The sequence below is a fragment of the Nelumbo nucifera genome, chromosome 1 (genome assembly GCF_055504915.1).
Source record: "Nelumbo nucifera cultivar China Antique chromosome 1, China Antique-T2T, whole genome shotgun sequence".
Classification (NCBI taxonomy): domain Eukaryota; kingdom Viridiplantae; phylum Streptophyta; class Magnoliopsida; order Proteales; family Nelumbonaceae; genus Nelumbo; species Nelumbo nucifera.
This window is the reverse complement of record NC_142649.1, coordinates 183,543,168-183,615,256: the sequence shown is the minus strand read 5'-3', so window position 1 is coordinate 183,615,256 and position 72,089 is coordinate 183,543,168. Positions and strand designations below refer to the sequence as shown.

The following is a 72,089-nucleotide window of genomic DNA, read 5'->3' as shown; positions in this document are numbered from 1 at the left end:
GTAGGATTAAAGGTCGGGTTGGGCTAAGGTTGGCCTCAACCTGATCTAACCCGACTCAACTTGCACTCCTATTAAGCATAGTTATTTATTTTCTAATATTTTCCCTCTAGGAGAGTACAAAATTAAATAACACCTTCATTAGTGCATTAATGGGCTATCTTCGTAAAATGCTCAATTTTACCTCTAAAATGAATGCCATGTTTAATGCTATTATTTATGACATTTTCCAACCTTTCTTCTTTTCAAATTCTAACTCCACCTTTGTTCATGCCCTTTTATGGTGTACATCTTTGTTTAGGACACATCTATGATACCAGAAAGATATAATACCGACAAAAATTTTGACCAATCAACCCCTCCCCGGTGAATACTACTTGATTGGTTACGACATTTATGATATAGGTTGGTTATGAGTTTTTTCGATATCATGTCTTTCCGGTATTATAGTTGAACCCTTTATTTAATACATAAAATTTTAAAAATAATAAGATACTCGAACTTTCTATTTTTTTTTATCAAAATCCTTAAACATCCAATATCAAAACATTTAGTCATAACTTTTAGGTTGTGTTTGGTTTGTACCAGATCTCCCTACCTTTCCTTTCAAACCAAACATAACCCTAGAGATTGGCAAAAAAAAACATTGAGATTTGAGAATGTCCTTGCGGTTTTAAATCTTTGAACTTAATACCAACAAATGTCTCTTGATATGAAGAGAGATTGGGATTTACTTGTTGCAACCATAAAATATAGAATATGTCCTTGTGGTCATCGTTGGAAAAAGAAATCCTTGGATCCATTGGAGAAAATGAAGGTAATTATCATGGCATGGTTAAAATACTTTCATTTTAACTCAAGAAAGCAGCATATTGTTGGGTGAAGAGAACATACATTTGATAAAACCTTATATTAAAAGTACACAATACTGGTGAGGATGGTGGAGATGCAAGTTGGGTACCCAATTCGGAGATTTTTACATTTCATGGGCCTAAGCTTTCGGGCTCACTCAAATTTTAACAACCTGAGCCCACTTAAGTTACACTCCTACATAATGGACATTTTGGCTTGTTTAACAAAATCACATGGAACTACATTGTACTTTGGGGTAGTCACCTTGTATTTTCAAATTCTAATCTCTGTTCCTATCTATTAATTTTGATCTTTTATGAGAAAACTTGCCTCTTCTATTACCCGAGTTTTGAATTTTATGATAAATGCTTTACCACCCTCAACTTTTTTTTCATCTCTCTCTTAAACAAATAAAAAAGGAAAAAAAAAAAGAAAGAAAATAGGAAAAGTTCAAAAATTGAGTTTGGAGATGCAATAAAGAACTCCAAAAAGTTCAAAACTAGTGGGATAACTCTCCATCACCAATGAAAATTTGGGTACCTAAGTGTCACTACCCCCAGCTCATGACACATTATCACAAGTGTGTAAATGAATATTTGCATTCAATTTCTTCTAGCTAAAAACCGAGGTCCTGAATAAAGTAAAATGTCATGTACAAGAAGTTGGAAAACAGCCTAGGCTGCTCTTTTTTTCTTCTTTTTTTTTTTTTTCAAACAACCATAGTCCACACCCTAACCTTGGTGGTGGCAGAATTTGATCCTAAGTATTGGATAGGACCAGCCAAAAAACTTACCAATTGAACCACCATTAGTTAGAAAGAATGGTACTTACCAGTAAAAGAAAAGATTGTTGATCTCATACAAATAAACATTTACTTATAAACACACTTATTGCTGGTGCATCTGATAGTTGTACATATTGCTAATGTGTTTAATCTTAATTAATTGGGTTAAGTAGCTAATTATGCATGCCTTTCTGGTTGCAGATCCAACATCAAAAGAAATTAGGGAAATTAGGTTCTCTCTTCTCCACCCCTTCCCTACAGTTTTCTAGTTGATATGGAATTATTAAAAGGACTCATTTGTTTACTGATCTAGGGGTCATAAACAATAGAGCTCCAAGGAAGATTTGAACACATCGCTCTGCAATCTACCAAAGTCTTGCGGACATTCCATGGAGGAATGAAACTCTCCTCCGACAGAGCCTAAACAATAGTTAAACAATCTCCCTCAAATACTACTTCAGAGAGCTGAAGCTCCAAGAAAAATTTGATGCTTTCCATCAGGAGAGCTAGGTCTTCAGCTTCTACTACAGAGCATGTAGCAAACCTCTTCGCTCTACAAAATAAAACCATATCACGGTGATTGCGGATGATGATCCCAATTCCAGCAGAAGAACCAGAGGTTGCACCATCAAAATTCACTTTCAACTGATTTGCTTGAGGCCTGGACCAACAATTAATGGTGGTGAAAGGTTGTGTTGTCTGATTTGTAGGTGTAGAACTTAGGTGGGATTGAATTTTTTGTTGATCATCCTCTCAAATACATAAATCTTTTGATGTTAGCAATACCCCACCAGAAATCCCTTTCCTAACCAGTGACAATTTTGCATACGTTAGAGGGAAAAATTCTTGTGGACACATAAGGTGATTTGGAATAGATGAGATTGTGCTTTTCAACATGATTATTCTACCTACATGGGAGAGAGATATCGGCCCTTCCACCCAGAAATACGTGTTTTGATTTTGTTTATCAACAATTCACTCTCAGCCTTGAGCCCTTTAAATTCTTGTAAATAACAACCAAGGTATCTCTCATTCGGTGACATAAAGTTCACATGCAAAGTAGTGTGTATGTTTTGCCCATCTGGTGCTGAAAAGAATGGAGCACTTTGCACAATTCACCATTTGCCCAGACGGCCAGACCACATGCTAACCTATGAGAGAGTGGACCATAAATGAGCAATTTCATCAAGATTACTTAGTCCAAATAATAGGATATATCATCTGCAAACATTAAATGATTCATTTTGAAACCACCATTACCAAAACGGATACCAAAAATATCATGCGCCTCTAGCTTACTATGAAGCAGCATGCGAGATAATACATCCAAGTAGACCTGGCAATTAGGTTGGGTGGGATGGGTTCGGGTTGATTTCGGGTCGGGTTGAATTTCGGGTCGGGTTATTAAATGCTAGATCCTAACTCTAAATGTTCGGGTTAAGGTTGACCCATGGGTCAATTTGGGTCACCCCCAAAAAATAATTAAACTTTATAAAATTAAAGAAAAACTACATGAAAAATACTAAAATTAAAGGAATTAACCTTAAAATTCCAAATATAAAATAAAAAAACTTGAACATTTAACAATTTAAAGAGTAAAGACTAAATAGAAAAAATTAAAGAGTGGAAACTTCTAACAATGCATAAATAGTCCTAATTAGACTTGACAATCAAGTCAGCGGGTTGACCCATGACCCAACCCAGTTTTTTTCCGAATTGGGTCGGGTTGGGTCATTCTCACATTCAGGTAGCTAAATATTAGACCCTGTTTTTTTAGGTTGGATTGGATCAGCTTTACGGGTTGGGTCAACTTTTTGCCATGTCTACATCCAAGGCCAAAATGAAGAGATACAGGAACAAAGGGCAGCCTTGTCTAAGTCCCATTTGCGGTGGAAAGGATGGTAGAATGATTATTAAATAAGATAAAAAAAGATATTGTAGAAACACAACAGGCAATTAAGTTGCAAAATTGCTTTGAGAACCCTCTTAATTCAAATACCTTTAATAAAAAAAAGACCATTCTAATCTGTTATAGGCCTTAGAAAGGTCTAATTTGAGCATAAAGGATCCATACCTGCCTCTTTTCTTCTTTAGAGAGTGAACAACTTCAGAGGCAATAATCTGAAGTGGGAGAGTGAACAGCATAAAGTGAGATCATAAAGTGAACAACTTTAGAGAGTAAACAGCATAAAGGATTCTAATTTGTCATATCTGCCTTGCGAGTACAAATGCATTTTGGAAAGGGGGAGATCAATTTCGGGAGAATGTGGCAATCTTTTTGCGATGATTTTGGCTATAATTTTATTTAGGACATTACAACATCCAATGGGACGAAAATCCATAGCTGATTCCACCCCTTCTTTTTTAGGAATTAAAACCAAATTCGTGGCATTGAACTGGGCTATATCTCCAAACCTGCTGGACAAAGGTAGTGAAATCAGCTCCAATGTGGTCTCAACTTTTTTGATAAAAAATTGCTAATACTCCATCAGGTGCTGGAAACTTCAAGGCTCCTATAGTAAAAACGGCTTCTCGAACCTCCTCTGTAGAAGGTAAAGCACAAAGATGGTTATTTTCATAAATGGTAACATCATGAGGGGACAAATATAGGATCTAAATCAATGAGATGTAGGAATATAGTGGAAAACAATTGATTATACAATCCTCGTTTGCATTTTGGTAAATTACTTATCTGGGTAAATACACTTACTTAGGTAAGTGTTTCCTAAGAAAGATTTACCCAAGTAAGTGCATTTATCCATGTTCTTTTATTTCCCATACAAACAAGACAATGACCATTTTAGTCATAAAAATCTATTATTACAAGAGACATTTTTGTCTCATCCAAGTATTGGCAACTTTTCTCCCAAGGTGTAAGGTTATTTACCCACCTAGAATGTAAGCAATACCCAAGAAAATAAACTTGGGATTATAATAGATAAGGGCAACTTTTGGGCCCTAATATCAATAAAAGTAATACTTTTATTTAAATTTCAAAAATAGGTTAACTTTTTAAAAACAATAGCAATTAAGGGCAAAAACATTGTTCATCTTCTTCCTCTTGCAATTGAGTCATCAGCACCGCCACCCGCCGCCGCCTTCAGCAAACTCCAGCAATGCCTCTGCCTATCTCCAGCAACGTTGTCGGAGGTGGGCAGAGGCAGAGGCGGCATTGGTGGTCATTCTTCTGCCCAACGCCGCCACCTCCGACAACATTGTCGGAGGTGGGCGGAGGCAGAGGCAGCGGTGGCATTGGGCAGAGGAATGACCATGTTAGGATTAGAAGTCCATTCAGTATTATCTTATTTGTATATATCTTCTTATCCTTTCCTTATCATGAATAGTTCAGATAGGATAGGAAAGATATATTTGAGTCCCTGTAAACTTAGGAGTTCTAGTTGCCATAAGCTTAGGAGGTTCGGTTTTACATTCATGTATATATATACTTAAATTCTCAATGAATAAAACACAGAAAAGAATAAACCAGAAAAGCTCTGGTTTTACATGGTATCAGAGCCACGAAACAGGAGCAAGAGGTCTGCGTTCCAAGACCTCTGGAGATCAGTGGCGGCAGCAACGATTGTTAGGCGACAACAAAGGACAAGCTTTGCACTCCAGAATTTTGCGGGCTAACCTCTGCCTCTCCTTCTTTCTCGGTTAATTCTTCTTCATTCGAGGCCTGCGGGGCATTTAATTACGGAATTGGTGGTGCCTTGCTTAACATACACTGGTGAATCTCATCAATCAATTTCTGACGTTCTGGAGTTCCAAATTGGGGGGCTGCTTCACGAGATTTGATGGCTAATGCACGTCTTTCTCCCTTCTTGTAATCCAATGAGCCCAGTGCACCATCTAGGTTAGTGGGCATGAATGCAATCAATGCTACCAAAGCAATTCCCACGCTCCAAGATGGCTGCCAATGCTCCGGATGATGATTGGATATGCTTAGACAAATCGTCATCTGTGTTTCAAAACGACCATTAGGAGTTAACAGCATAAATGCAGGAGGTTGGAATGGATATTCTACTGGCAATTGGATCCATCCGTAATAGATTCCTCCCTCAAACTCTGTGTCACGGGGACCTCTGATCGCGAACTTCCGCTCAAATATATTTTCCTCGAGAGGAAGGCTCATGAAATCATCAGAAGGGTTTGCTTGCATCTCCTTCACGTCCTGAAGGATCCTCTTCACCGTTGGGTTCTTCATGTTGTACTTCTCTTCCGCCATGGCATAAGATAGAACACACCCTTCGATTTGGCCGTGGAAGGGAGGACGACGGACGTCGGCGATAAAGCCTGTAACAAAGGGACTCGAGGCGCTTGAAGGTGTGATGCGTTCCTTTCCTCTGCTTTAGCCAGACGAACCCGACTTCCGTGTTGTAGCCCACCTCCTCCATGCCGTCCAATGGCAACAAACCCTTGGATCTGAGCCTGAGCCCTCGGAATAGAAGTTCAGTCCCCTTCTACAGAAGTTCCGACCTTCGACTTCGGTCTTCTCTTGGATGGTTCTTCTTGTGCGAGTAACAGAGAACTCGGGTGTCCGTTCTCGAACGCACTGATTTTTGACAAGTCTCCAGCGAGTCAACGTTCTGCGGCAGGTTTTAGGGAGATCCTGAGATTGGTTCTTTGTCTCTTGTGGCACCGATCGTGGGCTTTCAGACACAATAGTCGGCATGACTGAAAACAGAGACAAAGGAGCAGGGGCAGGAGGAAAAGGTCGTGGCGGCCAAATCAAGGCCCATACAGCCAAAGCCTCTGCGCAAGGCAATGCGTCTCAAGGAGAATCAATTGATGCAACCAAGACTGGGTTAAATGGACTGAGTAGTGAGCAGTGGAACATGTTACTCAAACTTTTGAACACACAGAAAGAGGGGAGTCAACGACTAAGTGGTAAGCAAAAATTGACAGAATGGATAATAGACACAGGGGCCTCTCATCATATGACAGGAAGCCTCAAGTCGATGAGAGACATAAAGAATGTCATTTCGTGCTCTGTCGGGCTACCAGACGGGAAAGCGACAATAGCAGAGAAAGAAGGCATAGTTGCATTGGACGATCATCTGAAACTGACTAGTGTTTTATATGTGCCTAGTTTGAATTGCAATTTACTTTCCGTATCGCAACTGATTGAGGAATCGAATTGTATTGTCCATTTCACTAATAAATTCTGTGTAATATAGGACCGCACTACGAGGATGCTGATTGGAGCGGGTGAGCAGCGAGAGGAACTCTATTATTTCCGGAGCATTGCATCAAAAAGAGCAATGAAGACTACAGAAAGCAGGACGAATGGTGATATTTGGCATCAAAGGTTAGGGCATCCTTCTTATAGAATTATTAAGTTGTTGCCTTTTATTAGTACTAAGAATAATAATGATGACAATATTAAGGGTTGTGATGCATGCTTCCGAGCTAAACAATGTTGAGAAGAGTTTATTTCTAGTAATAATAAAGCATCCGACATTTTTGAGTTAATTCATTGTGATTTGTGGGGTCCTTATAAAACTACAACTTCTTGTGGTGCTCATTATTTCTTGACCATAGTAGACGGTTTTTCTATAGGTGTTTGGATTTATCTTCTGGTTGATAAGACGGAAGTGGGACGGGTTCTTCGAAATTTTTTTGCTATGGTTCAAAGGCAATTTAACAAACCTGTAAAGGTGATCCGTACTGATAATGGGACTGAGTTTGTATGCTTGGCTAGCTATTTTGCTGAAAGTGGTATTATTCATCAAACCACTTGTGTCGGGACCTCTCAACAAAACGGGAGGGTTGAACGCAAGCACCGCCACATACTCAATGTTGCCCGAGCTTTGCGCTTTCAAGCCAACTTGCCTATTGATTTTTGGGGGAATGTGTCCTGACCGTATGTTATTTGATCAATCAGACACCGTCCATTCTGTTGAAGGGAAAGACTCCCTCTGAAATGTTATTTGGGCGACTTCCTTCTTATGATAATGAGCGAGTTTTGGTTGCTTAGCATATGCACACAACCATGGACATGAAGGGGATAAATTTGCCAGTCGAAGCAGACAGTGTGTTTTTGTTGGGTATCCTTTTGGAAAGAAATGATGGAGCCTATATGATTTAGAGTATGGCATGTTCTTTGCATCAAGAGATATTAATTTTTTAGAGCATGAGTTCCCGTATGCACACAAGGAAGATGCACATCCGAACAAAGCACAAGGTCAATTTAATTGTGGAATAGGTGGGATAGATGAGGTGTTAGTACCATCCACTTATTTACCTGGACTAGCAAATGGCAAGATGGAGGCTAACCAGCAAGGTGAACTCGCTGAAGAAGGAACCCGCATAGACCCGAATGCAAATGCTGGTGAACCCATGCATTCTTGTGACGCCACCACAGAAAATGCAAACGAAGACGGTCATGATGTCAGGGGGGTGGCGATGTTAAGCAACAACAACACTCTGAATTTCATTTGGGGTGTGGGCATCGACAGAAACAATAGTTCACAAGGTTGAGAGATTATATGCTTCACACCACACAACACTTGAGTCCCTCTCCGTGTCCCTTTGCAAGCTCACTCGGCCAATCACATTCTGCAGGTAGTCCTTATCCCATAGATAACTATGTGAACTGTAACAATTTTTCTTATCAACATCGTGCTTTCTTGGCAGCCATTACTGCAGGAGTTAAACCTACTTCTTTTGTTGAGACCGTAAAGGATGAAAAATTGAGGGATGCAATGCAGAAAGAAATACGGGCACTTGAAAATAATCAGACATGGACTGTGGAGTCTTTGCCATCCAGAAAGCGAGCCATAGGATGCAAATGGGTGTATCGAATTAAGTATAACACTGATGGGACAATGGAAAGATACAAAGCCCGTCTCGTGATTTTTGGGAACAAGTAGGTTGAGGGAATTGATTATAATGAAATTTTTGCCCCAATTGCAAAAATGGTTACTATTCGTACCTTCCTTGCAGTCGCAGCAGCTAGAAATTGGGAGCTTCATCAAATGAACATACATAACGCATTATTGCATGGTGACCTTCATGAGGAAGTCTACATGTGAATGCCTCCTAGTTTTCAGTCGGATAAACTAGGTATGGTGTGTCAGTTGCGAAAATCTCTGTATGGCTTAAAACAAGTGCTAAGATGTTGGTTTGCTAAATTAACCACAGCCTTGAAGACATATGGGTTTCAGCAATCATGTTCAGATTACTCCCTCTTCACCTTTCGTCGAAACAGGGTGCATGTGCTTGTTCTCGTGTATGTGGACGACATTATCGTGTCAGGTAATGATCATATGGCAATTCAAGTCTTCAAGAAATATTTGAGTGACTGCTTCCATATGAAAGACTTGGGACCACTGAAATATTTTTTGGGCATTAAAGTTGCCCGAAACTCAACAGGAATCTTTCTGTCTCAACGTAAGTATGCTTTGGATATTATATCTGAAGTTGAATTACTTGGTGCAAAACCTACTCCTTTTCCTCTGGAGCAGAATCACAATATCGCCTTGACAGATGGGCCTCTCTTATCTGATCCTGAGCGATACAAGCGCTTGGTGGGCAGGCTTATTTATCTTTCAGCAACTCGTCCAGAGTTGTCTTATTGTGTGCATGTTCTGTCCCAATTTATGCAGCAACCGCAAGAAAGACATTGGGAGGCTGCATTGCGAGTGGTTCACTATTTGAAAGGAAATCCTGGTCAAGGAATTCTCTTGCGTTTAGATTGTGACTTACAGTTATATGCATGGTGTGATTCAGACTGGGCGAGCTGTCCTTTGTCCCGACATTCTCTGTCTGGATGGTTTATTCTACTTGGGAAATCGCCTATTTCCTGGAAAACTAAGAAGCAACACACTGTAGATCGTTCTTCAGCGGAAGCAGAGTATCGCTCTATGGCCACAACCACGTGTGAATTAAAATGGTTGAAGGGATTGTTATTGGCTCTTGGAATTACGCATTCAAACCCAATGCGATTATATTGTGATAGTCAGGCAGCCTTGCATATTGCAGCAAACCCAATGTTTCATGAGCGTACGAAACATATTGAAGTTGATTGCCATTTTGTATGTGATGAGATTCAAAATGGTTGCATTTGTCCTGCTTATGCGTCGACTACCGTTCAGTTGGCAGACATTTTTACAAAAGGCACTGGGTTGCAGAGAATTTTAGTACTTTCTCCGCAAGTTGGGCATTCACAATCTACATGCTCCAACTTGAGGGGGGTGTTAGGATTAGGAGTCCGTTCAGTATTATCTTATTTGTATATATCTTATTATCCTTTCCTTATCATGAATAGTTCAGATAAGATAGGAAAGATATATTTGAGTCCTTGTAAATTTAGGAGTTCTAGTTGCCATAAGCTTAAGAGGTTCAGTTTTACATTCATGTATATATACTTAAATTCTCAATGAATAAAACACAGAAAAGAATAAACCAGAAAAGCTCTGGTTTTATAGACCACCAGTGCTGTCGCCGCCACCTCTGCCTCCGCCCACCTCCAACAACGTTGCCAGAGATAAGCGGTGGTATTGCCAGAGTTTGCCGGAGGTGCAACCAATTACACCTCTCTCGGTGCTTCCAATATATTTCTTAAAGAAAGAGGCAATTGTTTAGTTGATGTTTGAGAGTACTTTCCTCCTGGAGATTTGCTTCGGTTCTAGGTCCACATTGAAGTAAAGTAATGCCATCCAAAGAGTGTCTTTACACGCTCTCGGAAATTTCCCTGGTGTTGTTTCCCCCAGTTAGCTATATGTCTCACTATATCATGAACTTTTTCTTGAAATGGACCATTGTGACCATCCCGCATGAGCGCTGCATTTCAATTTTCAACCTTGAAATCTTTCTATTCAGTCCACGTGGCCTCAAAACGGAAAGGTCGCTTGTATCTTGTTCGACTTTTGGTAGCGTGGACTAAAAGAGGATTGTGACCACTGCAAACCACGGGAAGATGTTGAACCCAAGCCATAGAAAAGAAGTTGAACCGATCATTTGTACAAAGAGCTTAGAGCTTATTTAGTTGTCGAATGGTGCATATGGTCTCCCCTCCGGTTGGCTGGGTGCATGCGGAGGAGGTTATTTAGTTGTCGAATTGCCAAGGAACCTCCCCCACCTTCACTATTCCAAGAAAGAAGCTTCATGGTGCCTTTAATTTCTTTAACTTTTTTAATTACCTCTTAATTTATGTTGTATAATGCATATGGTCTCCCCTCCGGTTGGCTGATGAGTCAATGTATGGGCAAAGGGCCCATTTGAGAGAGATTTGATGGAGCTGCTTTAATTGAGTCGCTTTGAATAGATGGAAAAGCACCGACAAGCCCACTACAGAAACCAGAACCCCAACCCCAGGCCAGCCCACTCAAATTCAACTTTTGAAATTATAAGATAGATTCCCACGCCAAATAAGCATCATACTGTTGTTACCTATGTTTTTACTGTGAGCTGGCAATCCAGCTTGGATTCTATGTCACAATAACATTTATTTAAATTTTTATTTTGAAATTTAACCTTAAATTATAAAGACTATAATGACATTTGTAGGGCCCACGATCATTGTTCTCTCCCGCCCTCCCTCTTCTCTCTCTTTCGTTGTCTCTCACACTCTCAACTCTCTTCCCTTACTGTTTCTTCCTGCAACTTTTCTCTTGACCTTCGACTGAACTTCGCTGCTCTCCCTCCTCTCTCACTTTTATTTCTCATCTTTATTATCACCAAGCTTTACTTACAACTGCACCCAGTACTGTACAGATCCACGACTCTCTCCCTATGTCCCTCCCTCTCTCTCTCCAAGAACATCTTCACATAAAAGAATAAAGCCATAAAAAAAAAGAAGCTATACTTCTCGCTTTGTATCTATTATTGCATTTTCTGCCACCCCCCATCTCTCTCTGTTGTCCATGGTCTCTCTTTCAGATTCATCAGTATGAATCGCATCTCGAGGGATTCTTTGGCCGGAGGGAGGATTGTTCCGACGGGATTGCAACTCCGGAGAGGTCGGAGCAATGTTGCCATCTCGAGAGATACGGATGAAAACTTGGATATCTTCTCCAAGAACCGTCAGAGCCTCCCCATCACTTCATCTGACGAACCAGACGGTACGGATCTCACCGCCTAAGTCTCGGTTTGAATCTCCCGGATCTTTTCTGTTTTCTAACTTGAATTGATTAGAATACCCCCTATAAACTTATCTTATTCTTTTGATAGTAGTGGGATTGAGGTCACACATAGGAGCATTGTGGTCATTTTCTATTAATATCCTGAAATTTCTTTTTTTTTTCAGTTTCAAAATTTGTCGGCTTCCGACAGGCTGTTCTTGCCTGTGCAAATTTAGAGGGCATCCGTATTTCTTCGTTAGAACTGTATATATACAATGGTATTATTTTCTGGCCTAAGAATGATGTTAAACATTTTTCTCATTTTTCGTTTTTATTTGATTCTACAATTTATCATTATTATTTTATGCTTGTCATTTTGCCCTTTCTGATTCTAGTTGCTTAGTAAAATACTTCATGAGAAACGCCAATGTTTGATTTCTTCCTGATAATAAATTTTTGAGAAGAAATTAGTCAAAGTCAAATTTGTTATCTTGATATTTTCTTAAGAAAAAAATATCATATTTGTTAATAGTTCTAGTTATGAATGCCTCCAGTATGATGAAATTGGAGAGAATATCGATTGGACCAATAAAACTATCGGTTAGACCAAAACCCAAAGAACATTTTTTTCTTTGTGTATCTTAATTACTTGTACCAATCTCCTTAAGGGATTTAGCACCGTTAGCCATATAAAGATTTGGATGTTTTTAGTTGTAGTATCTTTATTTAATGACATAGATGTAGGTTGTTTTATTTTTTTAAGAATAAAATAAAATTCATTAGAAAAACAATACATTAGGAAGGTGATAAGGCATCACCCAAAGAGGAAATAAACCCAAGAGCCCAACAATGATCCCACAGGTCCCATATTAATACCCTAGAACCAAATGGCAAAATCTTATAATATTTAGTCAAAACAACTTCTATCGCAATCCAATAAAACAAACCAAAATATTGTTTTATTATCAAATGATATTTCTTGTTTGCAATGGCTTTTGCAGGTCTTTATAAAAGCTAGTGTCATTTTAATCCTATGTTGGTAAATTTTTACTAAATTAAATGATGCTTACCAGGTTGGCACATTTGGCTCCATATCTGCCAAGGGCCCATTAAGATTTTTTTTTTAAAGAATAAGATAAAATTCATTAAGAGAAATAATACATTAGGAAGGTGATAAGGCATCACCCAAATAGGAAAGAAACCCAAGAGCCAACTTTGGTATCACAGATCCCATACTAATATCCGTAAAAAACTAAATGACAAAATCTTATAATCTTTTCTCCAAACAACCCGTATCACAATCTAATAAAACAAACCAAGATATTCTTTTGTTATTAAAAGATATTACTTGTTTGCAATGGCTTTTGCATGCCTTTATATTAAAAATTGTCATTTTAATTCCATCTTGGTAAATTTTTACCAAGTTAGATTATGTTTATCAGGTTGGCATATTTGACCCAATATCTGTCAAAGGGCCATTAAGAATTTTTTTTTTTGAAGAATAAGATAAAATTCATTAAGAAAAAAAATGTATTAGGATGGTGAAAGGCATTACCCAAAGAGGAAACAAACCCTTGATCCCGACTTTGATCTTACAGATCCCATACTAATACACGTAGTTGTAGAAGTAAAAGATGCACTTGTACTAGTTGTAAATTTCTTATACCCTGTTATTTCATATTCATATAAACTATACATTTCAAATAATAAACTATTAATTTCTTATTTTTTATTTTCAATTTCAATATTCATATTTTCACATTATGTTTCAAGTGAAATATCTAAACCATCTTTCCTAATCCCAATTGAGTGTCAGGCTCGAAATTGGTGGTTCCCAAAAAGTTTGGTAGTTCTCTAGTTTTAGGAACTTCCAATTTCGAGCCTGAAACTCAATTCAGTCGTGACTGGTGAAATAATGGAGGTTTCATTGATACTTTGAAAAATTAAGGTTGGGTTGGGTGAGTGGTTTGTGAGGTTTTTTTGGTCAACTTTATCCTACATAGGAACTATGATGAGGGATTCTTCTTAAAAGTAAGTTCCCGAAAGTCAATTGGGAACCACCGTTCATTAGTTTGCCAAGCTACAAGTAAGGTTGCAGATAGAACAACTAAACTTATTCTCGCACGCATGAGAGAATAGTGGGCAGGAAATATACTATCACTGTCACTACAGGTAAGGTTGCAAAATCGCCGACCGCTGCTGTAAGTCAGTCGTCGAACCTATTACTATCGCAACCCACAACTGTTACTGCTAGATCTGCTACAAAATCAACGCTGGTTGTCGTAGATGAAGCTCACCGCCGTTGCCGGTCATTGTGAATCGCCGTCAGAGTCCGTAGGTCATGGCCATTGTAGGTGGTCAGTTGGGTGTGATGGTTGAGAGGAGGGAAGGGTTAGAACGAAAATGGGGTCATTCTAACCCTAAACGTAAGAGATGGAATTGGGGATATGGGGGTCATTTTGTTTTTTTGTTATTTTATTTAAATCAGTGAAAATAAAAATGATAACATGCAAACCGCTGCCCAGGTCAAATGGTTTAGCAGTTCGATCACCTGGGTCAACGATTTTCAGACTTTTTCGACGAATTTTAAAGATTTACCGGTTTATAGTATAACCATACCCAAGGGCTGAACGGTTATCGATTTTTCTAGTCCGACTGTCTGGTCCGATCCGGTTTTGAAAATCATGCTTGGTAGTGAAAAAAAAATAATAAATAAAAACTTTGCACAAATCTGCATTAAGACATGGACAATTACTCTCTAGTGTCTGCCTTAGATTCACTGAAATATCATTTATTATTTCATCATCATCATCTTTATTTACTGTTTTACATTTTATACAAAGGGTACAAAACATAAAACCCTTATGGTACAAATAAAGTCGTACTACCAGAAGGGACAACTTAAGAGAGAGAGAGAGAGACGGTTTGGTGGTTTCCATCTTGGAAAAATAATAACTAAAAACAAAAATAAAAGAAAGGAAGGAAAAAGGGCATTATAGCCATTTTAGAGATTATAAAACACCAAATGGCTCGCGAAGTGGCTCAAACCGGTGATCGATGGTGATCCCCTGATCAGACTTATCATCAACGTTGTGCAACCAGCTAGTGTTCTTCAGGTCCTCTTTGAGCAAAATTGCATCATAACGGGAGCTCTCGTAAATGTCCATTTCACTCAGTTTTGCTGAAAGCCGACCATCACCTTCCTCAGCCTCATTATCCAGGGACTTATCAATACAAATTCCATTCTCTGAGATGCCTCCACTACTGCTGGAGGGTGGGGCACCATTATTGCTGAGGGAAGACAAAGCATCCAAGACACGGATAGGCTGCCTTTTTAGGTTACTACGGATGCTCTGAGGGAAAAGAGTAGTTCCAGACAGAGAATGGACGTTCCCTGTGCCATTTTGGATGTCCTGCGTTATAGAATAAAGAGCTTTTAGTTAAGAGGTAATAATGTAGATTTAACCTCAATTTAATAAATAGATGGGGTAAAAAGTAGTCAACCCTTTTAAAGTCCTGCTTGGTCAAAATTTGGATCTGTGGAAGATTTCTAACCATTTTATATATAAGGGATATCAGATATGTTGGCATATATCATATGCATACAAAGATATTTCTTGAGAATTTAAAAATATTACTCAGGAATCTCAGCATGGCAGACTGAATGACTTGGGCTTCAGTCCGACTTTGCATGGAACTTCCATGAGTCCATGACAGAAAAGTCAGAATGGAGTCTCCTGACATCCACACTTAAAAGTACTTTCAGTTTTCCTTCTATAACAAGAGATATACCATATGCCTGAGAGCCATGTCAAGTGACTTTTTTGAGATTATTCTTCCAAATCCAGTACTCTCACTAGTAGTTGTGGGTTTTGTTGGTCTCCGAACTGTAGGCTCCAACACTGGTGGTGTCTTCTGCAATTCAGGTGCCCCAACATCATGTCCATTGGTGTGCAAGCGGCCCCTCCCTGGAAATTCTGTAAGTCTTCCCCTTGAAACAATAGGTGATGACTGCCTTCTTGGTGGATTCACAGGCCCAGATGTCTCTGAGTTTCCCCTGACCATGACAGCAAAACCTGGCCGGGACCTACCAGCAGAAATGGGCCTATCTGGCAATGTGGTCCTCAGGTTTGGTGCTGTATCATGTGGGAAATCAGGAAGATCAATAGGTTGTGATTATGGCCGGGCCCTTGGGCCTGGGGAGCTTCCTCGGGAAGCAGGTGCTGTGCTTCAGCCATTTGGAAGGACCCACCGAAAAGATGCTGAGCGAGCTACCACTGGAGCTGGTCCTGGAGCTGTTGTTTGGGTTCGACGGGTAGGAGTTGATGGCCATGAGTTTGGTCGAGATGCAGAACTTAAGCTTGCAGAGACTTGAGGCCTAGAACTTGTGGTAGAAGGCCTTGAGTTTTGGGACACTCTTGGCTTATCAACTGAAGAGATGTTGGGGCCAGGATGGGATCTGGTTGGTGTCGATGGTCACGATGACAATGGCCGAGCAGATGGGGTGGAAGGTCTCGTACTAGAGCGGGTAGTAGGGGTGGATGGCCTGGATGAAGATGTGACTGATGCTGAGCTTGTGTTGAGAATTGAGGAAGATCTGTTGGAGCTAGATGAGTAGGTAGTGTAGTGCATGGTAGAAATGGAAGGACGGGTAACAGAACTACTTCTTGTTGGTCTTGATGAATAGTTGTTCTCCGAGTGTGTCATAGAAAGCTGAAAGAAAGAGAAAATAAGAAATTAGCCATGCATATTCTATTTACTATTTTTGAGAGAGAAAAAGAAATAAAGCATAGAAACACAAAGAGGTTTCTCTCTCTCTCTCTCACAAGCACACATTAAATAAAGGAGAAGTTGTACCCTACTTCTTTGTATCTTTTACTTACTATCTTAAATTTTATCATAGAAAATAATAACATTTTTTAGTTGCTAATTTGACATGAAATTGCTCCATGAGGAAATTAATTTTGTTACTAAAGAAAATTGCTATTTTTAAAGTAATATGTATGCTAGATGGTATATAAAGTTAGGGAACTAGGCAAAACTTGTTTTTTTTCTTTCTTTTATGAAATTCTTAACACCTAGGCACCCCACTGTCTCCTAGAATCGCCTAGACACCTTGACAATTATGCCATTGTAAATAACAGTCTTTGCTGGGAAGGTGGCACCACAAATGATAAGAGCCACTTTATGGGGAGAACTGGACTAGGTTGGATTTAAACCAAAGCCAAAGCAAGTCGAACAGCACAACTTAAACTGGATCTGATCCACTGGAAGGCCTATCATCGAGTTGAGTTGCTTAATTGAAGACCTCTGCTTAAAACCTTGCTGATCAACAAGGGAATCAAAAAACGGTTAAGTTTAAGTGGAAACTTTTAAGAGGGGAATACTCCAGTTAGAACCAATCAGACGTGTCACACTCCCCTCCATATATAGAAGACCTCTAAGGGGTCCCATCACTTAGTAAATCATATAAGAAGCTTCACTAGTTTATCAAATTGGAAGAGCATAACCATCAGATATAAAAATTATTTTATATGCCAATGGTTAAACTAAGTTCTTTTTTATGCATTCAAATTTCAAAAGACTACAGTAGATTAGATAGGTAGTAGCAATTATGACCAGATTGCATTCATGTTCTTCCCTAGAAAACAAAAAAATCAAGAGGGAAGAAAAACAGTTATATGAAGGTGATGTACACCATTGCGGTTTTAGAATAAATAAATTTATAACTTAGATCAAAGTGAATAGTGATGAACAAGAAGAAATTGAAACATATACCCTTGAAGTCTTAGTTGTAAAAACTGATCTGACCAAGGAACTGCTTCTTGGAGCCAGTAAGGTTGGAGGGGGCTCACTTGTATATGATGAAGAGAAAAGAGGTGTCTTAGGAGGGGTGAGAAGCCTGTTCATGGAAATTAAAGGAAACAAACATTAGCTTCTGAATGCTAGTTTGAGTTCAATTTTCTAATTATAAATCATCTATCTAAGAATATACTCACACCTATTTATTAAGGGAAAGAAAAACATATACACGACTGACGGGTTGTCGAAGCCCTCAAAATTAATTCTATTCCCACCTTACAACAAAATTGTAGTAACAGTGGTATCAGGTCGAATCCCACAGGGAGCCAGTAATTAATTTCTCAGCCGAATGTGCAATTTAAAGAGTGGGAAATTTGAATAATTAAAATAAAGCAAAATAGCAAATAACAATCAAGGAAAATTTAGTCTTATTGAATTCTTATCCAAGGGTTCAGATTGAGTCAATTGGTCATCGATCCTAGGTAAATTTCAACAATCTTGCAATTCAAATATTTAACCTTAAGATTTATTAGGATAGCCATAATAAACCTCGTGTTTTCCTGAATTAGTTGACCAAACCCAGCATTTGATCAACACTTATCATTAACCAACTGGGTACAATAGCGTTGCATATCAATTAATGATAGCAATAATCTTTGTGAAAACAGTTAAACCAAAATAACAATAATTGAGATAACTGCAATTATCGAATCTTGTTCCGTTGATTCCCCTTAGGTTAAAACATACCCATACATTGGTCAAAGGCTGTCACGAACAATTGACCCATGTAGGATAATAACCTAATTGCTACTTGTACCACTATTCGTGACAATTACAGATCATCGAACCATGGATAGCAGTAGGAAGATCAACGTTAATTAATTTGTCAAACTAATTAACATTAACATCCATAAGAACATGCACAAGAATCAACGAATACTTGAATTGAAAGCAAGAATTTAAATTAAACACAGAACCTCATGATGACACAATTGAACCAGAAAAGAAAAGCTTAGCCGCTCATGGTTGTCGACTCCCTCTTGCTCTGCTTCCCAGATGGATGGACTGATCTTCTGAATTGATTGAGTGCTTCAGTGATTGAGTGATGCCTAAAGCTGGTCCCCCCCCCCTCCCCCCTTTATATAGCTTTAGGAGGAGGGGCTCTCTCCAACTCCTCTTAAGAGATTAATCCTCAAAAATAGAAAGTCCTAATCAGTTTTGATCTAATCCTATCCTATCTCTTATCTAATAATCTCTCTTATCTAGTAATCTAATCTCAATCATCTTATCCTTCTAGGATTACATTTGAAATTTGAATATGATGGGACTCTTTATTCTTGAATTCGAGTTGGGCTCTTTAATTTGGGCCGCTACAAGGCTTTCCTACGAATTGGGCTTTAGTTGTGAAATGGGTTTTACTGTGAATTGACCTTGATGCAGACCGAATCTGTCAAAACCCAAAACATGAGAGTTGTGGAATTCTTCCTTATCTTTCCAGTGCATCTTGAATCATCCCAATCGGAGTCCGGAGTTGAGAGTTATGCCCCGATTACTAAACAGTGCCGAAATTGTGCAAAATCATCCGATTAGCCTTGTTTTCCTCCAGTTGCCTTCTTGCTTGCCCTGAATCGAAATACAAGAGTAATGAGTCCAATTAAGTGCTAATTTAATGTAAAATAATGAATAATTGGGGATAAAAATATGTTACTTTTTATTCCTATCAAATCCCCCCACACTTAAAACCTTGCCCGTCCTCGGGCAAGACAAAACTCGAGCAAAAACAATTTAACTACCTACTGATTTTTAAAACTCTCTCTCTCAACATGATGCTTGGCCTCTCGCATGCTTCAATCCAGACTTAATAATCTTTTCATTTTCCACTTCCTTCTCCTCTTTAACTTGTCAAAGAGTAATCTCAACTCACCATTCCTCATGAACCCAAGTTAAATCAACAGTTAAGGAAAACAAGCATTCCATCGTCTGAACATTCTTGGACTAAAATAGGCACTCATTGTTTTAACAATCAAATGCAGCCATATTCAAATATCTCTCTTTGTTTTTGAAGTATCATTAGTTTCTAGGGTCAAAACAAGGTATGTTATCACCATAAGCTTGCTTATGTATCACATCTCCACCACTAAGCATGAGTTCAATGCATCAAAAATTGAAATGGAGTGCTAGGGGTGAGTGCATTTTATGCTCCATCTCACCCTTTTCTTTTGTTTCTAAATGTGAGTGCATCTTATGCTCCATCTCACATTTGTCTTTCGCTTCTAAATGTGAGTGCATTTTATGCTCCATCTCACATTTGTCACGATTTTTTTTTTTTTGTACAATAGTAGACCACCATTTCCATTCCGATCCATGAACTCATTGACGTGGTATCAACATGACTACAGAGCAAGTTCTAGAATAATAAAACTGTGTTTGACAGGCTTTTGACAGGCCTTTAGGCATAAGGGTTACATTTGTAATCTTGCTTATTCCAAAATAATGAGGTGCCTTATGTAGTCAAAAAAATTCAGTTAGTCATGCTTGCATCCTGTCTTGTCTATTCAACCTAAACACATAATTCATGATAGCTTGAAATTATTCAAAGATAAGTTTCTAGGGAGCAAAAACTTCAAAAAGCAAGGTTAAAAAGTGATGATCGAAGCATGCTAGAGTTACCCCAGAAATTATCAAATTCCCCTAATCCCCCCACACTTAAGGTATACATTGTCCCCAATGTATATGACTGTGCGTACGATAGAAAGATTTAAGGGAACTTCCCTGAACGCCTTGTTGAGATCCTTCCGATGTCAAATCAGCTGCTAAATACGACCATGTTCCTAAAATTGAAAACAATAAAAATAACTGAACAAAAATAACTAAACACAATGGATTGCCTCCCATAAGCTCAATTGTTTAACATCGTTATGCTCGACGTCCTTCCTTGCTTCCTTAATTCGATGAATAATGAGGAAGATCCAACGAGATGTCTTCTAAGGAGGAGACGATTGCATCCTCATGGAACAACTTTAATCTATGCCCATTCACTTTGAAAACCTTATTTGTATCAAGACTTTTGATCTCCACTGCACCATAAGGAAACACATTAGTAACAACAAATGGACCCATCCACCTACAACACAACTTACCTGGCATGAGTTGGAGTCGAGAATTATATAATAACACCTTTTGACCAACCATAAACTATTTCCTTAAAAACAAATTATCATGGAACAACTTGGTCTTCTCTTTGTAGATTCTCGAATTCTCATATGCTTTTAACCGCAACTCCTCCAATTCTTGTAATTGGAGATTTCTTGCCTTGCCAGCTTCTTCTATGTCTATATTGCAACGTTTGATCGTCCAATATGCCTTATGTTTGTTTTCAATTGGTAAATGACAAGATTTTCCAAAAACTAACCTATAGGGAGACATCCCTATTGGTGTTTTATATGCGGTCTGGTATGCCCAAAGTGCGTCATCTAGACGTAGGCTCCAATCCTTTCTGCACGGGCTCACCGTCTTTTCTAAAATGGATTTGACTTCTTGATTGGAAACCTCAGATTGTCCATTTGTCTAGGGGTGATAGGCAATGGCGACTTGGTGATGCACCCCATACTTTTTCAGCAAGGCTTCAATGGCTTTATTGCAGAAGTGGGTCCCTTGATCACTTATGATGGCTCGAGGAATACCAAACCTACTAAAAATGTTAGGTTTGATAAAACCTATAACACACTTAGAATCATCAGTTTTGGCAGTTTTTGCTTCCACCCATTTTGAGACATAATCAACTGCCAGAAGTATGTAAACAAAACCACAAGAGGAAGGAAAGGGTCCCATAAAATCAATACCCCAAACATCAAAAATTTCACAAATAAGAATGGGGGTTTGGGGCATCTCATTTCTGCGAGACAATGCACCTGTTCGTTGGCATTTTTCACAATTTTTACAGAACAAGTATGCATCTTTAAATAAAGTTGCCCAATACAACCCACTATCTAAGACCTTCCTAGCAGTTCTTTTTGGCCCAGAATGACTGCCACAAGCATAATTATGACAAAAATTCAAAATCAACATATGTTCACTTTCAGGGACACATCTCCTAATCACTTGATCAGAGCAAAATTTCCACAAATAAGGTTCGTCCCAAACATAATATTTTGCCTCATACCTGATTTTATCCTTCATCGACTTGCTAAGATAACTAGGCAAAATTCCAATAACTAAGTAATTCACGATATCAGCATACCAAGGGACCATACCTTTTATTTGGAATAGTTGCTCATCAGGAAAAAGCTCAGAGATGGGTGAGGAGTCTTCATCTTTTACCAACCTGTTTAGATGGTCCGCCACCGAATTTTCAGCTCCCCTTCGATCCTTGATTTCTAAATCGAACTCTTGGAGCAAAAGTATCCACCATATTAGCCTCGGCTTTGACTCCTTTTTCACCAATAAGTATTTCAAAGTTGCACGATCAGAAAACACAATCACTTTAGAGCCAAGCAAATATGATCGAAATTTATCTAAAGCAAAAACAATTGCTAATAGCTCATTTTCGGTGGTTGTGTAATTGCATTGTGCAGCATTCAGCGTCCTTGAAGCATAGTAAATGACATGGCTCTTCCCATAAATCCGTTGACCTAGAACATCTCCTATCGCATAGTTGCTTGCATCGCTCATAATTTCAAAGCGCAAGTTCCAGTCCGGTGGTTGAATAATGGGTGCAATTGTCAACAAATTCTTGAGCTTATCAAATGCATCATTACATTCATCCCCAAAGTCGAAAGGCACATCTTTTTGAAGCAATTTGGACAATGGCAGGGCAATTTTTGAAAAGTCCTTGATAAACCTACGATAAAAACCTGCATGTCCAAGAAAATCACGCACTTCCCTAACATTTGTAGGGTAAGGTAAGCTCACAATTAAATCAACCTTTACCTTATTGACCTTTATGCCTCTTGCAGAGATAACATGTCCCAACACAATGCCTTCCTTTACCATAAAGTGGCATTTTTCATAATTCAAAACCAAATTAGTTTCGACACATCTATCCAGAATTTTACTCAAATTATCTAAACAATCATCAAACGAATCACCATAGACAGTAAAATCATCTATGAACACTTCAATGCACTTCTCAATAAAGTCAGAAAATATACTAATCATGCACCTTTGAAAAGTACCTGGAGCGTTGCACAGACCAAAAGCCATCCGTTTGTAGGCGAAAGTGTTGAATGGGCAAGTAAAAGTCATTTTCTCTTGGTCTTCTTGAGCAATAACGATTTGATAATAACCTGAAAATCCATCGAGAAAACAAAATAATGCCTTGCCGGCTAACCTTTCTAACATTTGATCTATGAAGGGCAAGGGGAAATGGTCTTTTCTAGTGGCTAAATTAAGTTTCCGAAAGTCAATCACCATACGCCAGCCATTTTGTACCCTTATTGGGACCAGTTCATTATTTTGATTTCTTACCACATTGATCCCAGTTTTCTTGGGTATAACATGTATTGGACTCACCCACTTACTATCCGAAATCGGATAGATTATCCCTTCATCTAGTAACTTAAGCACTTCCTTTTTTACCACTTCTTTCATTGTCGGGTTGAGCTTCCTTTGCGATTCTCTGACTGGCTTGGCACCATCTTCCAAGAGAATTTTGTGCATGCAGATTGAGGGGCTGACCCCTTTTATATCGGCTAAGGTCCAACCAAATTGCCGCCTTGTGCTCTTTCAGAACCTCGATGAGTCGTGCCTCTTGATCATCCATCAACCCTTTTGCAATGATCACTAGCAATATTTCTTTGTCACCCAAATAGGCATACTTAAGGTGATCTGGCAAGGTCTTCAGCTCTAACTTCGGAGCCTGCAAAACAGAAGGCAACAATTTCTTATGAGAAAACGATGATGGAATATTAGAATTTGTTACCTTTTGTTCTACTATCAGTTTCGAAACTTCACAGGATGTATCTAATTCTTCCTCCATATCCAATTGTGCACTTAATTCGAGTTCCGCATTCATATCCTCTTCCCCAAAAATTTCCTGCACAATTGAATCAACAATATCAACAGAACAAATCGAATGACATTCATTGGGGTACTTCATTGCTTCAAAAATATTAAATTTAACAATCTCGCCGTCAAACTCGACGGAGAGGGTACCATCATCCACATCTATTTTGGTTTTGGCCATTTTCATAAATGGCCTGCCTAATAGAAGTGGGGCTGAACTTGTGATAGTGTCTTCCTCCATCTTCAAGATGTAAAAGTCGGCTGGAAATATAAGGTCATTAACCTGCACCAAAACATCCTCAACAAACCCTTCAGGGTAAGCGTTAGAACGGTCAGCTAACTGAATAACAACCCCAGTTTCTTTTAATGGACCTAAATTCAAAGCACAATAAATTGAGTATGACATGACATTGATGGATGCACCTAAATCTAGCATGGCACGCTCAATTCTTTTATTGCCAATCATGCAAGGTAAAATAAACATACCTGGATCAACACGCTTTTCCGGCAGGGTCCTCTTGATGACAGCTGACACGTTCTCCCCAACCTTTACCTTCTCATCTCCTCTCAGCTTCCTTTTGTTAGTGCACAACTCCTTCAGAAATTTTGCGTATTTGGGGATTTGTTTGATGGCATCTAATAAGGGAATATTTATTTCCACCTTCCTAAAGGTCTCCAAGATTTCTTGCTCATAATCTTCTTTCTTAGATTTTTCCAACCTACTAGGAAATGGTGGTACAATGGCATTAGACATCTTAGGTAGAGGGGGGTCGGGTTTTACCTCATGTGATACTTGTTCCTCCTCTTCTTTCTGCTCTTTATCCTCTTTCCTTGGTGAAGTAGGTTGTGACTGTAATTCCTTCCCACTTCTTAGCACCACTGCACTCGCATTCTCCTTGGGATTGACTACCGTCTGTGATGGTAGCTTTCCAGAGTTCTGCGCCTCCAACTTGCTAATAGAAGTAGCAAGTTGACTGATTTGGTTCCCTAAGTTCTGGATGTTGGCCTTTGTTTCCTGTTGGAATTGCTGAGTGTTAGTCACAAGAGCCTTAACGATCTCATCTAAAGACATACCTAAACTTGAGGGTTGAATTTGAGCTTGGGTAGGTGCTGGAATTGGGTGTTGTCTGTTGAAAGCTTAGGGCTGGAATCTCTGTGGCCCTCCTTGATTTTCGTAGCTTAGATTGGGATGATCCCTCCACCCAGGATTGTAATAGTTAGAACAGGGATCATACTTGCGTTGAGGTTGGCCCGGAAATCCTCCTACGGCACTGACTTGCTGCACCAAACCTTCTTGTAATGATGGGCACATATCCGTAGGATGCCTAGGAATTGAGCATATGCCACAAACCCATGCCATTTGTAATTGCCCTACAACCATTTGACGAACCAAAGCAGTTAGATCAGATATTTGACTTTCCAAATTAGAATGGCTTACCTCATTAACATGTCTGATAGCACCATCTGTTCTTGTTCCAAATTGTTGGGAATTTTCAGCCATGTTGGAAATCAATTCCCTAGCCGCTTCGGGTGTTTTATTTACCAAGGCTCCTCCACTAGCTGCATCGAGTCCTTCATAGAAGTATTGGATTAATAGTTGTTCATGTATTTGGTGGTGTGGGCAGCTAGCATAGAGTTGTTTAAACCTTTCCCAATACTCGTATAGTGTCTCACCACTAAACTGACGAACCCCACAAATCTCTTTCCTAATATTTGCAGCTCGTGATGCAGGAAAATATTTATCTAAAAACATCCTATTCATCTCATCCCATGTACGTATTGAACCAGGAGGAAGAATGTATAACCAGTCATTTGCTTTATCTCGTAAAGTAAAAAGAAAAGCTATAAGTTTTACCTGATCCTCGGTCATACCCTGTGGTTTCATGCTTGAACAGACGATATAGAACTCTTTAATATGGTTATGAGGGTCCTCATCTGGAAAGCCATGCAAAACAGGAAGCAATTGAATCAAACCCGATTTAAGTTCAAAGGCTACCTTGAGAGTGGGATAGATTATGCATAAAGGTTGTTGATTCATGATTGGCACAGCTAACTCTCTTAGTGTTCTTTCTCTATCAACCATCCTTTCTTCCTCTTCGAAAATGGGTTGATCACAAGTTGTCAAATCAATATCAGAATTCACCCATGGAGGTGAAAGGTCCTTCCTTTGTTTCACCTCCTTTCTCAATCGACGGGTGGTCTTCTCAATTTCAGGGTTATATTCTACTTCACCTTGGTGAGAAGCACGAGTCATAAAACAAAGGAGGTTAACACAAACAAAAGGTACAAAGCTAAGAAATTAAAGTAACTCCCCGACAACGGCGCCAAAATTTTGACGGGTTGTCAAAGCCTCAAAATTAATTCTATTCCCACCTTACAACAAAATTGTAGTAACAGTGGTACCAGGTCGAATCCCACAGGGAGCCAATAATTAATTTCTCAGTCGAATGTGCAATTTAAAGAGTGGGAAATTTGAATAATTAAAATAAAGCAAAATAGCAAATAACAATCAAGGAAAATTCAGTCTTACCGAATACTTATCCAAGGGTTCAAATTGAGTCAGTTGGTCATCGATCCTAAGTAAACTTCAGCAATCTTGCAATTCAAATATTTAACCTTAGGATTTATTAGGATAGCCATAACAAACCTCGTGTTTTCCTGAATTAGTTGACCAAACCCAGCATTCGATCAACACTTATCATTAACCGACTGGGTACAATAGCGTTGCATATCAATTAATGATAGCAATAATCTTTGTGAAAACAGTTAAACCAAAATAACAATAATTGAGATAACTGCAATTATCGAATCTTGTTCCGTTGATTCCCCTTAGGTTAAAACATACCCATACATTGGTCAAAGGCTGTCACGAACAATTGACCCATGTAGGATAATAACCTAATTGCTACTTGTACCACTATTCGTGACAATTACAGATCATCGAACCATGGATAGCAGTAGGAAGATCAACGTTAATTAATTTGTCAAACTAATTAACATTAACATCCATAAGAACATGCACAAGAATCAACGAATACTTGAATTGAAAGCAAGAATTTAAATTAAACACAAAACCTCATGATGACACAATTGAACCAGAAAAGAAAAGCTTAGCCGCTCATGGTTGTCGACTCCCTCTTGCTCTGCTTCCCAGATGGATGGACTGATCTTCTGAATTGATTGAGTGCTTCAGTGATTGAGTGATGCCTAAAGCTGGTCCACCCCCCCCCCCTCCCCCCTCCCCCCTCCCCCCTCCCCCCTTTATATAGCTTTAGGAGGAGGGGCTCTCTCCAACTCCTCTTAGGAGATTAATCCTCAAAAGTAGAAAGTCCTAATCAGTTTTGATCTAATCCTATCCTATCTCTTATCTAGTAATCTAATCTCAATCATCTTATCCTTATAGGATTACATTTGAAATTTGAATCTAATGGGACTTTTTATTCTTGAATTCGAGTTGGGCTCTTTAATAACTTGGGCCGCTACAAGGCTTTCCTGCGAATTGGGCTTCAATTGTGAACTCGGCTTTAATACGAATTTGTTCCGAATTCGGGCCCGATTTTGACCTCGATGCAGACCGAATCTGTCAAAACCCAAAACATGAGAGTTGTGGAGTTCTCCCTTGTTTTTCCAGTTCATCTTGAATAATCCCAATCGGAGTCCGGAGTTGAAAGTTATGCCCCGATTACTGAACGGTGCCGAAACTGTGCAAAATCATCCGATTAGCCTTGTTTTCCTCCAGTTGACTTTTTGCTTGCCCTAAATCGAAATACAAGAGTAATGAGTCCAATTAAGTGCTAATTTAATGTAAAAGAATGAATAATTGGGGATAAAAATATGTTACTTTTTATTCTTATCAACGATCATATTTGTTAGTGGTATGATTATATCATCAACCTCAAAGAATTAGAAACAAAGCAAGTTTGTTTCATTTCCATACTATGCCATTGTAAAAAAAAAAGAAGATTCTTTCACAGAAATGTGATTCCACAACTAGATGAGTACAAAAAGAACTTGTAGAACAGACTCGTTTTGGTTGAGAATTGACTCAGGTTTGTTGGGCTATGAGCAATAACTTAATCATAAGATTCAAAAGTTGGTGAATATAAGCTTTTAACAAAGCAAATTTAACCACTGTAGTAGTTTAATTTTATGTGGGTTTGCACTTGGCACCTACAAATCAGTACTATATTTTGAATCTTTGGAGGGATAATCTGTGATCCATGATTTGGATTCTCATTTAGAAATAACTTCTCCTTAGGTTTGCATCAGATAATTATTTATTTGTAAATCTTGGTAGGTAGAGTGGCATTTTGAGGTCTACTCTAGAAATGCTAATAGTCAGCTTAAACCCGGGAAAATTGTACATGCACTATGTGGAACCGTTTTGCTCACTTGACTAGAAATAAAGGGCTTCAGACAGTTGAAAAGGAAAAGATGCAGGGCATTTCAAAAAAGGAATAATGAGAAAATTACAAGCATGCCATTAGAGAAAAAGTAACAATCTTATGATTCGGGTAGTTGCTAAGAACTAGATAGACTACTATATATATGATAGTCTATATAGTAGTCTAATGGCATATAAATCACATTTTCAAGAACATAAAAGCTTAATTCTTCCATCTAAGGATTTTTTTTTAAATTAATACAGCTGTTAAAATCATGTCTATCAACTTCTTGCCAATTGTGAACTGAAAAGTAAATGAAAAATAAAAGCTACCTAAGCCACGCTATTTCCTATCTTCATTCCACATTGCGCTTACTTAACAAACCATGTAAACTTTACTACGATCAAACATTCTATAACTTCATTAAGATCATGGCAATAATGTCAAAGTAACCTATAGCTCTCTTTCATGATTGCTTGAATTTTTTTGGAGATGCTACCTGTTATTGATTTATGAACTTCAAGAGGCTTTTCTTATGGTTCAAAGTATGTTTCATATTCTGACCACAATATACCTACTTTAGTAAACTATATCCTAATTGGTTCACTTTTCCTATCTTAATTTCATTAGATGCAGAAATGGCCAGCAAATCTTCCTATACGAATTAATTTCCTTATTACTGAAGAATCATTTACTGAATGAAAAAACCATTAGAATGATAAAAGCAAATGAATTCCCAGGTAACAACAATAAGACAACCTCAGAGTGCTATCAACAATTGTTGGGTAGCCTCTCTAGACCCAATAATACGATGAAAAACACCCAACAACATTCTCAGGCAAGAAGATCCTAGCACTGTCGAACCTCACACTAACAAATTTTACCATGTTAAGGATCTAGACTTCAAGAGGAATTGAATTCCCATTGTCTCTTACTGGTTAGCACTTATCTAAATAGAAAATGCAATTAGCGAGTGGAAGACCACCATGGCCAACCAGAGAGATGGAGAGAATTTCATTCAATATAGGAATGAGACTATTAAAGCTAGCAAGCAAGTAAATGACAAAAAGTGATCTGAAAGTTAACAAGCATACAAATTACATCAAGGAGAAAATTATGGACAGAACACATACCAGTCATAATCATGCTTTCCCCCATCCACTGAAGAGAGTAGATCGTCGATTCCATTCCTCGCTAGTTTTACTGGTCCAACCGATATTCTCCCCAATTTCATCGATACTGAAGGCATTCATAACCAGAACTATTAACAAATATGATATTTTTTTTCTTAAGAAAATATCAAAATAACAAATTTGACTTTGACTAATTTCTTCTCAAAATTTTATTATCAGGAGGAAATCAAACATTGGTGTTCCTCCTGAAGTATCTAACTAAGCAACTAAAGTTAGAAAGGGCGAAATGACAAGCAGAAAATAATAATAAATAACTTATATAATCAAATAAAAATGAAAACATGAGAAATACAGATGCCCTCTAAATTTGCACAGGTGCACATAGAAACATCAACCTAATCAAAATCAACATCAAATTGATCAGTTCCTCTGACAATTTCTATTGTCTCGCTGAAATAGCAAGAACAACCTACCGGAAGCCAACAAATTTTGAAATTGAAAAAAAAAAGTGAAATTTCTATTGTCTCGCTGAAATAGCAAGAACAGCCTGGAGAAGAGATCCAAGTTTTCATCCATATCTCTCGAGATGGCAGCGTTGCTCCAACCTCTCCAAAGTTGCAATCCTCTGGCCAAAGAATCCCTCAAGATGCGATTCATATCAACGAATTTGAAAGAGAGACCATGGATAACAGAGAGAGATGGGGGGTAGAAAATGCAACAGTAGATACAAAGCGAGAAGTATAACTTCTTTTTTTTATGGCTTTGTTCTTTTATGTGAAGATGTTCTTGGAGAGAGAGAGAGAGAGAGGGACATAGGGAGAGAGTCGTGGATTTGTCCAGTGGTTGTAAGTAAAGCTTGGTGATAATAAAGACAAAAGGTAAAAGTGACAGAAGAGGGAGAGCAGTCGAAGTTCAATCAAAGGTTAAGGGAAAAGTTGTAGGAAGAAACAGTAAGAGAAGAGAGTCGAGAGTGGTGAGAGACAACGAAAGAGAGAAAAGAGGAGAGAACAATGACCGTGGGCCCTAGCAGGGTCATTTTAGTCTTTGCAATTTAAGTTTAAATTTCAAAATAAAAATTTAAATAAATATTATTGTGACATGGAATCTGAGCTGGATTGTCACCTCACAAGAAAAGCATAGGTAAAAGTGTGATACTTACTTGGCGTGGGAATCTGTTTTATAATTTCAAAAGTTGAATTTGAATGTCATTATAAATTTTGTATGAAATGGCCTAGGGTTCAGGTTTCTATAATGGGCCTATCCATACTTTTCCCTTGAATAAACTATAAAAACACACTTAACTTAAAAGCCTTTTTTTTGGCTAAATGACAATGTATTTATAAGTTGTCAATGTGGAGCCAACCTCATAAAGCCCGAAGCTAATGCATCAAAGCTCTTTTAGACAGGCCCAAAGTTCAATAAGGTCAAATCAAAGTTACCCCTAATCTACACAAAATCCAATCGATTTTCTCTCCTTAATTTTATCATCTATTGACTTAAAATATTAAACAAATAAAAAATTGAAAAATATTGAAATAGTAGAATGATAAAATCTCTAGAGAAAAAAAAAATGCTTGGACAAGCACATGCTTATAAAGGCTCTGTTTGGATAACATTAAGATGTTAAGTTGCAATTAGTTAACATTTATCCTCATTGCAAAGTCTACCAATGTGGTGTATACTTTGTAATGCTTCCCCTTGTAGGTCTCTCTTTCACCAATTCCTAAAATTCGGCATCATATTTAATGAGTGAAGTTCAAATGAAGCTGGCCATCATTTGGCAAAATTTGCAATTGGGTGTGTTGATGTAGTAAACTGGATTTATGCAATCCTTCTATTTTTTAAGTGTACCTTTTTTTCCTAGAAGAATTTCCTATAAAAAATTCACAATGAAAATTTATAGGCTTTTTTAAATGACAAGGAAACAACATATACACATATAAGTTGGGATTTGTTGACTGCATAGGTGTGTATAATGGATTACGTAATCAATCATGAGTGAATGTGCTAGTGTTTCATACACATGGGGTTTCTTGTAATAGCTAGTGTTTAAAATAAGGGCAAATTTCTTAAACTATCCTTATGGTTTAGCTAATTGACTAACTCTACCCTTACTGTTTACATATTGTCTTAGACTATTCCTAAGTTTTTTGACAATTAACATTGCCATTAAACACTAATGAAAAAAGAAATGTCAAATTTGCCCTTTACTTTTTTTCAAAAAGAAATGTCAAATTTTCAAAAATAAAACCCAACTAAAGAAATTTTTCATTTTTCAATAACGCTAAAATAGTCTACAAAAAACTACTGAAATGAGTTACAATTGAAACACTAAAGCTTCATTCGTCGTCTGCAAAGAACCTAGATCAGAAAATGGGTTATTAGAGCTAGAAGCAAGGAACCCAGAACTGACCTTCATTCGTCGTCTATAGCCTTTAGTTTTTGTAATACCTAAAGATTAAAGACCAAAAGCTACTGGAAATAAAAAATTTTGCTTTTTTTTTAGGATCGTTCAGCCAAACCCCTCTCAACTCAATACCATTGTTTTCAGTTGGTCATCGTGTCAAACCCCTTTACAACTCAATACCCTCCATCTCCCTCACCGGCATCATTCTGGTCACACCCACATTGTCCTTCTTCGGATGCTCCTCCTTTCCTTCGAGTCCAAGGGCTTCCAAATCGATGGAGAAAACATAAGAGAAACCTAAAGGATTTCCACCAAAGGAACCAGACTCTATCTATAACGATTCGATCAAATAACAAAGATATACAATAAAACAAAATGGAGCAAATAATTTTAATGAGGAGATGATTGATCCTTACTTGTAAATGGAGTAGATAATTCGATCAGGAGGACCAAGCCATGAATGAGATAGCAACGACAACTTGGGATCGAAATTACTAATTGAATGGAAAATGATGTCGATGGCACTGTGTTATGCTCCTCTCTGATTTTTTTTTGGCAACCAATGTATTAGATTTAAAAGATCATATTGGAATTGAGCTAACATGGGAACAAACGATTATAAATAAATTAGATTATCCAATTCTTCCAACGTCAAGAAATTAGTAGACTTTTGGTTTGGGTATTAGAAATTAGGGAAAATTCCTTATCAGTAACCTGTATTTTGGTTTGCGTGATAATTTGGTTCCCAAACTTTAAAATGCAATAATTCAGTACTCAAATTTTTGAAATGTGACAATCTAGTATCCGAACTTTTAAAATGTGACAATTCAGTACCTGTCGTTAATCAGCCGTTAAGTGACATTTGAAAAGTCAAAAATGCCCTAAGAATGCCATCTAATTCTCTTTATCAACTATCCAAACATTGACAATAAAATGAACAGTCCCAAATTTTAGATTCTCCTAAACAATCACCAACTTTTTTTATTAGAAGAGGCTACGTTTTGGGACTGTTCAGTTTTTTGTCAACATTTGGATGGTTAAAGAGAATTAAATGACATTTGAATGGCATTTTTGACTTTTCAAATGACAATAATAAATTAATGGACTGGTTAATAACAGGTACTGGATTGTCACATTTTAAAAATTTGGGTACTAATTGTCACATTTTGAAAGTTCGAGTACTGGATTGTCGCATTTTAAAATTTGGAGACCAAATTGTCACTCGAGCCAAAGTACAAGGTACTGACCAAGAATTTTCCCTAAAATTAATATCCAAATATTGTGACATAAACTTTTGATGGTTAAAATAAGGAAATGGACCTCCTAGTTAACTTCTTTGGTATAGAAGCACAACATTGACACCATCCATTACTAGATGGAACCGAGGTAATTTGAAAATCTATCGTTGTGGATTTACTAGCTTTGCTCGGAAGCTTCGAAATGAGCCATGTTGCAATCATGTTGTGAACAGGGAGAAGATAACTCAAGAGCAACATTCTCGTCGCAATCTCAAAAGGAGAGCAAGCAGAGATTTGAGAATGTTGGATTTCGAGCTACAACAGCTGACGATTCTCTTGAGTTCATTGTTCTCCAAAGTGTTCACAAAAGAGACGAATTTTGAGCAACAACGACAACCATTTTCAATCTTTCGCTATGGATTCAATAACATATTTACTGAATTCTAAAACCTCTGCAACTCCATGCTCCTCTTTGTTTGAATCGGATATTTAATGATAAAAAGTAACAACTCCATTCACATTTTGGTCAAGTCCGAATGAAAATGCAAATAGGAGGAATTTTTCCAGATTGGATTGTGTTTAGCGGCGATTTGTTGCAACAGTGGGCATAAGGCAGTGGTTCAGTGGTGACACAAGATAAATAGGGGTTGCGGAGAGACGAAACCGCAAATAAGAACCCCCTCTGCAACTCAATACCAGGAGCACCGACCCTTGAGTACCAGAGTTTTGTTGGCTCTAAGATGAGGAGATCCAGGGATATGTTGGCTCGAAGATGAGGAGCCCATTATTCCACCAATCTTTGTGCAACTAGGTTCAGATCTTAGGGTTCTAGCATTTTAGCTTGTGGTCTCTCTATCTATTCTCTTTAACTCTATTCTAAGCGAGAGTGAAGCAGAGCACAACCACCTCCACTCTCTCTACAAGTAGCATCTATCAGTTGATCATCGACAAAGTTACTAATATCTAGCAAGATCCCTAAAGGACATGGAGCTTTGCAACATGTTGTCGTGTGGTCTCCATTCATTTCCGTCATTGATGCTTCTTCTACTACTGTTATCAATGGCCACCAGGGGACGCAGATACAGTTCAATGGGCCCAGTCTCCGCTACTTTCGGTGACGATAGGTTCTATGCTATTGATACTAGTGACAAACGGGAGATCATTTGCTGGGTGAAGAATTGTTCTTTGTCATCGTCCACCTCGTCGCCTTTTAGTGGTCTTCCTCCGATGGTTGTTATCATAGGGAGAGAGGGAGAAGGTTTCATGTGTAGCCTTGTAGCGAATACTAGAGGCGTCAATTGGACTAGATTTGGTCTAACCCGATCCAGTCTTACAAATTGACTGGACTCTAGTCTAAATCCAATACAAACCAAATTCAATAAAAACCATTAAAATGTAAATAGACTATATTGGATCCAATCCAAATCAAATGAAATATCAAAAGTTATATATAAAACAGAGCATATAAAAAATTACAAAAAGATATTAAAATAAAGAAAATCTAAAATTTACAAAAATATACCCTTTTGGCATTAAAAAAACACTTTTGTAAATTACTTTTATAAAAGTACATTCATAGAAGTGTCTTTACAAAAGTGGTTTCATAAAAGTACTTTATAAATATACTTTCATAAAAGTGCTTTTATAAAAGTGCTTTCACAAAAGTGCTTTTCTAAAAGTGCTTCCATAAAAGTGCTTTCATAAAAGTGCTTTTATAAAAGTATTTCCATAAAATTACTTTTATAAAAGTACTTCCATAAAAGTGTTTTCATAAAAGTACTTCCATAAAAGTTCTTTTGTAAAACTGATTTCATAAAGTGCTTTTGTATAAAAATGCTTTTATTACAATGCTTTCGTAAAAGTGCTTTTATAAATCTACTTTTGTAAAAGTATTTTTGTGAAAGTACTTTTACAAAAGTGATTTTATGCCAGCTTCAATTTTAATCAGTTTCAAATTGGACAAGGGTTTGGCCTCATGATCGATTATTGAAAATTTGGTTTAGGTCCAATTCAGACCAATAAGGTTATGGACCAATTTATTTTGGATTGACCTAATCCAATAATTATAATGGACTATCCAAATCGAACTTGATAAGGTTTGGATCGGATTAGATCCAATCTGAAACCGGTTGATTGGCACCCCTAGCAAATATCTCTTATCCCTATTGTTGGAACAATGTTAGATTAGGTTTGGATCTCATCCCTCTTGGTAAGGGTAATATTGGGTTTTAAAAAAATTATATGTCATGTGGTTGTCACATGTAAATGGATTGTGATGAAATGCTAATGGCAAGGGAAGATTTAGTCAAATTTTATAAAACTTAGGGATACTTTAAGTCAATTTCCAAACAATAGGAAGTCAATTTCCTAAACCTTATGGATAGTTTAAGAAAATTGCCCTTAAAACAATAATGATCTGTATGATTTATCATATTTATTGCTTTTATATCAAAAGGTTGGCTATAATGCATATTTTTGCCTTGTTCGAATTTCATGTAATTATACCAAGCCCGTGTTCGGTTTATTAGAAAACAAGAGAGAGAAACGTTTTTTCCCTCTCAATTGATAAACAAAAAACTTGAGGGAAAATTTTTAAAAGTCTTTATTTCTTATCTCCTATCAAACCAAAATATAACATTAATATGCCATATCTTGGGCATCATAGGCCATCAATGTTTTGCTTTCTTATTTTCTATTTAGATTTCATTTCAAATTGCATGTACCAGCCTTTTCTCACATGAGAGCCTCTAACCGTAGAACTTGGATTTAGTCCTCACAACCTTTTTTTTTGAGCCTAGATTTCTTACTAACTTTTCCTACCCACTCTCTACCCGCAATGAATCGGAGTCACACATCTCTCAGTTCCTAATAGAGATGTGTGGCTCCAATTCATGGCGGGTAGAAAAAGTGAGTAAAAAATCCGGAGTGCTTTTTTTTAGTCATGCATTGGAAACATCTCTGTTATTGTATGTTTTTATACATGGGTAGATATTGTCAATGCACAACTGCTAAAATATTATGAAAACAATCTTGTAGGGACCAAATATTATGAAAACAATCAGACCTAACCCTTGTAGCTACAGGATTTGATCTCAAGTGATGAGTTTCCTAGGGAAATCCAAATCCCCAAAATTTTTTAATTAATACTATTTTTTGAATATATATATGGTAGGATGGGGAGGAGGATCCCTATTAATCCTTATTCTCATCCCCACCCCATCCCATCCTTGGTACCCTTCGAGAAAACTGCCATTCCTAATTAAGAATGTATCTTTTATACTTTTTCTTCATATTTTTCATTTTTCCTTTTATTTTTCTTTCCCCTACAATGCATGACCAGTTCTCATCACTTGCTTCCAATTTTCATTATTCTTCTTATTTTTTTCTCTTCCACTCAAAATGTTACCTCTCCTTGTGCTTCTCTCTAGGGATGGTAATTTTTTTCATCTCGGCAGTACTCGACTTTCCCAACCCGATGGGGTCGGGGATGGAGATAATTTTGGTAAGGCAGAGATGGGGATCCCATAACGATTAATAGAAATCTCCCATCAGGGTCAAAGTTGGGGATGGGGATTGAGGTCTCTGCCTCGTGACGGGATCTGCTCCTCACAAATGGTTGCCTTATAGGCACATCCACCGTGCATTGGGAACATCTCCCGTGAATAATAACAAATAAGTGCGAGAGATGTTCCCAATGTATGATAAGATGTGTGTGTGAGGCGGCGCCAGGTGTGAAAAGCAAATCCGGTCTCCCCTACCTCACCCCAACACCGATTATATATATATATTAAAAGTTATTTATATTAAATATATTATTTATATCAAAATATATTTAAAACATTATTTATAATTTATAATTTTATTTTTCTTATCTAAAAACGTTCGGGATCCGAGACGAGAACGGATTCTTATCTAAAATTTTATTTATAATTTAAAAACGTTCGTGGCCTTATCTTGATGCAACTGATTTTAATTCTGTTACGCCACGTGCCTTCATATCACGTACGGAGGTTTGTAACTTGTAAGGGACTCCACTACAAAGTAACTCGTCATCATAGCGGGTGTTGACTTGCAGAGATGACTGGAGCCGATTCGAGAATGAGATCGCTAGTCGCTACTCGCTAGGGGGAGGTAAGGGGTGTTTTTGGGTATATCAAGAGAAATATGAGGATAGTTTAGTCACGAGGAAAACCATAAATATGTGGTAAAGGATGGAAGCGCTCAAACATACACAGATACAGCCGGGGAAGAAAAGATATTCAAGATTGGAGGAAAGGGGGAAAGGGGGAAAGGATTTGGCGTATTGAAAAAGGAATGTGTGGAAGGAAACCTCAGCGAACAATCCATCCATGAATGATCGAATCTAAGTCCAGTGACAAGAAAAGAAGAAGAAGAAGACAGCGTTGTTTCTTATATCAGTAGCCGCGCCGCTTTCAGGATTTGAAGATTCTCGACTAGTTTCTTTTGGGATTTTCTTTTCCCTTTTTTCTCTACTTCTCTCGGCAGAAGAAGTAAATTGCAGGTTTCATCTCCATAGGTTTCGTTCGCCTCCGCGTTTTTCATACGATCCAGAAGATCGATTTCAGGTATTCAAACCCTAGCTCTTGATTTACATGTTTTTTTGGTTGTATTTCGTCGATTGAGAAAAAAGGAGGGGATCTGTTCCCTGTTGATTGCCGATTGCACCTTGGATTACTAGTTCTGCTTGCATGAAGAGCGAAGGCTTCGATCGTTCACAGGATCTTACAGGTTTTTCCAAGTTCAGAAGAGTATATTATCAGCTCCAAGCAGTTGAAACATGTTGAAGCCAAAACAGAGCGGACAAGGGAGTAATAATAGGGTTTCGAAGAACCGACTAATAGATGCGGTGCTTTTGTTGATAGAAGCTTTCACGGTTAGGGTTTTGCCCTAGATCGGTTCGGCCTGTAGGAAATTTAGATTTCGGCGAAGGAAGCTGCAACTTGAAATGGAGCAACATAGTTTTTGTTGTTGGCACTCGCCATTCTCTATGTTGGCCTGGATTATGTCTCTTTTGCTTCGCCTGCAATCTCTGGGATCTTCCTCATGGATCTGGGATCTTCCTCATGTGCGAAGAAACGCCTTCATCCTGGATCTTCCTCATGGATCTGGGTTCCATGTGGCAGTGGCGTTTATTTTGCTTTTGCTTCGAGCATACCTTTCTAGAGTAGGCGAGCCTTCTCTATTATACAATGAACGCATAAGGATTCCTTATCTGCTTGGCGAAGGAGGTGTTAGTCGTGCTTCTTCTTGGCCTGCTTATGTGAATACCACGTAGTAAACACTCAAGGGCGCTGATTACCATATCCTAAAATAGTATTAGGCCAACAGGATCTATCATCTGCTGTTCGTCCAACTGGATCTGTGCTGACTCCATCCCCTAGTTTGTGCTAAACATAGGTTTCCTAATTATTATACTCTGTTTATCTGCAGAAGGGGGACGCTTACCGTTGCTTCATCTATGTCTTCAGAGATCTTGAGGACTTTTGGGGCTTTGACCATAGGTGCAGGTTATTGAGGTCTGGGCAAAAAAAAAAAAACTACTCATGTTTTTATCATGCATTGCTAGTAACCGAAAACAGAGTATAATCGACTTTCTTGAAGTTGCTACTTTGTTGATCTTTAACCATTGAAGAGGTTCATAAAATGATTTGGGTGCAAGCTTTTTGTTTAGATGAAGAGAAAGGTTCTTCTGTACAAGGATTGGCCTATTTATTGTCTTGGATGTTGCTGCTTGGGAGAGATTATTTGACTTGTTTTGAACTACCCATAAAATAAACTTTGCTGCCTCCTTTTGTTAGTAGTCATATGGTGGAAATGATGTTTGATGGGTGATCCTTTGTCAAGTTTCAATTTTGGGTGTTAATCTCAGCTGTTGAAGTGATATATTATGATATTTGTTGTCCTCTTTAGTTGGCTTTGAAGAAGCCCTAAATCTAACTTTTAGCTTTTGGCAATGTAACCAAATCACGGTGTGAATCAAGGGAGTTGCATGCAGGCCTTCAAGGCTGATAAACACGATTTGCCTCCAGGTAATGACCTCTGGAGGCATGTAGTGGCAGCCTTTTTATTAGTTTCGGGGCTAGTTAATGAAGCTGTTTACTGGATTAAATAATTGTACTTCTATGTTGTATTTCTTGTGTTTTGTCTGGTGCTTCTAATGATCTAAACCTCATACTTTATGCAGGAAACATGGTCTTTGGCTGCTTTGAATCCTGCTATGGGTATTAGGAAGTGGTCTGGTTCTTTGTTTTTTCCCAAACAGCAAGGACAATGGGAAGTCTGAATTAATGGTTGGTTTCGAGGGGTACTTGGCCTTCTTTTACTGGCTACATGTGCATATATGCATCATCCTCGTCTAAATGGATTACATGCTTGTTAACTCGCAGATTTGCTTTTGTTCTTGCACTGGGGGTCAAACCTCTTCTCTTGAGCTAAATAGGAGAACTGGAGCGGCATCCTGCAATTTCTGTGGTGGCAAACAATTAGTTGATGGGAGGAAGTCAGAATCTGGTAGCGTGCTAAGCACAGCAAGGCTGGAGCTTAAAAGTGTGGTCGATCCTGACTTGACTTGGAAGACTGTTTCAAAAGGTAACAGGAGTGCATCTAGGCGGGCTAGGAAACCTATTCTTAGAAGCTCGAAGGGAAGCACAGAATCAATTGATAAGGACATAAGGGTTGAGGACATGCCAATTTCTGAATCTGAGAAGGTTATTTTACATTCTACAAATTTTATGCTTTAATGCTTTAGCAGCGTTAGCACTGCATGCATTTTCATGGTCTTTTCACATTCTCTTTTCTATTTGGCAGCTTGGAGTAACCATTCTTGGGCGCCGCTTCAGTGACAAAGTGGAGCATGTACCGATTAAGAAAAGGAGATTTTTGTTCCGATCTCCATCACCACCCCCTCGGCCACCTTCTCCATGCCCTGATGAACCTGAGCAACTTGTAAAGAGTGAAAATGCTCCGGGACGGGAGTCTTCTTGTAGTTCAGAAGTTGGAAAGCAGGTTATGGAAGTTGGCACCGCTGATTTGGGTCAAGTTGTTGATGGTGAAGTTATTATTAATGGGAAGACCCCAGAAGAAATAAATGAAAAGCTTGGTGACAGTGAAGATTTCTCAGGTATTTCAATACTGGCAGCTGCTGCCTGTAATAACAATATAGGAGGAAGCTCTACTAATGCTGAAGAGGATTCTTCGATGCTTGAAGAAACTTCTGCATGGGAAAGGCCTTCTCAAATTGTGCTGAATTCTGCATTATGCCTGCCAAAGGAATTGCACAAGGACCATTCCACCAACTATTGTGAAACTTCAAATAAAGGAACTGCCTCACAAGAAATTACGGCCTCATTACAGACAGCCAATTCCTATAATAAGGAGAGCATATGTGGACTGAAAATGGGGGACTCTTCTACATCTGATTCTTCACCTATTTCTCAGGGCCTTCCAAGCAACAATATTGATGGAGCACAGAGAAAGGTTGGGTCTTCTTCACGTGATGATAGGTCACATTGGGACTTGAATACTGTGATGGATGCATGGGAGAAACCTTCTGATGACCACATTGTGGGTTCTGAGGAAAATGTTGTTGATAGTGTCTTCAAGGATGTTAGAGACTGTGAAAAGCTGGAAAACTTGGAAAGTTGTGATGTGCAGAGGGAGCCTGGAAGTACCAAAAATGACATTGAAAAGATGGTTCAACCTATGAATGGCAGGGTGGTTGCTGGTGTTGCAGGTGACAACATCTATAGGTTGGCGGACTCTAAAAACTTGCCCACTGGGTCTGTTGAAACAACTACTGAGGATCTTAAGCAGGATGGATGTTTTAAAACGACATGCTCTGAGGAAATGGTCATGCTATCTGAGATGCATAATACTCAACAAGAGAGCTTAGTGGACCTGGGTGAAGAAACAAAACCCTCGCATTTTCAGGAAAGTATTGGCTTCATTTCTGAATCTGTTGCTGCTCCATCTGCTAAAGTTCTGGAATTTTCTTCCCCAAATGCCTGTAGGATGGATGGTTGCATCAATATTTCTGTCTGTCCTGAAGCTGATCATAATACACCTGCACTAATGCCTGAGAAAGAAAAAGATACAACATCCAAGGCATCTTCTGGTGAGCAGACAGGAGATGAATTGGCTGCTGATGTGCAAAAACGTGAATCCCTTTACTTGAGGACCTCTCAGCTTGAGAAGCATGATGTTTTTCTCTCTGATGCAGTGACCACAGAGAAGGTTAACTGTGAGATTGATGATAGTCCAACTGAAGATTGTGTGGGTGCTGTCAAAAGTCTTGATCTGCATGATAATGGAAATGCCTCAAAGAAGATGAAAACAGATGTTAAGCAACTTGATGACAATACAAGTAAAGCGGACACCTCCTTATCTTCATATAATGGTGAGGAGTTCTCTAGTTGTAGTCCACCTGATGGAAGAAGTATACCGGAAGTTTCTGCTGATACAAAGGTTCAGGATGGGGAGGATTTTGTTTCTGATACTAAAAAAGGTAGTTCTCCTGACAATGTTGAGTCTGAAAAGCTTATACCCAAGTCATCAGGACAGTCTATTGTGTTGGAGGACACATCAGATGTTTTAACTTCTCATGAGGCCTGCAAAAGCTATGCTGATGATCTTGTAAATAATTCTGGCAAGATTTCTTTAGAAGAAGACCATTTTGATGACATCGATTATTACTCAGATGTATCTCATGATGATCCTGATCACATAGTTGGGATGGGAAATGAGATCGAACTTCAGGCAGGTTATGATTCTCAGTATGAGGATGGGGAAGTCAGGGAGTCTGTTTTACATGCATGGGATGAAGATGCTGGTGAAGAAGGTGAAACGGAGCATGTCGACTATGGATCAGATAACAGAGATGCATATGGCTTTGACTCATGGGCTGATTATCCTGTCTCGATCTCTGTAGAAGCTGAACATGGAGCAGAATGCCAAAATAACGAATCCACTGCTGATGATTCTGTTGATTGTAGTGGAGAACAAGTAAAGGAGAAGACTATGCAAGAACCCAGTAGTCTTCCTGGCATGAGAGGTTCATCAAAGACAGATATTCTGGAAGCAGGAACTGGTAAGAAAGGTGCAGTGATTGCGAAAAAACACTTAAGAGGACAATCTGAACAAGATGATAATTGTAAATTTGAGATGAATGCTGAGGTTGATAAAGACTTGGGTGCCAGTGCTGACAAGGTTATGACGGATAATGATCGTTGTTCCAGAAAAGGTGCTATGAAGGAACCAATGCAATCATTGAGTTCAAGGATGAAATTGTCTGGATGGGATCAGTTACCTGAAGATCATGAAGGTTCTGCAAATATGATAATGGAAAACATAGATGGCTGCTCCAAAAAGATTCCTACCAGTTCTCGTGTTAATGGACTTGATGCTGGAGAATCCAGGAGAGAGTGTCCATCACGTATTGAGGGGCTTACATCTTCTGATCGGTTACCTAGAAAGGATAGAATATGTATACAAGAAAACAGGTATATTATCTGTTTCTTTCCATATGCTTCTTTGTGGTTTTGTCTTTGATCAGTTAGTTAATAGGTTGCTCTCAACTACTTCTGTTTTCAGATCCAACAATCTTGATCATTCAAATCCCAGAGTTGAAAGGGACCCAAGTCCTGCTAAATTGACTGGAAGGGGTGGTGGTTTGTTTCATGTGCATGGAAGAGGGCGAGGAGGTGATCGCTGGGTTGATTCTTCCGCTCATTGGGCACACGGTCGGCATCGTTCTCCCAGTTTTGCACACTCTGGGCCAAAGAACGCTGCAGCAGCAGCAGCTGCAAAGGTGGAGAGCAGTGGCTTTGTTGTTGCTCCAGATGGTACAGTTGTGAAAGCAGGTGGTTTGGGACCCAATGTTCGGGTGCGCAGACATTCTGTTATTGCTTCTTCACAAGGTGTGCACCGATCTTTTATAAGACGAGGATCACCATCTGACAGGGAAGATGCTTTTTGTATGCATATGCGACTTGGTCCAGTAGGAGACATGAGCCCTGATAGGAACCTTACTGTTGGAAGGGGCAGGTCTGGAAGATATGGTCCAAGAGTGGTGGGTACAGGTCTGAGGGAGAAATATCATGGGTCTGGGCCTGATGATTCTTCTATGTGTATGCAACACTCGATAGTCCGAAGGGAACGAAGCTACTCTCCTGTTCAAAGAAGAGAAAGCAATCATCTCTCCCGGTCCCACACAAAATCTCCATCAAGATCTAGGACTCGCTCTCCTCATGTTTGGTCATCATCTCCCAGGGGAAGAAATGGTGGTGGGGTTGGCAGTGGACCAGGTTTAAGAGAACGTAGTAGATCTCCAAATTTCAGGTCTGATGCTAGAATGGTTAGAGGGAGGTCCCCTCATCGGCGGCCTGGATTCTCAACACAACATGAAATAGGTTTTATGACGACATGTAGAAGTCGTGGGTCTCCACAACACTCTTCCAGATGGATTGATGATAGGAAAGACACAGTGGATCATTTTAGGGACCATGGCTACAAGCAGCGGGCCCCAATATCGGAAAGGAGATCACCTGGAAGGATTTTTCCACGGAGTCATAGGTTTGATTCAGTGGGATCTACAGGAAGATTGAAACCAGATGAGTACTATAGACCAATGCATTCAGGAAGGTTTCCTGAAATGGTTGGAGCTGGAAGAGGACCTAGGTATGAGGAAAATGAAGATGATAGAAGGAAAAATGTGGATAGATTTGGGATGTTACATCCTGTAAGACGTTATGATACGGATGGCTCTGTGAAGCGGTTCCATTATGATGCAGAAGATGGTTTTGCTGGGCATAATCTGCACAGTAAGGTTGCAACTGAGTTCAATGGTAGAGGGAGTCCTAAGCACTATGGCAGGAGTATTGATGCCAGGCTTGGGGATGCCCCTAGGAGATCTCGAGAAGAAAAAAGTCATTTCAGATATGATCGAGACTGGAAGTATGGTGCAAATGCCAAGTCATTTCGTATACGGGAGTTTGATGAGGATGTAGCACCTAGAAGACGAATACCTTCTTGATTTTTTGTATACAGTGCCTTTTTCCTTTGGGTGCTTTTGCAGGTCAATATGGAGATGTTGAACCTGGTGAACCTTTTTTTGTCCTGTCAGCAGGAAGGCATCTCAATCCTGCAGTTTTTGATGTTGCAGTGCTTATGGAACCACATTGACTATTATGATTTCTTTTGAAGAATTTTGTCAAAGGCTCTTGATAACCCATACTTTATTTCTTACTCTTTATATATTTTTTTCCTTGTGGCCTAATTTGAGTGATGTAACCTCTCTTTATCAGGCCTTGGAAATATTATCAATCAGTCAAAAATTCAATTTATGCTTTGTCAATCTTGTATCCGAATTATGTTCTTAGTTTCTTTTCTTTTCTTTTCTTTTTTGTTTGTGTGGCAAAGGTGATTATGGGTCCATGAAACTGCACCTTTCTTAACTGATAAAAAAAAGAACCTGGCTTAGCTATCAATTTTATGTCTACAGTTTCTGTTGACTGAATACAATCTTTCTCAATTAGTTTGGAGTCTTTGTATCATATCATATGCATGGTCCATTGGTAATTCCGGCATGCAGTGGTTTTCATAAAATTCATGTCTCTATGGTTCTCAATTAGTTTGAAGCTTTCAGTCAATTTCATGTCTCTATGGTTTTTATCCTTTTATTATATTTGAGGATCATGAGAAATCATCAAACTAGTTGAATGGATACAAGTGGTTTTTAGCTAGACCCTGAGGCTGCCAACTTCTTGGTTGATGGGCTGGCGAAACTGGTTGGAACCAGAAGTCTTTATTGGATCTGGTTGCTGAAGAAGAGGAATTGTAATGAGGTATGGCTACGACTAGCAAAGGCTAGCAGTTGAAACGGGTGCTGGCACACTCGTTGTATTTCATACTTTCTAAAATCTTTGTCAAATCTATCTATAGATAACTTGTGAAATCATTTAGTCAATTATGTTCCTTGACTTTTTTGCAGGTACACCACATTCCTTTGTTGTATTTCAAGTGGAATCTGCTTGTTCCTTGACTTATTTTGTAGTTGCACCACATTTCCTTGTATTTCAAGTAGAATCTGCTTGGAGTTGCCATAAAGATGACAATGTTTGTAAGGGAAAAGCTGATCCATTTGCCCTTTTGTTTCTTTCCCATTGAGATGGTATGCTGTCTAACTGCTTTGATATTGATAAGAAGGTATTTATGCTTGCTATTGTTTTTAGATAATCTTTCCATTGAAATTAGAGCATAATGTGGTACATGGAGTTATGAATAACTTAGTGGAAAGTTTGGAATCCAGTTCTTTCAGCCTACCAAGTTTTTCTTTTTATATTTGATATTTGTTTTGATGAATAACTGAAAATGAATACATTGATGATGGAAAAGTAGAAACCTCATTTCAAATGAAGTGGAAATGAGAATCAATACAAAGAGAAACTACACAGGCCGGGGCTGCCCCATCAAACTACCAATACAAATATACTTCGTTAAAAATCAACCCAATGTCACCCAAATAATAACATCTTCTGTGGTCCCAACTCTTGTCAATCCAAAGGTTATTGATATAGGGCTCCACTTCAACTAGCAGTTTGTGTTGGTTCCCCCAAAACTTTGCTTCTTTAATGTCTAATCAAATATCATGGAGCCGAAGGTCCTAAGATAGTTGGAGAATGCCATGAAACCACCATTTAGCAGTCACCTTCTCCTATCAAATTTGAAAGGTTGAACTGTTGAAAGAGGAATCCAATCTTAAGACCTTGAAGGAGATTTAAGTTGCTAACATCTCAGCTTTCAAGGAATTGTGTGCTCCAACCAGTGTTTTAAAAGCGCAAGGGCCAATTTGCACCTGAGGTGCAAGGCGCAAGGCGAGGTGTGCGCCTTTTTAAGAAGGTGCAAAATTACAAAAAAAAGCTAACAAATAAAAAAAGTCAGAAAATTCCAAAAAAATGTAAAAAAAAATTAAAAAATGCAAAAAATTCAAAAAATATTAAACAGTCTATACTACCTATAAAGAGCGAATGCCTTTTTTTTCTGGAATTTTCATTGGACATTTTCTATCCCTCTTATCTAAGCATATAGTGGACACAAAGAGGGCATATATGTCCTTTACTCTCATTTCAGAAACTGCCCACTTATAACCGTTCAGAAACTGCTCACTTATAATTGTTTAGAAACTAACACGTGCAAATGCACTGTACATGTTTGCTAGTGTTAATAAAAAGTATAAACTTAACTTTTAAAATAAATGTTTTAAAAAAACTATTATCTAAAATTAAAATACATAAACATAACATGTAAAGCGTACTCAAATGAAAATTCAAAAATAAAAGCAAACATATAAAGCATTTTCAAGCATGTAAAACCCACAATCTCTTTTTTTCCTTAATTGCATTGCTTCAAGTAGCTAATATGATATAAAACATATTGCATTCTTGATTCTATGAGTCGCCTTTGTACCCCCTATTTGCTAATGTTGTTTATTCATTCATTGCAATAAAATATCTTCTTAAAAGGCAATGAAAGTTATAAAATCATTATTTTTTATGTGAGAAATAAGAATTTCAGACCCTAACAGACTTGTTCGGGCTTGCCTCGAGGGGCATGGCCAGGGGTTTGGGGGCGGAGCCCCCGGCCCAACCGTTAGACACAAAAAACAGCAAAAAGCGCAAAATTTTGAAAAGGCGCACACCTGGGCTGTGGCGCAAGGCGCATCATGCGTATGCCTAGGTGCACTAGGCGTGCGCCTTTTGAAAGGGGTGCACCTAGGACCTAGGCGAGGTGCATACCCCAAAATGCGCCTTGCTTGTGCGCCTAAGAGCGCCTCAGGCACGCCTTTTAAATCACTGGCTCCAACCAGGTTTGAGAAACTGTGAATTAGTGTTTTAAAAGGCATGGGAGGCGTATGAGGTGCGCCTCCAGGTGAGGCGCCCCCAAGACGCCCTGAGGTGTATGCCAGAGGCATTGACACTGTACGCCTCATATGTTTTATTCATGTGGCATGCTAGAGGCGTATGCCTCGCCTCATGCACACCTCATGTAAAAAGACAGAAAAAAAAGAAAAAGGAAAGAAAGAAGGAAAAAAAAAAGGTAAAAGGAAGGGAAAGGAAAAGAAGGGGAAAGGGGAAGAAAAAGAAAGAAAGAGAAGAGGGGAGGCTTATGCCCCCTTTCAACTAGTGCTATGCATCTTCGTTTTTCTTTTATATAAAAGTTTTTTATTAAAAATAAAGAAAAATGAGATTTTTCTTCCTCTTCTTCCTCTTCATCCCCCCTCCTCTCAAGGAGGCTTTATGCCTCCTTGTGATTGGGAGGCTTACGCCTCTTACGTTCTGAACTACGAAGCCTCATGCCTCTAGGTAGTGGAGCGCCTCGCGTCACACCTCCGCATTTTAAAACATTGCTGTGAATAGTCCATTGTCATCTATTTTCGCCCCTCTTGAGTTTCCGAGACTGTGAGTGTTGATGTTTAATTAATACCTTCTTCTGGGGCTATCCAGAATTGGATTGTTTGTAGCCTTTGTGAAGGCAGCAATAGTGGACTATCTTTGAATTTCTGAATAAAGAGCTCATGGTGTATCCTTTAGATTCTCTTTGGTTAAATCCAATGACCCACCTTTATCTTATTCAAATGCATCAGATCCCCCAAATCTATTTCTTGCTTCAAGGAGTCTAGCATTTTATTCATTTCAAATAATAAAAAAAACAAAAAAAACTGCAGCTGTTGTGCAATACTAAGAATCTTCTCTTGTTTAGTCTGAACTTGAATAACATAGGATTAAAATAGTTCTACCACCGAGTTTTTAATATTGCCAAATTTGTCTTTAAGGTTTAAGAAGTGATTCCATACTTTTAACAAAGGTGCAAGAGAGGAATGGGTGATTAGCAACTTCCTTGCTCCTGGAAGGCTGGAACAGTGCAACATGAGTAATATGTATGAGATCTTGGCTAAGGTGCTCTTAATGAGAATACGAAGGTTCTACCTATCATGACCACCCAATTCCAAGCAGCCCTTTATTCAGGGAACGCAGATCATTGACCATATTCTAATTTCAAATGAATGTGTGGAAAAGAGAAGAAAAATGTGGGATTGGTTTATAAGCTGGGTTTAGAGAAGGCCATAGTTGTCAAGGTGATGCCTAGGCGACTAAGCACTTTTTATTTCTCGCCTCACCTAAACGCCAATCAATTCTATATCTATCTTTACACTCTTACAATAGTTTTATATTTTTATGTTTGGATCACATAATATTAACATAGGCAATGATACACCATAACATTCTTTTTATTACTTCATAAATCAACATGCATTTCTTAGTTTCTTTTTATATTAGGGTTTGAATGATACAAGACCTCTTTACCAAAAAGCGATAATAACTGAAGTTCGTTAAAGTCAAAAGACTTCGAAGACTTAGAAGAGTGAAGACTTAAAGCAACATGCATTTGTGAGTTTCTTCTTCTTCTTCCAGGAGAGAAATACAGGATCAGATCAGCACCTTCTTTTTTTGGGATAAGAAATAACCCTCTCCTTAAATTTCTGATTCTTTTCCTTTCTTTTTTTGGAACAAAAACAGGGGCTCCACTCCTCCTCCTGTTCTTCTTTTGATTTTTCCCTTTTGTTTTTTGAAACTGTCATCATTTTCAACTTTTTTTCTTGCATTTTTTAGGCTGCATTTGGCATTCCTTATACTAAGGACTATCTTTTTTTTTTTTTTTGAAAAAATTTAACCAGAATTCATTAAGAAAAAAAAGAGAGGGAACATGGGGAGATATACAAAGCGGGGGAAGAACCCCTACAAGTTAAGGAGGAAGCTTGTCGCTATACAAATGCTCCAAGTACACACCAAATTTAGCTAGACCATCTGCAGTATGATTGTGTTCCCTAGGAATCCAAACTAAGTTAACATTCAAACAGTCCAAAGAATCCCAAGCTTCAGTTAGATAATGATTCAATCTCCAAGGACCCCCTCTGTGTCTCTTAACCATTTTATTGTATTTGCTGAATCACCTGCAATGATCAAGTTCTGAATTCCCAAATTTTTTATTATCCTGAATCACCTGCAAAGGTAAGTAATACCTGAGATTAATTCCTCCAAGGTTCTGCTTTTATTGTTGAAGAGGCGAATTGTTTCTTTCATCCCAAACACCCCACAACACTGCATGTAGCACTGCTTGTCAAAAGATTTTACCCCTTTTACTTAACCTTGTTCCTTGCCATTGATTCAATGTGTCCATAATGTGTTTTGGAAAATCCCAACTATAACCTGCCATTTTCAAGAAGTGGGACCATATCCTTTGGGTGAAACTGCAATGAAGAAGGATGTGATCTGTAGATTCCCCCTCGCTGAGGCATAGAATACAAACATGAGGAGATATGGAGCGTCTTCCCAAAAGTTTTTTCTGTAGGAGGTTGCAAGTATTAATTTTTTGGAGACAAGCTTCCCAAACAAAGAAGCCAATTCTTGAAGGGATGTGGCTACACCAGATTTTCTTACAAGGAAAAGAGGAATGCTGTTCATCAGCGATCAAAGCCCTGAACATAGACTTAGAAGAGAATTCGCCATTTGGGTGTAGTCGGGTGTCAGAATAAGAGGGGGATATGTAGGCTTTTTTGAGGGTCTGAATTAGGGCTATTAATAAAAAAATCTCTGAGTCCCTTGGGGGTCTTCTGAAGTGAAGGTTTAAGGAATTCTCGGCAGTTTGGTTTGGAAGGCAGGAAGAAATAGTGGCTTCTCAGTCGAGGGTAAGGTTAAAAAGCCTAGGGAAAGAGGCTTCCAAGGTGGATTCTCCCCACCAAAGATCTTTTCAGAATTTAATTTTAGAACCATTTCCCACTTTATACCTTATAAACGGAAAGAAGTAGGAATGGAATAGATACCTTTCCAAGGATTTGTGGACTTTATCCTGTTCAAATGGAGATTGCAATCCCACCCGTTTGCATTTCGTTTGTATTTGCTTGAGATGACAGCTGTCCAAAGAGCATTGGGTTCTTTCGGAAATCTCTAGAGCCATTTGCCTGAGAGAAGAATTTTTCTCTTTAAGCTGACCAATACCCAAACCGCCTTCCTCTTTAGGTCTGTATACTTGTTTCCAGTTGACTAAATGGCTTCTCTTATCCCCACCACCTTCCCAAAGAAAGTTCCTTTGAAGCTTCTCAATCTGATTTCTGACTTTGGTCAGAATCTGGAAGACTGAAAGAAAGTAGACTGGCAAATTTGATAAGGAGGCCTTTGAGAGAGTAAGTCTACCCCCTTTTGAGAGATAACACTTTTTCCAAGTCGATAGTTTCTTCTCACATTTCTCTACCACTGGTCTCCAGAAGTTGAGGGGTTTTGGATTCCCTCCAAGAGGCATCCCAAGGTAGGTAATGGGGAGGTTCTCCTCTTTGCACCCCAACAAAGATTTGAAAATTTCTAAAAGTTCCACTTCCACTGAATTAAGAGCTACAATACTACTTTTGCAAAAATTAACCCTCAAACCAGTGATAAGCTCAAAACATTCGATTACCATTTTAGTGTTTGTGATGTTTGGTTATCGAGGCATCCAAGAACAAGATTACGCCATCGGATGTGAATCTTATCCCTACCCACTTCAAATCCATCACCAAAGTGAAGAATAAGGGGGAAAGAGGGCAACCTTGTCTTAGACCCCTACTAGCCTTGAAATAACCTTTTGCTTCACCATTTATCAATACTGAAAACCAAGGAGAACCAATACAGCCTTTAATCCACCTGATCCATTTTCTACCAAATCCTCTTAGCCTTGAGCAATCAAGAATACAGTCCCTATCCACTTTGTCATACGCCTTCTCTAGATCAAGTTTCACAAGGACCCCTGGGATCCCAGAAGATTTTCTGTCTTCCACACATTCATTTGCAATAAGAATGTTGTCCACAATTTGTCTTCTTTTTACAAAAGCCAACTGATTTGAGGAAATTAGATCTTCAAGGACTTCTTTAAGTCTGTTGGCTAGTACCTTTGCCAAAATTTTATAGATGCTCCCAATGAGACTTATAGGCCTAAAATCTTTAACTTCCAAAACTCCCCCTTTCTTTGGGATGAGGCAAAGAAAGGTAGAGTTTAGACCTTTGTTAACAATGGCTGAGTGGAAATCCCTGAAAAAAATCATGAGATCTGACTTTACAATTTCCTAACACTTTTGGAAGAAAAGAATAGGGAAGCCGTCCGGCCCTGGAGCCCTATCTCCGTCCATGCTGAAAATAGTCTTTTTAACTTCTTCCTCTTCAAAGCTTCTTTCCAACCATTCCCTCTTTTCAGCTGATAGGGTAGTGCCTTCCCAATTGTTTAATGTAAACTGTTTTCACTATCCTTTGAGTAGAGGATTTTAAAGAAGGAAAGGAAAGCTTCCGAAATTTCCTCAGGATTCTCTACTTCTCTCTGATTCAAATTGAGCTTAGAGATAAAGTTCTTCCTACTCCTTCCCAAGGCACAAGTGTGAAAAAATCTGGAGTTGTTGTCTCCCTCTTTCAACCATCTCACTCTTGATCTTTGTCTCCAGTAAATTTCTTCCCTTCTAACTAGCTGTTCCCATTCCTTTCTTAATTCTGCTCTTTTATTTCTGTTTAAGGCATTAAGGGTCCCATTTTGCTCTCTACTATCCAAATCCTCTAATTCCGAAATGATTCTTTTCTTCTCTTCTTCAACAGCTTTAAATTCTTTTCTCCCCCAAGCTTCAAGTTTTTTCTTCAAAACTTTTAATTTCTGTAGAAGCCTGAAACCAGCCCACCCCTCTACTTTGCAGTCTTCCCACCATATTGCAACCTTTTTACTGAAATCTTTGTGGTGTAGCCAGAATTTTTCCAATCTGAATGGGTCTTTCTTTTGATGATTCTTTCAGTGTTCAGCAATATGGGCCAGTGGTCTGAAGTACATCTTGGGCGAAGTTCTTGACATAGGTTGGGGAGATTCCCCAACCAATCCTGAGACAGCAGAAATCTATCAAGTCTGCAGCTTATGGCATTTTCTTGCATGTTTGACCAAGTGAATAGTCCATTGGTAAGGGGGAGATCACACAGATTGCGTCTGTCAATAAAGTTGGAGAAATTTCTCATACTTCTGGTTGGGATTCTTCCGTTGGAATGTTCTGAACTGAACATAGTGACATTGAAGTCACCAACTAAACACCACGGTATGTCCTCCTCATACAGGGACTCCAGCTCGGCCCAAAACCTCACTCTATTAGAGGGAGAATTGGGATCATACACTCCAGTGAGAATCCAACTGAATCCATCTTTGATATTTGTGAACAGAACCGAGATTGAGAATTCACCTGTCAATCTCCAAACCTGAAATTTCATCTTCCTTCCATGCTAGGATGATACCTCCAGCAGATCCCCCTGCTAGAACAGCAGTCCATTTTCTACCCTGTATTCCCCATATGGCTTTCATAAGTTTTCTGTCTATGACTTCTTTTTTTGATTCCTGAAGAACAATTATGTCCGGGTTTTCTCTCTTCAATGTTTCTTTCACTAAGCTTCTTTTGAGCTGACCTCCCAAACCCCTGACATTCCAGCTTAACACCTTCATTGAGTCACTTTAACAGAATTCCCCTTGTTCATCCTACTTCCCTTTGAGATGCAATCCATTAGTCCCCACTAAAACCTTTTTAGTTCTTTTTTAGGACTTTTTTTTTCCTGATCTTCTCCTGAACCTTTCTAGATTTGGTCTCCTCTTTTTCAAAATCTCTCCTTTTCATCTTCTCTGTCTTTTCTTTCTATTCCCAAAGTTTTGGCTATGATGTCAATTCCCAAATTCTCCGTCGCCTTCTTGCCAATGCTTAATGGAGCAACTGTCTGAGGTGGAGTTATCTGCACTAGGAGGGATGACAACTCATTTGAACTTGAAAGAATGGAAGGGGAGAAAAGACGGTGAGAAGCAGAAACTGAGCAAGAAAAAGGAGATTCAAGAGTAGACAAATCCGGACGGGGAGCAGGGGATTTCCCTAAATGTAGTTTATAGTTTTGATCAGGAATTGAGGTTGACGAATCTCTCCCTTTTCTACGAACAGGGGCGTCTGATTCTGAAGACATTTCGTAGCTTGGATCGATCAACTGGGTTTGCTCGAGAATCTCCACACAAACCCAACTCCCTTTATTTGCGAATAGGTCTTTTGCTCTTTCAAGAGCTAACTCACGAGGGTCTGGTTCTACTTCTATAGCATACGAGTTGAGATCATCCTTTGCGTCTTCTTCTTCACTGGCGGATGGCTGGCCAGAGCTCACGGACGGAGTTGGAGCCTTGAAGACTTTTCCAAGATGTCGGCCCGAGCTGGGGGGAGTTTCGGGAACCACCTGACTGAAGGAGGGGGTTGCTCGTGGGCTTGAGGTGCTTGGTGGGCCGGGAGTCTTAAGTGGGCCTTGGGTTTGAGAGGAGCGACCCAAGATTTCAAACCGGCTGGGTGTTGGTTCAAAGTTAGAAAACTAGAATTGGGGGGGGGGGCTTTTGAAATTTGAGTAACTTTATGAAGGGGTTGCGACTGTCCGTCTACCTTGCGGCTTTTGAACTCCTCGAGGTCTTTAGACTTGAGGAGGGGAGGATGCTCTTGCGCAGTTGCTCGAGAAACCACCATCGACTTTTCACCTTCCCTGTAAAAGCCTCTATTATGACCAGATCTCAAAGCATCAAAGGTAGATGTGCCACGTAGAGGTGAGTCGTATGAGTGAGTTGGCTTAGAGGGACCAGAAGGTGACTTGTTCGTCTTCTCCACCTTCACTGAGATGTAGAACCACACATTTCTATCCAGAACTGGGATTGATCGAGGGATGGCATGAATACCACGATTTTTCACTTTGATTCTAGCAAAGCTTATCTCATAAAGGTTCAAGGATTTGGGATCTATTTCTTCAAGGCCTCCGCAGAGGTCTCCTATTAGAGAAGAGTTTTCCTTCGTCCAGAGGTGAAATGGTAGCCCTCTTACCTCTAGCCAACCATTGAATCTCAACTGATCAGGGGTTGGGTTTATCTTTGGCCACCAACGTTCGATTTGAACCCAGTCACCAAAGATGAAAATTGATTTAAGCTTGGTCGAGGAAATGACTAGGTCTTCCGAAGGGGCAAAGCCCACTGTTTTATTTTGTTCAAAAGGTTGCGGTTTCAACAGAGATTTTGAATGCAAATTTGCAGACAATCCTGCTTCAACTTCTTCCCAATTTAACGAAAGTGTTTTCATACAAACGAAAGCCAATTCCTAGTTTCCGATGGCTTTTCATGATGTGCAATGGATAGAAACGTAGATCCACTGGATTTTATGATTCTACTTTTAACTTCAAGCGAGGGAAAGGTTTCTTGCGTGAGATTGACATGGCGGGGTTTCACTCTAGGCGGACAAGCCCAGTTCAAAAACTGGATGAAAGAGTTCCAACCATCGGAAGCTTGTTCTTCTGGGATGCAAATGTGTCTTACCTTGTTTGATTTTTCCCATCTGCTCAGACGGATGAATCTGCCCCAGGTATTTGCTTTAAGTTGTATAGATAGGATTCTTCCCTTATGCTCTCTTATGGTCTGCTATGTGTCTTCATTCATTTTCCAAAGCTTCCTTGATGTAGGTTCTAGTCTAGAGAAGGTCCTCTCGAGACAGGATTATCTTGTCCAAGCTCCCTTGCCCCTTTTCGTTAGTGCGAAATCATCTTTTTGAGAGAGGCTTCGTTTGATTTCAAAGGATTTTGATCCAACTACCACAAATCTCCTTTCCATGCTGCTACACCGTTAACTATTAGTTCTTCCTTACGACACCAAGTGAAACTAATCTGACTCCATGATGTTTCTACAAATAATCACTTGTCATAATGCTTAATTTTGATGGTTTGATGCAGTTATTTAAAAGGCGTGCCTAGGCGCACAGGCGAGGCGCATCGCCCAGGTCCTAGGCGCAGCCCATTCAAAAGGCGCACGCTTGAGCGACTCATAGAATTAGGAATGTAATATGTCACATTAGCTACTTGATGCAATTGAGAAAAAAGAGATTGTGGGTTTTTTATGCTTGAAAATGTTTTATATGTTTGATTTCATTTTTAAATTCTCATTTGAATATGCTTTACATATTATGTTTATGTATTTTAATTTTAGATGATAGGTTTTTTAAGACGTTTATTTAAAACTTAAGTTTATATTTTTATTAATATTATGTTTTATAATTTTTTTTTTGAATTTTTGGCATTTTTTTTTTAAATTGTGCGCCTTGCCTCAAAAAGGCACTTGCCTCGCCTTGCGCCTCAGGTGCAAAATGGCCCTTGCGCCTTGCGCTTTTAAAACACTGGTTCGATGGTAGCAGCATGTGAAACCTGTAACCTTCAGGAGCGGGAGTCATACCCCAAGAGTTTTGCTTCCAAGTTCTTGAAATGAAATTGCAACAGATGAAGTAGTGATTAATTGTCCCATTACTGGCTTTGCACGGGATACTTGTGTTTGGAATAACATCCAAGTTCTGAACCAGGTTTGACTAGCCACTTGAACTGAGAAAACTGGGAAGTCCTTGCATATTGGTTCAAGTTTCATCCTGAGCTAATCTTTCCCAGACATCTTTTGGCAAGATCTTTCCCAGACATCTTTTGGCAAGACATATCCAGGAGGGAACACTCCTATGGCTGCATTTTCAGAAGTGTGGTAAGTTTTTCTTCCATCCAAGATATGACTTCAGAAGCATTATGGATTTCCACATGTTTCATGCTAAGGACTATCTCCTTTTTAAACAATGAGTTTTTAACTGCAAAAAGGAGATACTATGGACTATCTCCTTTTTGCAGTTAAAAACTCATTGTTTATAGGGGCATTTTAACTGCAAAAAGGAGACAAGTCCTTAAAATAAGGAATGCCAAATGCAGCCTTAAAACAAAAAACAGGGGCTTCCATATTTTTAAGCATTTTTTCTCTCTTTTCTGAGACAAAAAAGGGGGCTCTTATCCTTATTTGTTATTTTTTTCTTCTTTTTCTATGGCAAAAACAGAATAGACCCTTCTTTTACTAGGTGATGGTTATTTCTAAGACACTATCCTTGAAACAGTCTGAGACACAAGCCTTGAAACACTAGGAAAAGCAAGTTTACCTTTGAGACACTAGGCGACACCTAGGCGACTAGGTGACCAAGTGCTCCTTTGTCACCTTGGTTCGCCTTGGCACCTTGAAAACTATGGAGAAAGCATATGATATGGTGGATTTGTCCTTTTTGGTGGAGGTAATGAGAGTGGATTTGGATAAAGATGGTGCAAGTGGCTTATGGGTTGTTTATCCTTTTGCCACTATATTTTGGTGAATGGTGTTGTTGGAGACTTCTTTCCAGTAAAAAGAGGTTTAAGGCAAGGTGAATGGTGTTGTTGATAGTGTTGGCAGATAGGGGGAACTTTATCAATGTGGAGAATAGGATGGTAAGAAGTGGTGGTAACACATTTGCAATTTGCAAATGATATAATTCTCTTTTGTGAGGGTGGAAGAGAGGAGGAGATAGAAATCTTTAGGGTGTGATTCAACAGTTTGAGAGGATGTCAAAGTTAAAGGTCAATTGGAGCAAGAGCGGTATGGAGGGAGTTGATATGATGGAATAGGAAGTTAGCAGGTTATCCACCATGTTAGGATGTGAGGTGAGTATTTGGCCTATGAACTATCTAAGGTTACCACTAGACGGAATCCCAGTGAAGGTTCTGGCAACCTATTTTAAAGAGATTTACCAAGAAAGTTGCCCTGTGGAAAAGGAATTATATCTCACTAGGAGGAAGAATTACATTGACTAAATCCATAGTGGTCAACTTACCAATGTATTTTTGTTCACCTTTCATATCCCTAGGAAATTTGCATAGGAAATGGAGAAAATTATGTGGGAGGTTTTGTGGGACCATGAGACACTTGGAAAAACCACCAAGTGAAATGAGGGATGGGTGACTAGAGTAAGGAAAAGGAAGACCTTGAGATTGGGAATATAGAAAAGTGGAACATTCCACTGTTGCAGAAGTGGTTATGAAGGTCTTTGGAGCAAGACATGTTGTAACAAAGCTACTATTAAAAGCATTCATGGGTCAATGGCTAATGGCTTGGATGCTAACTTGGCTTCTATGACTATCTTCACATAACCTTAAAAAGCAATTCCTGGCATACTTCCTCTCTCTCTCTCTCTCTTTTTAAGAAAAGGTAAAGTATAATTGTATTAATCTACGGTCCTTTGTACAAAGAGGAACTGTACAAAACATAAGCAAAAGGACCTAAAAAAAAGGCTACCTTCAAAAAATTACAGTCAGATGTATCTTCTTTAAAACCTGTATGTATAGACAACCAGCTCCTAAGCAGCTCCATATTTCCTCTCTTCCTCAGTCATATTAGGTGTGGTGCTTGTAATGGCAATGAAGTGTTGTTCTGGGAAGACATTTGGATGGGGGATACTTGTCTTAAAGATTGTTAACTTCTATTCCCTTTCCCAATTATAAATGGAGATCTCATTATATGCTGTCTTCCAATGGGGAGAACTGGGATTTGAGTTTTAGAAGAGACCTAAGGGAAGGGGAGCTTACCCCCATGGTTGACCTTTTGTCTTTGTTTAGTAGTGTCTTCCTAGATGTCTCTTATTTGGACCATAGATTGTGGTCTCCTCCCTCGAGGATGTTCTCTTGTACTTCCTTCTGCAACATTCTTATTCAGTCTCAAAGCCTTAGCCTGTCCTTTGCAGCAAAAGAAGTTTGGGGCAAACCACCTAATATTAGGGCTTTAATGCTGGGAAGTAGCTGTAAATAATAAAATAGCATCAATACTCATGATATGCTCCAAAGGAGAAGGCCTAATTGGTGCTTTTCCCTACATATTTGTATCTAGTATTTGGAAAGGTTCTCCTCTCTTTGCTTGCAGGTGGTCACCTCCACAAGACCTAGCAAGCCTCTTTGAACCTGATTTTCTAAGACAACCAAAGAAAAGTGGAAGATTTATGGGGAAATCCAGTAGAACAACTTTGATTTGGGTAACTTGGGAAGAAGGGAATAATAGAATATTCCAGGAGAAGATGCAGACTAGGGAGGCAATCATTGAAAAATATATCTGTGAATGGAGTTCATTGGGTGAAGACATTGGAGGTTTTAAGGAAATATTTAGTGATGACATCATAAGGGGATGGATAGTGGTTGCAGCCTCTACCACAAGGAGGCCCATAATACACGAGGATTGAACCTCACTAGACTATACTCTAGTTGCAACTCCAGACCTCCTTGAATAGGAGCAGCATTCGGGCATCAAGAAGACAGAATTGTGGCTTTATATTCTGGTCCATTTGGTAATGGAGGCAAAAATACTAGCATTATTGCAAGGGTTGAGGCTTGCAAAACAGGCAGGGCTTGGGGAATTTGAGGTGGAAGGTGATTATAAGCTAGTGGTGAATTGGATGATAGCTGATAGTTTGGGCGTTTGGAATCATCAAATAGCAATACGAGGCATCCAGCAAAATAAATGGGAGTCAGATTTAGATGGACTAAAGGAACAGCTAATACTTTGGCTAATATACTTGCCAAATAAATCTATCAAAAAGAAAGATATACTTGCCAAGGGATGGACTTCCCCTGGTGTGTAGAGAGAGAGAGAGAGAGAGAGAGAGCTTACCAACCAGGTGCAGGCGGGATTCGGCATGAAAACCAAAAAAACGGGCATATTGTTTGATAGAGGTTCTTCTAAGAAACTTCTTTTTTGTGATCAATAACTTAACCTTCTATTAATATAAAGGAGGGTACAATACATTAAATACAGTCAGACTGTGAGAGATGAAACCTCTTATCTCTCCCCCTAGAATCAGATCCCTTACAGTTGTGCCCAGAAAAGTGAATCTCTCGCCACCCCTTGTTTTAGCCAAGGCATCTGCTACAGAATTAGCAGATATTTTAACCCACCCAACCACTATTTCCATATCTCTGGTTAGCCACCTGTTATTCTTGCTTTCATTGTTGAAAAGCCACAGTTCTGATCCCCCATCTTGCAACCAGCTAATCACCAGTTTGGAGTCTCCTTCCACAATTAGCTTTTGAATGTTCATTTGTTTTGCCTTTTGAATGCCTTCCACTACTGCTAACACTTCTGCTCTCAGGGAGTCGTCTCCTTCTCTAACTGTCCCTGAGAACATAACAATGAAATTGCCCTCCTCATCTCTGAAAATACCTCCAGAACCTGAAGGTCCAGGGTTCCCCAAACTGCTACCATCAAAATTAAACTTCATAAAACCTCTGTTTGGAGGTGACTAAGTGTGATTTATAATTGTTTTGTGCGCTTTCTACTTCTAGAAAAACAAGTCAAATATCAACACACTTACACTCGAAAATAGAAAACCAATACCAGAAGTTTCTATTTTCGAGTATAAATGTGTTGATATTTGACTTGTTTTTTTAGAAGTAGAAATCAACTGGTTTCTGACTTTCTTCTTGTTTATTTCAAATAGAGGGAGAGAGAGAGAGAGTATCTGATCTTGAAGGGCGTCTTGAGGAGGTGAAGATGGTGTCAGGCCATGATTGGTTCACGGCTTGGAATTTTATCAAGCAGGTGTTTCCTAGGAAGGAAAGTCTTGGCGTCACCTTTATCACTTCAGTCCCCAGAAATCAACTGGTTTCTGACTTCCTTCTTGTTTATTTCAAATAGAGAGAGAGAGAGCGAGAGAGAGAGAGAGAGAGAGCATCTGATCTTGAAGGGCGTCTTGAGGAGGTGAAGATGGTGTCAGGCCATGATTGGTTCACGGCTTGGAATTTTATCAAGCAGGTGTTTCCTAGGAAGGAAAGTCTTGGCGTCACCTTTATCACTTCAGCCCCCAAGAAGCATGATGCATCAGAGGTTAAGCATTATAGGCGAATTAACCTCGTTGGAAGCATGCTAAAATTTTTGCCAAGTCCTTGCCATAAGGATGTTGGAAGTTTTAAACATAATCTATCCTTCACAATTGGTGTCTGTAGAGTCCATACGCTGTGCATGAGACCCTATATCCGCACATCAGGAACATCTCTTTTACCAAATGTTGTAAATCATGGTAGATGTTGCTAATGTGTGGCTGCAGTGACTTGTATATATGATGTTACCAGCGTTTTGTGGGCAGCAGATCTGAACTCGTGCTTGTATCCAAATGTCAAAATTCTTTTTATAGGTATCCAATTGTCAAATTTTTAAATGGTCCTTATTACAAATTAGTTGATTGATGACTCTAGAGTCAAGATTTAGTCGTTAAGTACTTGGAGTAAAGACCATAAAGGCCATTACCCATTGTTGGTCTATCCTTCACAATTGGTGTCTGTAGAGTCCATACGCTGTGCATGAGACCCTATATCCGCACATCAGGAACATCTCTTTTACCAAATGTTGTAAATCATGGTAGATGTTGCTAATGTGTGGCTGCAGTGACTTGTATATATGATGTTACCAGCGTTTTGTGGGCAGCAGATCTGAACTCGTGCTTGTATCCAAATGTCAAAATTCTTTTTTATAGGTATCCAATTGTCAAATTTTTAAATGGTCCTTATTACAAATTAGTTGATTGATGACTCTAGAGTCAAGATTTAGTCGTTAAGTACTTGGAGTAAAGACCATAAAGGCCATTACCCATTGTTGGTCTCAACTATCTGGGTCCTTGGTAGGGGTACTCACGAGTATTTTTTTCATACCGAACAGATGCAACTGGTAATCGGTTCACCGGTAAACCACGGTTCAGTTTTTTGGTTATTTTATGCGCTTAAAATAAAAAAAAAAAATCTAAAACTGTCGGTGGTTGCTGCCGGTGCTGGATTGGTTGGTGCCGGTGGTGGTTGTCGGTTGTCGCCTAAAGTGAGAGATTGAGAGGTGGCACCTGGCAGAGCCGCAGAGAAGATAGATGAGAGTGAGAAGAGAGATACAAAGATCAGAGATGGAGTTGGTGCTTGTTTTCCGGTGAGGCAGCGATTGGCGTCACCGCTTGGTGCTGGTGGTTTAAGAGACAAGAGAGACTAAGAGACTGAGAAACAGAGAATTGAGAGGCTAAGAGAGTAAGAAATAGAGAACCGAGAGAAGGTATTATGTTTAAGAGACAAACAGAGAAAGTTGAAAGGTTTCGGTTTTCAAAGAGACTGTCAGACTGAGAGACTGGGAGACTGGCAGTGATGCAGTGTTTGGTTTTCATTTGAAATAAAATATAATATGTTTCAATTTTCAATTGAAACTTTGAATGGTTCGAAGAGAAAGAAAGGCTGAAAGTCTCAAACTGTCGAACTTTTTTATTCAATTTTCATTATATATATATATCGGTCGGTTTGGTTAAGCGAAACTGTCAGTTTTTTTGAAAACACCGAACCGATCGGTTCGGTTAATCGATTTTTCAGTTCGATTTCAGTCGGTTCGGTTTTTTGGTTTTTTTGCTCACCCCTAGTCCTTGGGAGGGGTACCCGAGTTCTCTTACCATTACACTCACCAAACGACGGCTCCTAATCAAGAGTTTGGATGGAGTACTATGCAAAATTGATATGATATTGAGAAGGCGCATGTTCATGTAAGTTGCAACCATCTTAATTATATTCTTGGAAGGATGAACTTAGATAAAATGACATTGTTGGTAAATGTATGGACAATATGACATTGTTGATGGATAAAATGGATCGATACTTGTCATATCTCCAATTTTTTAAGGTTATACATGTTTAGCGCACTCAATATGACATTGTTGGTAACTGTATGGACACTTCTAGGGTAGGGACCTTATCACCTTATAGCATCAATACTTTTAAAATATGTAATGGTATCAATACTGTAAAAATCTCAAGGGTTTCGATCCTTTTTAAGATATCTTACGATTTTTATTTGAATCCTATGGTTTGATTCATGAATCTTACATTTATATGACTTGCAATTCAAATAAATTCAATTAAGAATTAATTATCTACTTTTTTTTTGTTCCTATATGGTTTTCTCAAGGAAGATTTGTTCAGAGTCCTCACAGAAAATTATTTATTTAGTCAATGAAAACCAGATATTGAATTTACTTTCCATTGTTTGTAGGCTACAGAGACATTTTATGTGGATTATTTAACTTTTTTAAGTCAAACATGATTATATTATTTTGAGCTTCTAATGTAGTGGTAAATTCTATTGTTTGAGGTTCATATATGGTAGATATGAACTAAAAATAAGATGAAACCATTATATATAATTTGTTAACAAGTTTGTGAAAAAGAGAAGAATCTTATTAATTGAAAGAATGATTTACGATTTGACTTGACTCAACTTTTTCTATGATTTGTGATACAAGAATATTGATTGAAATCAGAAACCAATGATGTGTACGTGTTTTTTGGGATAATTGGTGAATAAGTTTATTAGTAAAGGTGAAATTTATTAATAATGTTTTACTTTTACCAATAAAGAATTATTAATAATATATTAGTGGTATTACTTCTAATGTATTGAAGTAGGGGTTAATTACTTAAGCTGTACCCAATGGTTTCCGAAACTATACTTTGGATGGCCTCACTTGACACAAACATGCCCTCCATTACTGGACCATTTTGTAACATATACATGTGAATTCATATGAATCTTATATTAAAATTCTAACTTTACCCATGTATGTCTCGTGGCTTCGGTGGACAGACGATGGCAACCTTTGCTAGCCATTCAAATCTCAACGCTCCTCGGGACACCGGCATTTGATTGTCAACAAAGGTTCCTTCCAACCTTGAAAAAATATGTATGGTAGGATGTAGATTCTCCTATTTCAATGCCATGATTTTCAAGGCGGGCCACACTGCATTTCTCGGCCATGATTTTGAAGACGGGCCACAATGCCATGATTTACTCTAATCTCGAAGCTTTTCTTGTCCATCTTACTTTTCTCTTTGTCTTTAGGTTTATTAGAACTAATAACGCTACTATCGGTTCCACATTCCACAACTCATAAGTAGGATTGAGTTGGTCACTGCTACCGAATGCTACAAGATGGTTTGGTTGTGCACAGAAAAGACCATTTGCAGCACCCGATCGAAAGTCATTTGTTACAAGGTGAAGGGGATACAAGAATCTGGGGCATAGGTAGGGCTCATAATTTCATAATGGATATGCCACTGAACAGAATTTGACAATGGCAAGACAGGATTCATGTAGCAGGCCCTATATGATGATGATGACTAACAGTTACGTCAGAGGCCAGGGGGCCAATACCCCTAGCCATCAGACTGGATAATTTATTTAGATGGTGCCAAGATTGACGAAACGACGACTACGCTTTCAGACAGCCTGGTTTGACAAAGAGGGGGTGGATCCGCATATCGGTGGAATGGGGTATGTGAAGCTGACCAAAATAGGGGAATAAGGCTTTGTTGTATATGAACCAATTATCGAAGTTTGGTCTTAGCTTTATTAAATGGAATACTTGTATCTAGGGGTGTCAACTGGATTGGATTTGGTCCAATCTGACCCAGTCGAATGTGAGTCCATTACAAATGGACCAGGTCCAATCCAATCCAATGAATATTTTGGACTGGCCTAATTTAATGTTTGGACCGTCCAATCTATTCAAATTTGTTTTAATTTATATTGGTTTTAACCCAAATCTAGTCCATTTATACCTATATTCTTCTTGTGAAGACACTTGATACATTGTATTACTAGAGTCCCTGCTTGTTGTACATAGCTTTGTTTGTTTCTTATTCTTTGTATTTCTATTTCAGCCCCTTTAAGGGTTCTTTGGTATTTTCTCATTTTTATCTTTTAGTCCTTCAATGGCTCTTCTGTAATTATTCATATTATTAGATATATGTGACTCTTTGGAGTGGGGGTCGAGTATTCAGATTAGACACCCCTGAAACTTTTGCTATTCTCTCTTATTGAACTGTTAGGTTGACATGGTATTAGAGCAGGTCATGTCCAACTCAGGTTAGTGTTTCTTTCGGCTGTTCTGATCAGCCGAAGGTGATAAGTTTTCTCTAGAAAAGATGCCTAATAGGTTAGTGTTTGCTTGATTTCTTCAAATCAGCTGATTCAGTCAGCCCAAGACTCCATAGTTGGTGTTGCCCTGGCTTCTCATAACTATTGGTTTTATCTGATTTGAAGATTGAGTCATTTTTGCTAGGGTTTTGATTCCACCTTATGTTTAGCGGTCCTGAAACATTCCTTTCTTGGACTGTTACCAATTTAAACCTCCTGTAGTAAGATTTCTACAATATAATCACCTTTTGTTTTGTGAAATATTACTTCAACATTTGATTTGAACTATATCTGATTTTTATTGGGTGTTTAATCACGGACACTTCTACTCTTTAGCATCGATTTCAGTATTGTGAACTTTTTTGAAGTGTGGTTGTAATTTGGAATGGCTGATATTATTCCTGTAAAGTTTGATGGAACTAATTACAGTATGTGGAAGTTCCATTTTAATTTCTTTGTTGAGGGAAAATGTGTGGAGGGATATTTGAATGGAAAGGTCACTAAGCTAGATGAGACATATGCCAAGGCTTATTCACATCGGAATCTGGATAATGGGAAAATAGTCTCTTGGATACTTAGTTTGATAATATCTCATATTGCAGTACCCATGAGAAGAATGTGTATTGCCTATGAGATGTATGTATACTTGGAGAAAGTATATCATCAATCCTATATGTCAAGACAATATCAGATTGGCTCTTAGATTTTTGCTTATTGATGGGGAGATAGGAAGGTTCAAGAATATTATGCTGATTTCCTTGACTTGTGGGTGGAATATGAACTTATCCATATAGAGCCTTCAGACTCCACAAAATGTGTCAAGTATCTCCAACAACATTTTGAGAAGAGGAAGGTGAATCACTTTCTTATGAGATTAAGACTTGAATATGAAATAATCAAGTCCATGGTTTTCAAAATCAGATCAGACCGGATGGTTGGATCGAAAAATCAGGAATTGGGTAGGTGACTGGTTCTATTTTACCCCAGAACCGTTATTTCCCTAAAAACCTTTGATTTGGTCAGCAAACCACTGACTTGGGCATTCAAACCGTCCAACGGTTTGGCCTTTTTTTTTTAATTTTTTTGTCAAAATAGGCCATCCATTTAGTTTGAACAGTAGAACCGTTCGACCCGGGAACCGAACCCCTGACCGATTCGTTGTCTAATTCGATTTTAAAAACCTTGATCATGTGTAATATATTGAGTAAAGGAACTCTTCTAGATTTGGATTCAATGATAGGTGAACTTTTGAGAAAAGAATGAAAGAGACTAGATTCCTTACTGCTGCAAGTATTGAGGGGAAATCAATGTATTCTAGGGCACTGACGTTGTTGTTTAAGAGTAAGAAATCTAGTGCTAAAGACTTCTCAAAAACTCAGTGTTATGAATATAAGGGATTTGGACACATTGCTTCTCATTGCAGAAGAGGAATGTTTGCACCTATTGTAAATAGCATGGTCACATCATTCTAGATTGTCCAATTAAGCCATCTAAGGTTGTTCAAAAGAAGAACCAACCACGTGCATATCAAGTAACTGAGGGACAAACCATTGATATCTCTTCTACCAAGGGCGATTCTTCTACTAAGGGTGAACTGTCTACATCCATGGATGAAGGAAAAATTTGACAACTAGTATCCTCTGCCTTTTCTGCTATCAGCTTGTTTGCTGAGTTTCTGGTTATTTTTATTCTGTCTTACATTTGGATCATTGATTCAAAAGCAACTAATCATATGACTGGTGCCTACCTTGAACCCCCAGATAACACTTCTGTGACCAACCATAGACATGTCATTATGGCTAATGGTGAAAAATTGAAAATCATTAGTTGCAATGATTTGTCCCTTAAGCTTCCATTTAATGCCTCATTTCTTTTTTTCAAAACATTTTTTTTGTTCCTAACCTTACTACTAGTCTAATTTTTGTTGGTCAAGTTGTTGATGAAGGTCATACGCTTACATTTTGTCATAATGGTTATTTGATCCAGGATCGATATACTGGGAAAGTGAAAAGGAAGGGGCATAAGCTGAGCCATCTTTTTGCATTGGAGTTCAGGAATCCTCAAGCATCAACATCATTAGCTTACTTTAGCTCATCTTTTTCTGGTTCCTTTGTTGGACAAAGAAATAATATTTGCAATTTATAGTATAAACGATTGGACACCAACATTTTGAAAAATTAAAGCTTTATTTGATTATGGTTCCATTAAAAATAATGTTCCCCCTTTACATACTTTTGATACTTCATGTGTTTCCTGTTGTTTAAGTAAGAGTCGCACTTTAAACTTTTCTCACACATCTGAGCATGCCACCTCACCATTTGAGATCATACATAGTGATGTTTGGACTTCATTTATTGTTTCTCGGCTTGGATACAAGTACTTTGTTTTGTTTATTGATGACTGAACCAAGTACACATGGATTTATTTATTTTTGACATAAATCAAAAGTTTATCTTACATTTTGCCTTTTTCATACCATGGTACGAGCCTAATTCCAGTCTCATGTGTGTATTCTCCACTTAGCCTTAGGGGGAGAATAAACTAGTGGAGACTTTCTATCTTATTTAAAGAACCATGGTATACAAGTTCAACAAAGTTGTCCAGATACACTTCAGTAGAATGGAGTGGTTGAGCATAAGAATAGACATGTGCTTAGTGTTGTAAGAACTCTATTGCAAGAATCTCATGACCCTTCATTTGGGTGGAGGCTATTAGTACGACTGTTTTCTGAATCAATTATGTTCCTTCATCTATCATTGCCAATATGTCTCATTTCTAGAAACTGTTTGGTTGTCCTCCAGGCATGTATAGAGTCCATATATTTGGGTGTCTTTGCTTTGTTCATCTTCCATCTTGTGAACGTTCTAAGTTATCTGCACAATCTGTTATGTGTGCTTTTATGAGCTATAGTCTAGAACATAAAGGATTTCTTTGCTATGATCCCTTTATTCATTGGATTTGCATTTCTTAGAATGTTGTCTTTCCTTAGCATATCTCCTTTTTTTGTTGTTGTTGCTAGATTATTTGCATCATCTGTCTCTGTTTTGAAGAATTTTAATTCAGAGGATTCTCACCTCTAACTGGTTTTAAGGATTTTCTTGTATTCTCTCGTAAAAGGTTACGTGCCCCAGATCAGATCCTACGCCTATAACCTCGCTTCAACCGGTTCAGATCATCACTCTACTGATCCTTTCGTAAGTGGTGTTCCTTTATATTATGTTACCATTCATACTGTACCCCTTTGTCATTCTTCTTGTATTTCTAGACCTCCTAACCACTATGGTTTTCCTTCAAACCATAATTCATTGTTTGTCGTGTTATCTACCACAGATATCCCCCGTTCATGTCAATAGGCGATTATTAGTCCTCATTGGAAAGAAGCTATGGATGCATAAATTCATGCCTTACATGAGAATGACACTTGAGGTCTTGTGGTTTCCCATCAAATGCTTCTATCATTGGAAGTCATTGGGCCTATACGATTAAGCTGAAGTCTAATGGTTCATTAGATCGATACAAGGCTCGTCTTGTTGCTCAAGGTTACACCTAGGAATATGGCATTGACTATGAAGGGACAATTGCGCTAGTTGCCAAGATTACTATAGTTTGTGTTCTCTTATCTCTTTTTATTGTGCATTCATGGTCCATCAGCTAGATGCTGAAGAATGCTTTTCTCCATGGTGAATTAAAGGAGATAGTGTACATGAAACTTCCTTCTAGATACAGTCGTGATCCCTCCCTTATGTATCAATTAAAGAAGTCCCTATATGGCTTCAAACAGGCTCACCGGGCATGGTTTGAGAAAATTTGTGGTGTTGTTATTGCTTCTAAATATAGATAGAGCACCTCAGATCAATCTCTCTTTGTCCGTCAAAGATCTCAAGGAATCATGATTCTTTTGTTGTATGTCGATGATATGTTATTGATTAAAGATGATGATAATGGAATTCAAGAACTAAATCTTCTTCATAACTCCTTTCATATGAAAGACTTGGGTTCCCTTACTTATTTCTTGGGGTTGGAATTCGACATAGTAATTGAAGTTATTTTGTTTGTTAACAAAAATATGCTTTCGATTTTATTAAACTTACTGGTATTACAAACTCCAAATAGGTTGACACTCCTCTGGAGCTCAATGTTAAGTTGTTTAAGTCAGACGGCAACTTTCTTCTTGATGCCACTCAATATCGGCAACTTGTTGGTTCTCTCATTTATCTCACCATGACCCATCTAGACATCTCTCATGCAACTTAGGTTAATCAATTTGTTTTAGCCCCTCCTCAACCCCACATGATTGTTGTACATTAGTATTCATTATGTTTGTGGCACTTTATCTCAGGAATTATTCTTTCCTTCATCCTCCTATTCAGTTGAGGGCCTATTAGTGACGTAGATTGGGTAGGCAGCCCTAACACCAAACGGTCTACTTCAAGATGGTGTGTCTTTATGGGAGATTCCCTCATTTCTTGGAAATGCAAGAAACAACAGACATTTTGTAAGTCATCTACATAAGCCATAAATGTTACATCTAATCCAATATTCCATGAGAGGACTAAGCATATTGAAGTGGATTGTCACTTTATTGGAGACTTATTTCTTGCTAGTTCTAGGGGTGGATTCAAGCTAAGCCGAGTCGAGCTGAATATCTAGCTATTCGAGCTTTACTTGCCAAGAAAGTATGAGGTCGAGCTCGATTCGAGTTAAAGATTTGAGCTTGAGTTTGGCTCGAGTCTAAAGCTCGTAAGCTTGAGCTTGACTATCAGTCAAATGTTTTATAAAAAAAAATATTTTTTATTTGATATTTAAAAAATCAAGAATTATAATACTTAGTTATTATTATATAAAAAATAAAAATATTATATATATAATATTTATGTATATATGCATAGGCTCGTTTAGCAAATGAGCCTATTAATTAGGCTTGAGCTCGGTTTAGACCAAGTCAAGCCAAACTCGAATTGCTTGTGAAAAGCTCGGGTCATGGCCACCCCTAGTTGGCTCCATCTCTCCTCCTCATGTAGTTTCAGACTTACAGATTGTTAGTATATTTACGAAGCCCATGACAAGATCTAGGCATTTATTTCTTATGGACAAATTGATGCTCATGTCCGGCAATTTTGACCTTAACCCATCTGGCCCACCCATTTGAGTAGTGGGTCAAGATGGGTCAAATGACCCATTATGGTCAAGTGAAAAAGGATTGGGTCAGGGGTAAGCATAGGTTACTACATTTCTTGTTTAGGCCTTAGGGTTTGAAAATTAGAAAGCCGAACATAACCCTCTGCACCCTCTGTCTCTCCGTCTCTATCCCTTCTTTTGTAAGCAGAGATGCTGTCTCCGGCCATGCATTTATATTCACAATGGGCGTCACTGTTGACTTCAGCTTACGAGCCAAGTTGTAGATCTTCAAGTTGCAAATCAAGTTTGCAGCGGCCATCGCTAGACAAGCCCCATTAAATAGCTAATCAAGTTGCCGCTGCTCTTGGATCTAAAGAGAGTGGGTGAGTGACAGGATCACTTCCTCCGCAACTTTTGAAAAGTTATGATCATTTGATGGCCTTGATAGTAGACTCAAGATCCAAATTTCTAGTTCTACAACTATTGTGGTCATTTCCTTTGTATCGTCTGACACATGGTTCTTCAAGTTGGAGAAGAACCAAAAAGCGAAAAGACTCCTCTTCATCTTCTTCCCAAGTTTCACTTCTCTGAATGAAATTACTGACAAGAACCACGATATGAATGATGAGATTTGGATTCTTATCTAGTTATCTAGTTATCTTACAAGTTAATTATATCTTCTCTTTTGAATAAGATTCCCTTGATTTCCAATCTTTCTTTTCTGTGTAAATGTTGACGTTCCCCAGTTTAATGGTGGAGCCAACACCATGAGACATCCTATGAGTCATAGGATAAACTATGCTGTAATCTGGTATTTTTATATATTGGTAATGAACTACAAATTTATGTGGGAGATCAACGATTCTAGCTCCAAAATTTTCTACATTATGTCTAACAATGGGTTTTCACCTCACACGTTCAAAAATCAACCTCCCAATTTTGCATTTTCTACATTCTTTTGCAAAAATTTTTGTATTTTTTTGCATTTCTTTTGTAAATTTTTACAAGTTGCATTTTCTATAATTTCCTACAATGTTCTATTAATTTCTGCATTTAAGCATTTTCTCCAGAATTTTCCATTTTCTTGTTTTTGGTTGAAATATATATTTTTGGAATTTTTTATCATTTGATTTGTTTTATGCATTTTCATCATTAAATGTATTTTCTATGATTTTTACTTTTTTTGGTTATATGTATTAAATTTTTATCATTTTCTGTATTTTTTGGCATTAGCTGAAATATATAATTTTATTTTTAAAATTTCACCATTTTTATGTATTTTATGTAATTTCGTACTTTTGGCTGAAATATATATGTCTTATTATTTTATTAATTTTATGTGTTTTCTGCAGTTTTTATCATTTAATGTATTTTCTACAATTTCTATAATTTTTTCTTGTTTTTATTCAAATTCTATTTTTCTTTATTTTTGTATTTTTTGCAAAATTTTTTTGCATTTTTCTGAATTTTCCTGAAACTTCTTGCAAATTTCCTATTTTTGTGCAATTTTCTATGTTTTTCACAATTTCTCTTTTATACTTTTATTTAATTTTTTAATCATTTCCCAAGTTTTTATGCAATTTCTAATGTTTTACACAAAATGTATATTTTTTACCATGCTTTTGTGTTTTAATGTTTTTATTTTTTATTTGAAAAAATGATTTTTTTGTTTTTTAATTAAAATATATAGTTTTATGTTTTTATGCAATTGGAATAGAGAAAAAAGGGTCTAATTTGAGTTAGAGGGTAGAATGGATGGATTAGGATGGGTTAGGGTCAAAGTGGGTTGTGACCCACTAACATGGGTGGCAAATGGGCCAGTGGGTTAGTATGCCACCCATTTGCCACCCCTAGTCCCAGCATCAATTTGAGGGGGAGTGTGAATACATTTTTAATGCATTGTATTACTATGTTCCTATTGTTTTGTTCTTTTATTATTCTTTGTATTTCTATTTCAGCCCCTCTAAAGGCTCTTGTGAATTTTGGATTCTGAAAATTGTTAAATATCCATTTTAACCCCATATATGAAATTTTTTGTTTGTATTTTGGGGGTATTATTGGAAAACAAAAGGTTGTAAGATTCCTCTTTAAGAAATAAGTTGAAATGAACAGACCCTTAATGGTCCAAAGTATTTATTGGATTGAATTGGACCCGGTCCATCCATAATAAATTTATATTGGATTGGGTTGGATTGAGCGAATATTTTGTCCATTGATAGAAGATAAGAATTATCAACCTAGCAAATCAAAAGAGATAAGAGCAAGAGTTTTCAAATTAAACACCCCTTAAACTCTTGTTCTTCTCTCTTTTGAACTGGTAGGTTGATAATTCTTATCTTTTATCATTGGACCAAATATTGGCTCAACCCAACCCAATCCAATATAAATTCATTATGAATGGACCAGGTCCAATCCAATCCAATAAATACTTTAGACCATTAAGGGTTTGTTCGTTTCCTTTTATCTCTTATCTCTTAAAGAAGAATCTTACAACTTTTTTGTTTTCTAATAATACCCCCAAAACACAAGCAAAAAATCTCATATATAGGTGTAAAGTGGATATTTAACAATTTTTTGAATTCAGAACAACATTCTTTGCATTCAGAGTTTAGAGGAAAGAAAAGTTCACCTTCACCAATATCAATGTAACTCTTAATGTAATTATTGCACTTTCAGATGTCATAGTCAGAGCAAACGAACAGGCCCTAAGTCTGGACTCGTCCAATTCAATGTCTTGTTGGTTCATCCAATCCATCCAAATTGATTTTGGTTTGGACGGGGTCCAATCCAAAACCGGTCCATTGACACCTCTACTCAACAGGGGTAATCCTTCTATCAGCTCCATATAAGACATCCTTCGGCCCAAAATCCAGTTGTAGCATGTACATCGAAGGCTTTTAAAGTGACCAAAGCCCCGAAGTTTCTTGGGTGGAACCTAAACACCATGACTTAGTTGTTGAACACCTGAACTCACTTATGCAAAGTTCTCATTGAATCTTTTTGGACTAATGCTCTAGTTTTTTCTCAATCTAGTTGTAAGTGTTTGAAGGATCACAAGGATCTAGTTAGGTGGAAGTTATGTTACCCTCATTTGCAAGGATATAGTTGGATAGGTTGTTAATGTTGGACGTTGAAATAACAGTAGAAGCAAGGATTAAAATATCGATACGATACGTTCGATGGTAGTGGATATGGGATACGCTACAACTGGCATTGTATCGTGCCAATTATGCGTATCGCTACGATACAGTATTGTATCGGTGCGTATCACACCGTATCGATCGATACCGATATGGACCAATACACACAATACACAAATACGCGCGCATCTTCTTATCCTAAAAAATGTTGCATATAGTGCGATTCAAACCCATGTCTT

The 72,089-nt window shown here is 38.4% G+C and overlaps 2 protein-coding genes and 1 pseudogene across 6 annotated transcripts; 1 reads left to right on the top strand and 2 right to left on the bottom strand.

Moving 5' to 3' along the window:
* Positions 1 to 5,253: 5,253 nt before the first annotated feature.
* On the bottom strand, positions 5,254 to 5,947 carry LOC104596261 (ubiquitin-conjugating enzyme E2 32-like). The gene has a single exon (XM_019197566.2). It carries the CDS (start codon positions 5,859 to 5,861, stop codon positions 5,328 to 5,330), a length of 534 nt encoding a protein of 177 aa, XP_019053111.1. The 5' UTR covers positions 5,862 to 5,947; the 3' UTR covers positions 5,254 to 5,327.
* Positions 5,948 to 14,711: 8,764 nt separating this feature from the next.
* Positions 14,712 to 29,680, bottom strand: LOC104596259 (uncharacterized; annotated as a pseudogene).
* Positions 29,681 to 36,886: 7,206 nt separating this feature from the next.
* Positions 36,887 to 44,039, top strand: LOC104595996 (dentin sialophosphoprotein-like protein). Of its 5 annotated transcripts, none has more exons than XM_010256963.3 (6): positions 36,887 to 37,254; positions 38,120 to 38,205; positions 38,874 to 38,979; positions 39,076 to 39,396; positions 39,497 to 42,186; positions 42,278 to 44,039. In XM_010256963.3, the coding sequence occupies exons 3-6, from the start codon at positions 38,977 to 38,979 to the stop codon at positions 43,716 to 43,718; spliced, it is 4,455 nt and encodes a 1,484-aa protein (XP_010255265.1). In that variant the 5' UTR covers positions 36,887 to 37,254; positions 38,120 to 38,205; positions 38,874 to 38,976; the 3' UTR covers positions 43,719 to 44,039. The 5 variants fall into 5 exon arrangements, with proteins under 5 accessions (XP_010255265.1, XP_088751672.1, XP_010255263.1 ...); XM_088895546.1 differs by having other exon boundaries at positions 38,120 to 38,718; XM_010256961.3 differs by lacking the exon at positions 38,120 to 38,205.
* The last annotated feature ends 28,050 nt before the right edge of the window (positions 44,040 to 72,089 follow it).

What these genes read in the sequence shown, in the direction of transcription:
- LOC104596261 (XM_019197566.2), bottom strand. Translation starts at nt 5,861, where the DNA reads ATGGCGGAAGAGAAGTACAACATGAAGAACCCAACGGTGAAGAGGATC.
- LOC104595996 (XM_010256961.3), top strand. An exon ending in CAATTTCTGAATCTGAGAAG is followed by an intron (nt 39,397 to 39,496) that starts GTTATTTTACAT and finishes TCTATTTGGCAG; the next exon opens with CTTGGAGTAACCATTCTTGG. An exon ending in ATATGTATACAAGAAAACAG is followed by an intron (nt 42,187 to 42,277) that starts GTATATTATCTG and finishes TTCTGTTTTCAG; the next exon opens with ATCCAACAATCTTGATCATT.